Source organism: Mustela nigripes, chromosome 5, assembly GCF_022355385.1.
Source record: "Mustela nigripes isolate SB6536 chromosome 5, MUSNIG.SB6536, whole genome shotgun sequence".
NCBI classification, from domain to species: domain Eukaryota; kingdom Metazoa; phylum Chordata; class Mammalia; order Carnivora; family Mustelidae; genus Mustela; species Mustela nigripes.
In genome coordinates, this window is record NC_081561.1 from 30822797 (window position 1) to 30888860 (window position 66064).

Consider the following 66064-nt stretch of genomic DNA (forward strand, 5'->3'; position numbering starts at 1 on the left):
GCCAGGAAATGCTGTATGAGGATGGGAAGCCTCAAGAGAGGTGGGGAGGTTAGCTAGGGACGCCTGGCTGAGCTGCTGCCCTGAACAGAAGGGCCCTACCCAGACCCAGAGGGCACAGAGCTCCTGAGTAAGCCTTGAGAGGGGCCGCTAGGGAAGAAGTGGGGGCGGCAAAGCACGCGATGGGACGAGGACTGTGCACTTGACACAAAGAGAAGCCTGGATCGGGATAGCGGTAATACTGGCAGGTGCAAGCGGCCTTCGACCACACCCACAGCCGGGGGGAGGGGTGGTGGCGGCAGGAAACATTGTCTCGGACGTGAGCCTCAGTTTCCTCATTTGCAAAGAGTTGAGACTAGACCTTGTGAGGCCCCCTTCCACCCCTGAGGTCCCTAAAGATGGGAAATGGGGGTGCGGAAAGGTCGTGTTTGATCTGGACACAAGGAAGACAAGCACACCCTCACCCAAAAACGATCCAGCACCCATGTCACACGGAACCCTGTCTCCCCACACAACGTCACTGGGAGATCAGCTTGTGAGTCTGGACTTGTCAGCCAGGTTTCATGAACTCTTTCTGGGCCTTGACACCACGAAAGGACAGGCCCTCTGGGGAAAGGGATGAACCCTTCCATTTCTGGGAAAGCCTCAGCCAGCAAAGAGAGGTACAGGTCAGGGTCTGGGGAGAGGGTTGAAATAACAAGCACCAACACACGCACCCCGGAAGGAGATCACATTATTTAACCATCAGTTAGAAAGGACACTGGTCGTAGGGCTAGACAAGGTCCTGGGAGTCCCTTCCATCCAGACGCCACACATTAACCCTTCCATAGGGATCAGTGAAGGTGAGGGGGCACTCAGGGGTGGGACCAGGGTGGCCAGGAAGGCAGTGGGATACTGGGGGGCTCACAGCCATGGGATTGACGAGCTGATAAGGACGAATTTCCATATTTCAACAGTGCTGAATACAGGCCCTGCTCTCACCCCTCACCCTTCCGTTTCCCCCCACCCCCGAGGGGATGTGGCCTGCTCCCCAAGTTGCAGGCAGTTCCTGCAAGCCCCAGACCAAGTGAGAGACAGATGGTGTGTGGGTCAGGGAGCCCAACACCTGGAAGGTGGAGCAGGGGAAGCCCCACCCTGGGCAAAGAGAATCAGACCCTGAGGCAAAGGAGACCATATATTCCAACATTCACAGTGGGTTCTACAGGCGGGCTGTGAGGGAGGTGGGGTTTGGCCTGAAAATGTCCCCCCACAGTCACTGAGGAAAGCCCTGAGGCAAGGAGGAGGGGGCTGGGGCTCACCCTTGGAGAGCCCTGTCTCCAGAGTCCGCTAATTTTTGTTGGCGTTTCTCTCTTTATCTTTTTTTGTTCTTTTGTTCTCCATTCTTTAAATAATTAATATAATTACTTTTAAATACAAAATACACAGTGTCCTTTCTCTTCTCTTCTGCTTGTTTGGGGGTGGTTGGGAGGTGAGTTTTAAATAAGGGTCCCAGCTGTCTAACAGGTCACGGGCTCCAGGTGGAAGGGCCAAGAACCCCAGATGCCCCCCCCCGGGGCGCCCAGCTCACGCTTTACCCCTCCCCTGGTCTGCCCCTGATTGGGGGCTCTCCGTCCCCTGGCCCAAAGCCCCCTAGATGGTGAGGAGCCCTCTTGGGAGGCGGCACAGAGCTAACGCTGTGGGATTCCAGGTGGGCCTGGTTTCGGTGCATGGGGTTAGACTGAGCAGGTCCTAGCCCATGAAACAGACAGGCCCCAACAGCACCCCTCCCCGCCGAGGGGGGGCCCCCAGGTCTGAGAAGGAGGCATCCAGCACTGGTAGCTGCTCCAGCACGGGCGTCCGCACCTCCAGCACCGTCCGGCCTTGCTGTGTCTTGAGGGGAAGACAGGAGAGAGGGAGCAGTGAGCGTGGTGGAGGGGCGCGTGCACACACACACACCCCAAGATCCCCCAGGCTTGGCACCAGGCTCGCCTCTCCTCTGAGGGCCCTTAAGATGCTGTTCCTCCCAATCCTTGTCACGTGGTCAGACTTGATAGATTTTCTTCCTCAAATGTCTTCCAGGGTTGGGGTTGGGAAAGCTAGGGCGATGTGTGTGTGTATGTCTGCACACGTGCACACATGCATGGGTGCACACATCCACGTATGCTCACGAGCCAGTCTGTGTGTTTGTCTTTGAGACTATCCCCCTGGGGTGGTTGTGTGAGTCAGCGTGACTCCACGGGGTGTGTAAACACGTGTCTGCAGTGTAACTGCGTGATAACATCAGACACGATTCCCCGTGTGTGCATGTGTGACCCTGTCCAGGCAGCGCCAGGGGTGTATGCACATTCTGTGGGTATCTGTGTGCTCCTGTGCCTTCACGGGGCGGGGGTGATTTGGACCCCTGCGTGCCTTCATCCGACAGCCTGTGTGAATGTATGCACCAGCCTGCGTGACTCACTCTGGGTGATGCTGATGTGCGCACAGAGGTAAAGCCCATCTTCCATCCTTCCCACCCTCCTTGCCATCAGCACCTCCTCAGGTATAACTGACACCAAGAAGCTAGAGCCTCCTGCTCTTCCTGGGTGCCTCCGCCCAAAGAGTCTTCCTGCAGCCTGACTCGGGAATGCACCCTGATCCAGCTCTTCCTGCTTCCCACCTGACAGCCGTCTCTGAATTCCTTGACATAGGGGCTGGTCTCCAGGCTCAGCTCATCCTCATTGGCCCCCCGGAGCTTCAGGGGACCGCCTTGGGCCATCCCAGAACAGGGGTAGGAGACATCCTGATGGGCTGAGACACTGAGCAGCCGCAGGAAGGTGAGCTGCACCACACCGACTGGGGAGCCTTCTGAGTCGACGTAAGAGAACTGGCGGGAGAGAGGCTGGTGGTGAGGGGTAGATGGAACAGGGCTGGCAGAGCATCTACAGAAGCGGGGTCCCCAGGGCTGGGGTCATGGGCAGGGAATGGGTGGGCAGAAAGAGCGGAGGGAGAAATGGGCCAGAGCAGGAGGCTGGGACTGACTGAGGGTAAACAGAAGGCAAGCTTTGTCTAGGGTTGTCGAGGGAAAAGGCAGTGGGATGGTGGTAAGAAGGGAAGAGCCAAGGAAAGAAGGTGCCCAGGCTCTGTAGTGCCAGGGCGCCTGTCACAGAAACCCAGAAGCCACTGGGACTGTGAGTGGGGCAGGGGAGGGAAGGAGGGCAGCCCTCACTTGCGTGACATCATCTCTGGGTATCACACATGTTTCCCCTCCAGCTGTAAAGTTGCAGAAAACCCGGAAGGCATCCCGAGCACAGCCCTGATTGGGGTCCACCCAGTACTCTCCTGTTGGGTGAGGGAGAGGAAAGGGTCAGGGTCCCCACAGGCGGGACCCAAGACACTCCTTGCCCCCCTTCCCACTCCCACCCCACTGCTCCAAACTCCCACCCTCCCCACCATGCCCTCAGTCTCCAGGTCCCACTGTCCCCTGGAATCCCACAACGCTACCCACCCTACTTCATGCCCCATCACCACCTTACACCCCTGCCCGTCTGTGGTACCCTTCCCCACAGTGGCATGCCCAGGCCCCCGATGGAGGGGGCAGGAGCACTGACACCTCACGTCGGTACAATATGTGGTGGCAGATTCGCACGCGTGCCCGTCTGTGTAAATGTAAGCACGTGTGTACACGTGTGTATGTTTGTCACTTCTTGCAGGCAGCAGGCTGATCGTGAGCCGGTCTGCACCGGGAGGACCAGATCAGTTGTCAAATATTGAAAAACTCCCCACCTGGCTGGTGAAGAGCTGCCATTCCAGGCCCCTTGACCCTCACCCCCACCCCACCCCTTCCCCCAAGAAGTCCCTGCATCCACTCTGCTTTTCATCCTGTTGTAACGCCGTCTCCTGAGGCTGGCACTGACCGTCGGGCAGCTCCGGGTGGCAGAGCTTCAGGTCCTGGCATGTACGAGCGGGGCTGTCCTGGGTCCCTGTCGGCCGCCTCATCTGCTCAATCTCCTCCCGCAAGGAGTCGAGGGAGCCAAAGATCTCCTCCAGCCCCCCAGCACTGCCTGGAGCCCCCCCAGTCGGCATGGCCTCATCCTGCATCAGGCGGCTTCCGTCCACGGAGCGCCGAGTCTTCTTGGGCATCTGGATGGGCAGGGGCTGGATCACCTCACCGGGGGGGCCCTGTGTGGAAGGAAGAATGGAAAAGGTGAGAGACAAATGGATAGGAGGTAGAAGCCAAGAATCTCTGAGAAAGAGAGGCAGAGGCGGAGCAGACAGAGGCAGGCCCTGACTTGCAACTCACCGGGTGTCCTGGAGGACCCTGGACGCCCTTCTCTCCCTTGGGTCCAGCTGGGCCCTGCCAAAGGAGTAAATGAGCTCATGGAGGAATCAAGGGCTCATGCATGCAGTCAAGGCCGCAGAAGGGTCAAGTCAGTCTCTGGGCTGGGAATGAGCAGCTCTGCTGGAGGGAGCATGTTTGCCCTGGAGAGAAAGTGTCAAGTCTGGCTGGGGGAAGGGGGCAGAGCTCAGAGCTGGCTGGGGGTCACTCACTGTGGCTCCTTTGGCTCCTTTGGGGCCAGCAGGTCCCTGGGAAATGAGGAAGAAGAAAGAGATGGTCACCACGGGGGCAGGGTAGGACAAGGAGGAATGGAGAGGCAAAGTCATGAGTCCACAGGACCCTGGCTTTACTATAGGAGGGGCAGGCCTGAGGGAACACGGGGACATTCCAGAGGCCCTGGAAGGATGGGGGAGGAGACACTGTGTAAGGACATATGGAGGACACTGGGGCCTGTTCTGCTTGGCTGGTGGTTGCCATGGATGCCATTGGGGGATTATGGAGGGAGAGCAGTAGGGTTTAGGGGATTTAGTGAGGAACAGATGGGGTACTCACGGGGAGGCCGGGAGGCCCTCCAGGACCAATAGGGCCAGATGCTCCGGGGATACCCTAGGAAGGAAAAGGACATGGTTCAACTGGGTCCCCCTCCACACCCCTCCTGACCCCCCCAACCCCCAGCTGAGTCTCCACCTCCACCCTCCCCACCCCCACCACGAATCCCCACGCTCATCCTCCCAGACCTTCCAGGACCATGTCCTCACCGTCTCTCCCTTCTGTCCAGCAGAGCCCTGAGGGCCAGGAAGTCCCCGATCACCCTTCTCTCCCTGTTCCCCAGGGGGCCCAATCAGCCCGATGAGACCTGGGTGACCCTGGAGAAAGGACAGGTGGCCGGTCGGGGGAGGCAGAAAGGAAGAAACACGCATGCAGAAGGAGGAGTCCACAGGGGTCAGAGCCCAAATGACAGGAGAGACTCGGGCAGGGGGCTGAGGACAGAGCAGGGCCTGTGAACAGCCCTCACTGAGCAAGGACCCCAGAGACTCAGTGTCGGAGCCCTGAAACACAGTGGTAGACACTCGGGGCCCCCACAGTCCTCCGGGCTGAGGGTAAGGGGAGATACCCAGCCGCAGGTCTGCACTCACCTTCTCGCCCTTGGCTCCAATATCACCTCGCAGGCCAGGAAGTCCCGGCGGTCCCTGTGGGGAGACAGAAATCACTCTGTGCATGGAAAAGTGGGACCAAGCTCTCCCCAGAGCCATGTCCCACCTCCTCCAGGGCTTTAGCTGGATGCCCACTGCCCAAGAGCACCACCAGCCTCGCCCCACCCACCCCACCCAATCCAGAGTCACTCACCAGAGGACCTGGAGGTCCTGCCTGGCCTGTGGCCCCAGGACGGCCTTGCTGACCCTGCAGATTCAAGGGGACCACAGAGATCAGGAGAACTGTCCCCACATGGGCACCCTTCCAAAGGCCCCTGACCCCTCCTGCCCTCAGCCAAGCTGCTCCACTCCATGACTCACCACTGAGCCTGGGAGTCCCCTTAGACCATCAGGACCAGGTTTCCCTGCTGGGCCTGCGGGACCCACAGGGCCTGTCTTCCCCGGGGCACCCACAGCACCGGGATCCCCCTGAAACATATACAAGGAATGAGTCTTAAAGGGCAGAGGAAAGGGGTAAGGGTGGAGGTAGGGGGTCCAATGTGGAAAGGATGAGACAGAGAGGAGGGGCCAAACCCCAGGAGCCCCAAAGCAGGAACAGGAATAAGTACAGGGAACCCCCCCTAGAGAGAAGAGGCTCAATATGGGGTAGACATCTGGAGAGAGGAATCTGAGGAGCCAGAGGTGCCAGAAGATAGGGGGAATATTCCAGCACCCAGGATGGCCTCTCCCTCACCTTGGCTCCCTTCTCTCCTTGCCGCCCCTCAGGACCAGGGGTGCCGGCAGGACCCTGCAGGTAGAGACAGGAAGGAAAAGTCAGTGAGTCACCAGGCTCAGCTGCTTCCCCGGCCTGTCCTCCTGGCTCCGGGCGCCATGAGCCTGTGCATGTGTGTGCTTGCCTGCACGTGTGAACGTGCGCACGCGCGCACACACACATGCATGCACCAACAGAGTTGCAGAAGCTGATTCCCAAACAAGCTGGTAGAGCTGTACCAGTTGTTAAAATAACGAGGAGTTCTGTATATTCAGGGAAGAGCCACCTGCCTGCACACAGTCTACCATCCATACACCTTCTATCCCAGCAACTAGAGGGTTAATCCGTGGCTCAGCAGGGACCCTCCAGGAAAGCTAGCCCCTTCCTCCAGGTCCATTCTGACCAGTTGATGAGTACCATCTCCCACACCCCCGCAAGAACATAAATAGCAAAGCCCAGAACAGACATGCTCCCTTACACATGGCATGCTTACAAATGCAAATGTCCACACACATGCACGCTACCTCCAGGCACCTCCCTGCCCATCCCATCTCCACTGCCCCCATCTCCTATCCACCCAGCCAAGGACTGCTCCTCAAGGTCCCGGATGTCCACCTCACTTACCCGCTTTCCAAGTGGTCCAGGAGGTCCATTCTCCCCAGTGGGACCAGGGGATCCCTAGGGAGGGACAGGAGTGGATGAGTGTTTAGCCTCCAGCCAATGGAGTGGGGCTTAAAGGGGGGTAATGGGCCTGAAGGCTTGGGCTCTGTAGTGGAGGGATGGGTCACTGGTCACTCACAGGCTGTCCTGGCTCTCCATCCTCTCCTCGGTCACCCTTCGCACCATCCTGGCCCTGCAGGGATGCAGCAAGGTCAGGGATTGCCCAACCTAGCTGGCGTCACCTCCAAAACTGCCAATTTTCCCATCCCTCTGCCTGCCCTGCCTTACCCCCAGCTTCCCACACTCAAGCCAGTCAGCCGCACAAAGGCCCACACAGGAGCCCATCCTCTGTCTCCCTTCCCCTCCCACGAGCAGACTCACCCGAGGGCCACCTTCTCCAGGAGGACCAGGATCACCAGGAAAACCAACAGGACCCTAATGCAGAGAACAGGATCAAAGTCACCACCCCCTAACCCTACCCAGAGCCAGCACAGATGCTCAGAGCACATGCCACACTCTCCCTCTCCAGCTGGTGCCCCCGATGCCCAACGGCACACCCTGGGGAGATGGTCCCTGGCACTCTCTTTTCCCCACCTCATGTGCTGCATGCTTTTTGATGCTTTCAGGGAGTTAATTAGAAGGCATCTCTGACTTTCTTTCTCTGGATTTCACACCCTGCCATGGATTTCATACATCCCTGCCAGGAGACCTCATTCCAGAGCCTTCCACCCAAGTATCCCCCCATTCCTGGGTTCCTCCTACTCCAAGACCCTCCCACTCACAGACACCCCTATACCCAGGTCTCTCATTCACAAAGCCCTCCTCCCAGCCCCTCCCCTAAACTCACAGGGTTCCCTTTGGGGCCATCATCACCGGTGGGGCCTTTAGGCCCTGGTGGTCCTGCCTCTCCCGGTTGCCCCGACTCTCCTTTCTCCCCACGCTCCCCGCGTGGGCCCTGAAGGATGAGTAGAGGGTATGGATGGTCCCAAAGGGGTCTCGAAGATCAAGGATGCAGCCCCTGCTTCCAAGACACCTTCAGCCTCCCCTCTACCCCCTCAGTGACAGCAGGACGCTCACGGAAAGTCAAGCCCATAGGGCGTACTCGGGTCCCTCCTTCCCTCTGAAGAGCGAGCATGGGGCTCACTCAGACCCAGGGGTCCAGCCTCACAGAGCGTTAGGAGCACAGGCTCCTGGGCTGTAGAGGAGCTCCAGCTCCAGGAGGTCACAGTAACAGGGGCTGGGGTTGAGGAGGGTGTTGGGGATTAGGGAGCAAGGGCTCAGAGATCTCACTCACCTTGACACCAGGCTCACCCTGGACCCCTGGAGAGCCTGACTCTCCCGGCTCCCCCTGCAAGGAGACTGGGTTCAAAAACCACCTTTCACCCCCAAATCTCGATATTCCCCATACTTCATTCTCTTTTGCCCCAACCCCAACCAAAGCTGGCAGAAGTCCAACCCTCATACCCCACCCCAAGACAAGCCCCTTCATTTACTCCCTTCCCAGTTACCTTCTCTCCAGGGGGACCTAGGTTTCCAACACCTCCCGGGGGACCTTGCGGACCCTGGAAGAGGAGCAGAAGTAGGAGTCATTGCTTAAGGGAGGGGGTAGACCCTGAATGAGCACCCCAAGGTCACAGCGGTGAGACAGCAGGAGGCCTTCCAGGGCCAGCGACTTCTCATGGCAGCTGAGATGAGACTAGAGTTTATAGTCTGGGGAAAGGGAGGCAAGACTGGCCGCAGGGATCTGAGAGGACTCACATCAGCTCCATTGGGTCCAGCTGGGCCTCGAGGTCCTGGGGGGCCGGGTGGTCCCTGGGGAAAACAGAGCAGAGATGGGGAAGGGAAGAGAAAGGAAGAGAAAGGCACACCAGGAATGCCAGAGGGTTGGGTGGGGTTGACATCTCAGGGTAGGGGTGCGGGTCTCAGGGGAGGGGGGCAGCCCCACCAGGAAGCAGCATGCAGGGAGCAGGGAGGCTGGGAGTGCTGGATGGGGGGGGAGAGACTAGCAGGTGGGGTTGGGGCCAGGGGGTCAGTGGGGTCACTCTTACCATAGGGCCCACATCTCCTGTTTCTCCCTTCTCACCCGAGGGGCCTGGCAAACCCTGTGCGGGGGTACACAGCCCAGACCAGGATGACCGACCCACCAGAGAACAGCTCCAGGTACACTTAGCCTCCAGTGCCCTCCCTCCGATCCCACATGTCCCCCAGTCCTCAGCAGCAGGGGCTGGTCAGCAGACCCATCCTGACCCCACCTCTCAGCCCCTGCCTCTACTTCCCCCAACTCACCTGTAGGCCAATGGGTCCCGGGGGCCCATTGAATCCTCTCGTTCCTTCATCACCTTTGGCTCCAAAGTGTCCCTGGGGTCCCCGAGCTCCGGGCTCCCCATCGGCTCCCTGAGGTGGAGGGAGGGCAGGGACAAGGACACAGAGATGGTCATGGTGTGGGAGTTCTCTCTTCACAAACTCCACACCAAGCTGGGCATCAGGTCCAGAGCCCTTACTCCCACGCTCAACTCCAAGGGTGCAGGGGAACTGAGGGCAGACTAGAAGTTGCCAGCGCCCCTGGAGGGGCAGGGAGGGGAGCAGATGGGGCATCAGTCACTCACCGCGGCTCCAGGCTGCCCCACAGGACCAAGGGGTCCAGGGGGTCCAGGAGGGCCCTGGGGGGGAAAAGGAGAGTCAGAGACACCAAGACAGGGAGAGACCAGGTGGAAACGAGGCTAAAGGCCAGAGATCAGAAGTCAAAAGTCACAGTCACTTACATGTTCACCCTTGTTCCCTTTAGTGCCCTTCTGTCCGGGGTCTCCCACCTCACCCTATGGGGACAGGGCAGATGAGGTATTAGAGAAAAGACCCAGGTGGGGCAAGGAGGGGAAGACAGGGATGGGGATGGGAGGCATGCGCAGATCAGCAGTCTCATCGGGGAAGATTGGGCCCAGGGTCTGTAGGTTCCCACACCTTGTCTCCATCCTCTCCTGCCACACCGGGGGGTCCCGCAGGACCAGGAAGCCCCACAGGACCCTGCACCCCGTCTCGACCAGTTGGACCAATGGGGCCCTTCTCACCCTGGAAGAAAAGAAGAAAGGAGTCATGAGCCGGAGACGATCCCCCCCCTCCAACACCCTCACAAGGAACTCTCTGTAGCCCAGCAGCTCACAACTCGCAGACCCCTCCCCAGTGTCTCTCCCCAGGGACCCCACACTCACCGGGACACCTTTCTCTCCTGCGGCTCCAGGGGGACCCTGTGGGCCTGGGCGCCCTGGGGGGCCAATGGGTCCCCCCGATCCTGCTGCACCTCGCTCCCCAGGGGAACCCTGAGACAGGAAATGGAGTCAGACCCCCACACCCCACCCACACCAGAGGAGCCCTGAACATGGTTCCCAGGAGAATAGCCCCAAATTGAATACCCAATGGCAGATCCTAGACTCCCTCTGCCTAGTCCCACAGCCCTGCCTAGATCCAGATGCCCCTCTTCATCCATCCTCACCCACTCTTTCCTGGTTCCTCCCTCCCACCCCTCATGTCCCCCACACTCACTGCAGGGCCAGGGGGACCTGCTGGACCTTCATTTCCCTTCAAGCCGGATCCACCCTGTGAACCAGAGATTGGGAGTCACAGATGTGCGTCGGGAAGGCAGGGAAGGATGGGGGGGGGAGGCAGACTTGGAGAAATGGGTGTGGGGGTGACACTGAGCGACTCCAGGATGCCAGGTGACTTGTTGGGGGACTGAGCTCTCACTCACAGCAGTGCCGGGGAGGCCTCTCTCTCCTGGGAAGCCCCTCAGACCCGCAGGTCCATCCTTCCCTGGAGCCCCTGGGGGACCAGGGTCACCCTAAGATGAAATGAAAGGTCATGAGCCACAGCCATGCTCCCGGATTGGACAGAGAGATCTCTGGCTTTTCTCAAATCCCAACTATCTGTTCCATTTAGCACCCCAACCCTGGTCTCCCAAGTTCCCCTCTGCCCGACCCTTTACTGACCTTTGTTCCTTCTTTTCCAGCTGTTCCAGTCAGTCCCTGCTCTCCCGGGGGGCCTGGGGGGCCCGGGTGACCTCTCTCCCCCATGGGCCCAGTTTCTCCTGCTGCTCCCTAAGAAAGAGACAGAAAGACTGATCCTCTGATCCTCTGCCCCACTCCCTGCCCAAAGAGGCCACTCTGCCATCCTAAAATGACCCCTCTGGATGCCCTTTATCCCCACCCCAAAGCTATGGGGAATTCCTGGGGCTCTCCTAGGCCACTGCGCTGGAGTGTAGTTCCCCAGTCTGGGGTAACTGCACCACCCCGCGTCCCCACTGGGGAGCTGCCCCTTTGGGACACGAGATGAGAACTGGCCAGTCGGGATCCTGCTCCAAAGGAGCTGGGGCATGTGATCGGGAAAAGGGAGAAGAGGATCGGACAAACTAACTTCATGGTCTGGGCTCCACTCTCCTCAGGGGGCAGCCATACCTGAGGTCCCACCACCCCTGGAGGGCCAGGGGGGCCAGTCTTCCCTTGGAAACCCTGAGAGAGGAAGAGGAGAGAGCAGTCAAGGCATGTTAAGCACAGACACTGTGGGACGGACCCCAGGTTCCTGGAGGAAGGGCAGAGTCACGACGGAGTCCTTGGCCACAGGTCTGAGCAGCACCAGGACAATCCCTTTGCCAGAAGAATCTCCATGGTGGGCCTACCAGATAGTCCTGGAAGGTCTGGGGGAGCCAGGGGCATTACTTACCACTTCCCCTCTCTGGCCTGGGTGTCCCGGCAGCCCGTCCTTCCCAGGGGGACCCTAGAAAGGGTTCAGGCATCAGGTGAACACTGGGCTGGGAAGGAGGATGGAAAAGGATTCACAGAACCCAAGTGGGTCAGAGGTCAATTACCGGAGGTCCTTTGGGGCCAGGAAATCCATTGGGGCCTTGAGGTCCAGGGAGACCCTAAAGACAGAGCAAGGTTGAATGAGGAGAATGGGCAGGGGGTGCATATTCCCCGGCCCCCTACCCAGGGAGAGAGGGCAAGGGTTCCACTCAGGCTCCCTGGGGAGCACTGGAGAACAAGAGACTCAAGCCATACTCACCCTTTCTCCGGGGGGGCCATGGGGGCCATCACCACCTGATGTTCCCTGTAGGGGGTAAGAGAGTCAGAGGGGAAGAGGCGCTGCCTTCTAGCTCTGCTGGAGGTCAGAGGAGTCAACCAGGAGCCGGGTTAAAGGGCAGATGGTGGATGGAGTCCTGCCAAGACCACTAACCTTAGCGCCAGACTTCCCCGTGGCACCTCGGGGTCCCCGCTGACCCCGTGGACCCTAGAGAGCAGGGAGGGGAGCTGTCAGAAAACCCCAAATGCACCTCTTGGGATCTTGAGCCACATATCTGCCCCCCGCACTCACCGTGGGGCCCCGCTCTCCCCGAGGCCCTGACTTCCCTGAAAGGCCCTGGTGGGAAGGAAGCGAAAAGAACACATCACCAGAGGCGCGATCCCACTCATAGGGCAGCCCTGCCCTCTGCACCCCTTCCGTTCCCCCAGCTTACCCGGGCTCCCTTCTCTCCACTGGCACCAGGAAAACCAGGAAATCCCAGGGACCCCTGGTGAGGATGGAGAAGGAAAAAACTGAGATGTCATGAAAACAGAGGCCCTAGAAGAGCCAGTGGGTGGGGGTCAGGAGAGGTAATGGAGGCAGCAGGGTGGGAGGCCTGGGCTCTTCCAAGAACTAGGTGGCCTTGGACACTCCACCAGCATCCCCCTGCGGCTGCCTGGCCCTCTGTTTCCTCATCTGTAGAATGGTGTTGAGCTAAGTTCACTCTAGGGTCCCCCACCATTATCAGTCTAAGCTTCCTAGAATCAGTGGTCAGAGAAGGGAAGAAGAGAAGGGGCACAAATGGGGTATAATATCACCTTGGGACCCTGGCGTCCAGGGTAGCCAGGCAGACCAGGAACACCCAGCTTGCCCTGTGGAGAGACAGGGAGCAGTTGGGAAGGAATCAGACACCACACCATCCCTGGAGACCCCAAGCCCCAGAGACAGGAGCCAGCCCCCACCCAGCAAGCCTCCCCAGCAAACCTCCAGGCCCCAGCCCCTCCTCTCCTGCTCAGAAGGCTGCTTGGCTTTTGTCCCCCATCCTTCCTGAAAGTGGATTTTCCCCAGCTCTGGGGCTGGGATCCTGCCTCCTCTGCGCCTTTAAACCCACGGCTCCATGGAGTTCCATGACCTACTCCTGCCTACCCCCCGAACCTCAGCTCTCCTTCCCAGCACACACTCCCTGCACCACTGAGACCAGTCCCCTTGCAGGTTCACACACCACATTCAGGATGGCCTCTGCCCCCCGACCCGTGTCTGCACCACCCCAAGCCCTCCTGACATGCACCCCCTTCCTCCTGGTGCTTCAGGGCCTGCCACGCTCAGCCAGCAGTGAAGCAGAGGTTAGGAGCTGGCAGGCCTGCCTAGGTTCAAATGCAGGCCATGCCCATGACCGGCTGTGGTACGAACAAGCATCTTTACTTGTTGCAATGAACGCTCTCTGTAGCCCGGGGCTTAGGAGAAGCAGGCGCAGGGCTGGCCCTTGGTGAGGGCATGGAGATTAGCTCTGTAAGTCACCTCCTCTGACTGTTTGACTCTCCCTTCTTGTAATTCCTGCTGCTCTAAGTCTGGACACATTTTCCTTCTGCCTTGTACCTACATTCCTTATGCCAGCCTCATGCCTTGTCCCTTCCTCTATGCCATGTAAATTCTCCCAACAGGGACTTTTCCTTGACTTCTTATGTATCCCCGCCTCACTCCAACTGTCAGTGACCAGGGGGTGCCTTCTACAGAGAGGAGCATAATGAACATATCGTGGTCTTCAAATGACTCATTGACTCCAGCTGTGGGTACCGCCAAGCCCATCCTGATCCCAGTGTTCGGCCCTCATCCCCTCCACGTCCCCTGTCACCTTTTCGCCCATGAGCCCAGGGGGGCCAGGGTCTCCAGTGGGTCCAGTGCGTCCCTTCGGCCCCTCGGGACCATCTTCTCCCCTAGAACCAGGAACTCCAACCTCTCCCTGGGTAAGACAGTCAAAGAGGTAAGTGTCAGGGACTGGTGGTGTGGGCTGGGCCTCAAAAGGAGAGGTGGGCCCCGGTGAGGCTGAGTAGGGTCCCAGAGACTACTGCAGGACAGGGAGCCCCACAGGGACAGGGAGAACACTGCGACTATCAGGCTGGTGGGAAGCAGACTGTGCAGGTTGCCCTCCTGCCAGGGTCGGGCTCCAAGGGAGAAGAGCACTGGTGATGGGGAGTCTGGGGTTTCAGGAAATAGGCTGGTGATTGGGGGCTCCAACATGGAGGAACATCAGGACTTCGGGTTGGGGGGCCAATGTGTGGGTTTCTACTCACCCTGTCACCTTTCACGCCCATGTCCCCTTTGAACCCGGGAAAGCCGTCCTCGCCCTGAGAAAGATGGGGGTGAGAGGAGGTCACCAGAGATGATAGGGGGTCAGGAGGTCAAATGGAGCATTTCGGAAAACATGGCGGAAGGGTGGATTTCGGAGCTGGAGAGCAGCACAGCGCAGGCTGGAGGGAGAAAAGCGGGGCAAGAGCTGGGCAGAAGGGCTGGTGCGGGGCAGGGTGGAGGTGCCGGGAGGCTGGGGGCGCCTCTCTCACCTTTTCACCCTTATGACCCTTCAGACCACGAATTCCATCCACACCCTGGAATTAGAAGGCAGACAGAGACAGATCAGGGACGGAGGCTGGAGTGGAAGGATCGAGCTCCTGAGACCCCAGCTGGCTCCCCTGACCACAGTCCTTTATCTCCCACCCTGGTTGTCCATTACCTTGACACCTCGAGGTCCTGGGTATCCTAGGGGACCCTGAGGTCCAGATGGGCCCTGGAAGAAGAAAGAAAGGTATCTAAAAAGGGCTCTTGGTGTGTGACTGTGGAGGCCTCAGGGCATGGAAGAAACAGTACAGACAACAATGGAGTCTGGATAGGGATACAGAGCATGGGACCAAGAATATTTCAGAGCCACATGAATGGTAATACAGGGAAAACCCAAGGACTTTGGGGCCCCAGAGTCTGGGTGGAAACTCCCTCTGGGTGAAAGCAGGTATGGAAGATCTCACCTGGTTTCCTTTGGTTCCAGGAGGACCTTCCTTTCCAGGGTGACCCTGGGGGCAGGGGAAGGAGAATGTGACCACTGGCCACTGTCACCTTCCCTGCCCCCCTCCCTTCCCCTCTTTAACCCCACTTCCCCTTGTGACCCTAATGAAGCCAATTGACCAGGGGCAGGCACCACCAGTGACCTCCCAGTGAGGGACACACCATGTGGATAGTTACCAAATGCACTTGGAGGTCATTCACTGGGATGGAGGGTCAAATGGAATTTGGATTAAGAGGTGCGGACCCACTCACCGGAGGCCCGTCGGAGCCAGGCATGCCAGGGAGCCCTGGTTTCCCTCGAGGACCCTGCAGGGAGAGGAGGAGGTAGAGGGTCACGAGAGGGATCAGATCAGACAGTGGCTGAAGTCCTAGCCACACAGTGAAGGCTCTCCCTACAACCAACCTCTCCAGCCCATCCGCTGTCACCCAATCACTTAGTCACTTACCTTCTCTCCATGAGGCCCAATGGCACCCTGGGGCCCGGGGAGACCCTACGCAGAGAGAGAGAGAGAGAGAGAGAGAGAGAGAGAGAGAAGTCAGAGGGCCCCACAGAGGAGGCTGCTCTCTCCTGTAGCCAGCATCCCCATTCGGAGTATGAGCACTGGAGTTTGAGACCCTTAATTTCCATCCAGGGTCTGACCCTCTGTGGAAGCCCAGGAAGCCCTTGTTAAAGATGGGGAGGGGCTGGGCAGGATAACTCACCTGGGTTCCAGGAGTGCCCTGTTGTCCAGGAGGTCCTGGCTCTCCTTGGGGTCCCTAGAAACAAGCAACCAGGCAGAGGTCAAAAGAAGATGCTGACAGGACAAACTGAGGGCGGAGAGCTGAGTCCTAGCTGGGACAGCAGAGCACAAGAACCAGAAGCAGGCAGGGCGTCAAAATGATCACCAAGGAAACAGGACCTTGGCTAAGGTTCTCCATGCCCTTTACTCACCAAGCTCCCTTTGGGACCATGGGGACCATCCATGCCTCGGACTCCCTGAAACATGAGACGGGCTTGAGCAGGCTGGAAGGCGGGGCCTGGGCCTTGGAAGGACCTGTGGTTTCTGGGAGGCCCGGCCATTCCAGAGGGTGGGACAGGGCAGCCTCATGTTGGTCAGACCTCCAATCCATCCCAAACCTAAGCAAACAAAGCCAGCCCAGATCCACAGGGCGTGGGTCTATGGGTCTGTGGGTTTGCGGGTTTTTGTTTTGTTTTTCTTGAAGATTTTTTTTTTTAAGCTATGCTCAGAGCCTTTGGTGGACTGTACCACAGGACCCTGCAAGGGCACCTGGGATTAAAGGCTGGAGCAGAGTGAGGTGGGGCCAGGGAGGGGGAACCGGAGGTGGGGGGAGAGAGGCAGCTAGGAAGGGTGGAGAGTTGGAAGGGTCAGGGGGTGACATCAGGGTCAGAAGTCAGGGACAGTCACATACCGGGGGCCCAGGAATACCAGGTGGGCCTTTAGGGCCAAGGAGACCTCGAGGTCCCTGCAATCAGGTGAGGGGAAGAAATGACATGCATGTGCAAGAAATAATGTGTGCCTTTTGTATCCATATCCCTCCCCTGGCATCCCCAGAGCTCCACCACTAGCCCCCTAGTCACTCACCGATTCTCCAGGCAGTCCCCGAGGCCCAATCTCCCCATCATCTCCCTGGAGGAGGAGGACATGATGAAACAGCCTCACCCTCCACACCTCTCCCATACTGACCCCCTGCCCTGGCCACAATACTTACCCGCTCTCCATCCTCACCAGGGGGTCCAGGAAGGCCCTGGGCACCAGTATCACCCTAGAAAATGGGGACCAGGTAAGAGGGGCCTCAGAGCCCCCAGCACAGACACTGACCCTCTTCAATTAACCAACCAGTTTCATCCATTGAGCTCCTGCTGGGACCCTGAGCCTCCTTCCCTTGCCTTGTGCTCCCTACCCCTCCCGCCCCTCCACAGAAGGCCTACACCCTCATCACAATGCACTAACCCCAATATACTCACCCGGTGTCCCTTCTCCCCAGGGAGCCCTGGGAGTCCATCAAAACCTCGGTCACCCTAGGGGAAGAGGGGGCAGCCCAGGTGAGGTCCTTGCTCTTTTCCCTCCTCATCCCTCCCTCCTGTGTCCTGAGTGCGGAGGTGCCACTTCATGGGGAAACTTTGGGAACTTGGTCATCCCCAGAAAACAAATGAGCTTAGATGGGGCTGGAAGTCACAGGCATCAGAGAGGGACCCAGGCCTGTCACCTTCACTCCAGGTTCTCCAGGCATCCCTCGGGCTCCATCAGCACCTGCTCGGCCCTGGGGTGCAAAGGAAGTGTCAGAGCAAACAGAGGCATCGTCCCCTACACTCTGAGTCCTGTCTCCCACCCACACCCACCACACTCCCACTCACCCTTCGCCCAGCCTTGCCAGGAGGGCCTGTGAGACCTTGAGGTCCTCTGGGGCCCTGGCGAGAGAGAGTCAGGGCAGGGTTAAAGAGCACAGACAGAAAGGGAGGCATTGGATGGGGGATCAGATGGGTGGGGCTTGTCACCTGAGGTCCTAGGTCTCCTGATTCTCCTTTCAGGCCAGGGCTCCCAGGTTGTCCCTGGGACAGAGAAGAGAGAGCGGCTATGTTGAAGGACACACCCAACAACGACTTCAAAGCACTCCCCAAAAGTAGCAAAATATCTTTTTTTTTAAAGATTTTATTTATTTATTTGAGAGAGAGAGTGAGAGAGCATGAGAGGGGAGAAGGTCAGAGGGAGAAGCAGACTTCCCGTGGAACCGGGAGCCTGATGCGGAACTCGATTCCAGGACTCCGGGATCATGACCTGAGCCAAACTGAGCCACCAACTGAGCCACCCAGGCGCCCTGCAAAATAACTTTTAACTTGGTCCCTTTCCAGAATTATCCATACCCACATACAAAAATAAAGAACTCTCTACCCCAATATCAAACAAACTCACCAAGGGTCCAGGGCGGCCTGTGTATCCCATGGGGCCAGGAGGTCCCCGGAGCGCCAGCTAGGGGAGCAAGGGACACGGCAGAGCTGAGGAAGAGGCATCAGGAGAACTTCCAACCCCAGCACACGCTCCAAATTCAGCTTTCCACTCTTTTTTTTTTTTTTTTTTAAGATTTTACTATTTATTTGACAGAGAGATCACAAGTAGACAGAGAGGCAGGCAGAGGGTGGAGGCAGGGGGAAGCAGGCATCCTGCTGAGCAGAGAGCCCTGAGACCATAACCTGAGCCTTTAAAGGCAGAGGCTTAACGCATTGAGCCACCCAGGTGCCCCTCAGCTTTCCACTCTCAATTCTCATTCCATTGCCTCGTATTCTCCCCCAACCTACCTCCCTTTCAGTCCCAGACCAACCAGACCTTACCTGCCCCACATTTACTCCAACCTACCCTTCCAACTCCTCCTAAAGTCCACTTGCCCTCCATACCCATCCCTTCGCCAACATCCCCTCCAGCCTTACATACCCGTGCCTGCTGCAGAATCGCCTGGGCCTGAGCCTCCTGGGCTGCCACCACAGGGCCCTTGTCACCCCCACCACTGCCAAACCGGAACTGAGGGGTAGAGAGAAAGAAAGGTCTATATTCTCTTCCAGGAAGCTCATGTAACCCTCCCAATCAAAGGCTTCACCCCGCACTTCTCCCCTTTTCCCAGGTGCAGAGACACCCCCTGGCCCATGCCCTCCTCCAGTGTCTCCCATGGGAGGTTTTCAGATAATCAAGTATAGATTTTCAGAAACTCTACTTCTGTCTCCCTGCCCCCTGCCCCACTCTCTGTCTTCTTCCTCCAGAAAAACTCTCCTTTGTTTCCAGAGTCCCCGCGGTGTGGATTTTCTGCCAAGTTCTAGACAATCCATGTTTGGTTCTGGGTCCTTTAATGAGGCCCTAGTCCATCCACCTCAAAGATCAATCTCTGTGTTGATGGTTTTTCAAGACTCCTCCTTAGCTTTCCTGGTCTTCTGGTTCTTGGTAACAGAACAGTTTCCCCTGCCCCTCCCATTCCAAAGCCCAGAAGACAACTCACTGGAAGCATGAGAGATGTGCCGGGAGGGCCAGGGGCCCCATCTGATCCAGGGAGCCCTGCTCGGCCAGGGGGGCCCTAGAATAGGGAGAAAATGAGGATAGGTGGACAGTTAGGGAATGTTAGGGTCTTGGCATCAGTGTGAAACCCTCTACAGAATAAATATAAACTTCCCTATATCTTTCCTAAACCGTCCTACCCTCATACAGAAAAATAAGGGTGAGATACCAGATTACACCCCTCCCCAATCAGAGCCTGTCCTCTCTTCTGGGTGTTGAGGAGCACACCAACCCCTTGTTCATTAATCAGCCATTTAATGAGGAATTACTTAGTTTGGCACCCCTGTACCCTTGTTGGGTACTAGAGGCTCCTCTGCAGTTCTCTGCACACACATACACACATGCACACATGCACGCACTACTCCCTTACCCTCTCACCAGGGTCTCCAACTGGGCCTGGGTTGCCCTGGATACCAGGGGGACCAATCAACCCCTGAGGAAAATAAAGGTGTGGGTCAGGTATGGGAATTCAGATAGAAGAGGGGTATGTGACTGAGGAGTGGTCTCTACAAAAGAGATTTGAAAATCTGGGAAGCTTTGGAAGGACTCTCCAGAGTTCTGAGAAGGAGGCCTGGGCATATGTGGGGAAGACATAGGTGAATGTGTAAGAAGGGTCTCTGAGAAAAGAATGGAGAAGAATGGGTCAAAGCTGCACTTACCGCAGGGCCTTCTGGGCCAGGAGGCCCCTCTACTAGCATACCCTGTAGAACCAAAGGTCAGAAGTCAGAGGCTACAGTGCTAGCACCCCTACCTTCTTTTCTTCTTCCCCCTGCCTTCAGCTCAGTGACCAACAGTGACTTACAGGTTCCAGCACAGCAGGCTCCCCCTTCTCTCCCTTCAGCCCCCGGGGTCCATGGGCAGCCTGAAGAAGACACACATGTAACCCCCAGTGGGGCCTGTGAGCAGCCAGGACACCAGGACTATTCCCATCCCAACTCCCACCTTCCTTCACTCTCAGATCCTCTGGAGACCTCCCCAACCCTATGTGACTGCCTCTTCACAGACCTCCTAGGTCTTCCAAGGAGACCTCAGAGCTCTCCACCTCCAATTCCCAGCTCCATCTTAGCAAACAAACTTCCTCATTTCCCTGACGACCTCTTTCAGGAAGATCTTCACACACTTCCCGGAATTCCAAACCACATCCTTAAACTTCCCAAACCTTCTTCTGGAAGACCGTGCCCTATTCCCCAAGCTCCCTTTGACTCCAGGAATCTTTAGAACTTTAAGAAACTATCAGCTACCTCACCCTTACTGCAATCTACCAAATAAGCATCTCTCTAAGATTGTACATTGCTTTTTATCGGGGTTTGAGGAAGAGCATGGATCCATATGAGAGTCTGACATAATCTAAGAAGTCTTTTCTGGGAAAGAGAAAGTATATGCCCTTATGCACAGAAGTTTTCTTAGAATTTCAAAGGGTTCACAAGTTAAAAACTCTACAGAGGTTAAACACCCATACTCTAAGTACAATTGGAAGGCAGTCAGACCTCATAACTGGTTTTTGGAAAGATACAGCTCTTGGGCTATTGCTCAAGCCCCTGAGCAGAACCCCAGTCCCTCTCCCAGCAAGGACACTACATCCCTCCTCTGGCCCTCATTTATACTCCAAGCCCACCAGTTCCTTCTTTTCCACACTTCTCAGATGCCCACCCTCAACACTGAGGCCAGAACCACAATATGGATGGGAAGAATGGAAATCATTCCCCACCCCCCCAACTCTCCCAACAAAGACCTTCAGAATCCACCCCTCTGCCTCCATCCTGACCAAACAGCAATGATGAATTTTCAAACTCTCCCATATCCCATATCAACCCCAAATTTCCAGAAAGCAGCAAAAGGGAAAGGCAGCATAAGGTCAAGGGTGGCAATATTAGAGAAGGAAAGTGTGGGACAAGGCAGCAGGGTAGAGGAGGCAGCTCTAGTTGCAAGGCAAGCAAAAGATGAGTGGAATAAACAGGAAATTTCCCAGCTGAGAGGGAGTGGTTGAAGACATGGGAAACAATTAAGGGAGACATTTCAAAGGGACAAACACTTGGAAGCAAGAATGATGCCAGGGCCAAGAAAAATTAAAGATGGCCAAGATGGCTAGAAAATGAACTGGACAAACAGGAAGTGGTTGGACAGACAGGAAGCAGCCAAGAAAAGAAGATCCAGGAAGTGGACCTTCAACAACAACATGGCTACCATGACCAAGAGAAAGAAGTTGTTGGCAAAACAGACAAAAAGTGACTCCTGGAAAGGGGATTATGACAACAAAAGGTAATTCTTCCAGAAAACACAGACATCAAGGCTAGTACACACAGGAAGTAGCCACGATAAATATCTAGGCCCACAGTGGAAACTTTATTATTTGGATGACCTGAGACACACAGGAAGTGGCTTATTAGCAAAGGAAATTGTTACAAGACAGCATGAAAAACTAAAGCCAATACATAAATAACTTCCTTTCAGTACAAACTGTCACAGTCACTAAGATGGATGCCATGGCCAAGGAAGACAGGAAAGGATAGACAGGGAGTGACCTGTAGGTTAGAAAACATGTCATAGGAAGTTAGATCATTTGGCAGCAACATGGATAGGAAATTGTTTTTACCAAGAAGAAATGATTGAGACAGACTGACAATGGACAAAAAATAGGGGATTATTGGCCAAAAGCTTTATGAAATACAACTTGATTGAGACAGAAAGTGGCCAAGAAAGATAGGAAGTGGTTATAGGATTAAAAAAGGAAAAAAAAAAAAAATCCCAACTGCCCTGGACAGAAGGATCCATGAGTTGTCACAGGGCAAGATATTTGGCAGGGGAAAGCAGAAAGTCATCCTTTCAAGCAACATATACATCTTATGTGAACAGAAAAAGGTGACTCATCAATGGGAGATAGCTTGCAGCCAATAGACAATAATCAGAAACAACAGGAAGCAATTCTTCCAGCTCCCACTGCAGGTCAAGAATGGAAGAGGAGCTCCTTTCACTTACGGCTCCCGAGGGGGCTGTCTCCGCAGACAGGGCAGGGCCAAGTTCCGTCTCCTCACGATAATCGTCCCCATAGCCATAGGTGTAATCGTAGGGCCCTGCTGGGGGGTCTGTGCCACCCTCCCCATATTGCTCTGTCAGGAACCTGTCGGCTGTGGAGGGGACCTGGAGATCTGTCTGCTCCTTCCCGGAGATGGGGAGGGAGAGGGGTAGATGGGGGCATTAGGGCTGAGAGGAGGTTTTCTCTGGGCCCGAAGGGTGTGGGGTCTGGCCCAAAGAATTCTGAGGGTAACTGGGACTGGATTTTTTCTCCCAAAGAAAGCAAGGGAAATGGTTGTATAGAAAGGGGAGGGCCATCGAAGGCCCCAAATGAGGAGGGATGCCCCCAAAATGGGCCTGGTGGGAAGAAAAAATGAATTAAAAGAAGGAAGAAGAGTGGCCGGAGGGCTGGACACAGAGTAGACAGTTTGTGGAGATAATGGTAGACAAAGGAGTCCAGAGAATAATCAAAGAAAAGGATATAAAAACAGAACAGAGAAAGTGACAAGATTGGACAGAAGACTCCTGGGAACAGAAATACGATGAAAACCTTTTGACACCAACATGGGGAAGAAGTTGTTCCAGAATCAAGACTAATGGAAGGAGACATGGACATTGAAAAAAATGGCTGTGCTTAGAAAGACAAGCAGGCCAATAGGTCTGGAGTGACTGGAAGACCACAGATGGATATGACAAAGAGCCCTCCGGCCAGAGGAAGAGTTGATTCACCAAGATGACGTGGGGTAAGGGGAGTGGGTCACAGATGCCCACTGCCCCCAGCTGGCATGAGGGTGGGGGATGGAGTTACCTCCTCAGGGGGTGGCAAGGGGCTCGATTCCAGTATTCCTTCCTCTTCACCTGGGGTGGGGTCCTAACCCCAAGGAGAAGGGGGAGAAGAGTAATATGGGGTGGAAAGGAAGAAGAGAGGTTAGCAGGAGGGGAGGCAAAGCAGCAACTTGTCCCCCGCTGTGGGCAGTGTCTGTACTGGGGCGGTGGGGGTAATCTCAGATCTTGCAGCCCCTTTGGAAGGGGGACAGTTTGGGGAGAGTAAATCTCCGAGGCCATAGAGGTTTGGGGGCACAGATCTGGATGCCCCAGCTCTACCTGCCGGTAACCGCTTCCTCTGGTCCTGGGGGGGGCCTGGGCAGTGGGGGGAGCTGCCCGCCGAGCTGGGCGTCTGAAGGGGGGAGGCAGGCCCCGCGCTGGGCCGGAACCTCCAATTCGAGAAGGCCTCCGGCCTGGTGAGGGGGGCGCCTGCCGGGCTGCTGACCTCTTGGCAGGTGGGGTAGGCTTTCTGGGAGGGGTCCGACGCCCCCTGGGGGGAGGGGGAGCCCTGCGGCTGGGGCTCCGTGGTCTCTGTAGCAGAGAGACATGGGAGGGAGCAGTAAGGACACTCCCATAATCTAAATAAATGATGTCTCTCCCCAAATGTTAAGAGGGGAGGAAGGTGCCCTAGGAGATGTTTCCAGGGGTGGTGGGAGGAAGGGAAGAAATAAAGGGGTCCCTCAAGTTTACCTGATAATCAGGGGTCGTCCCTGTAGTCATCACATCGTAATAAGGGGTCTCGTAGTCATAGTAGAAAGACTCAGCAGGCTGGGGTTCGGGAAGGGGCAATGGGAACAGTAGGAAGAGGGAGGGGTATAAGAGTGAGTAGAGGGAGAGGAGGGGGTGGTGTGGGGGTTTGGAAATGGGGTAGGAGTTAGGGATAAAAGGAGAGGTTGGGGAGAGGTTGGGGAGAAGTGGGGCCGTGGGTCCCACATGTGGGACAGAAGTAGACATGATTAAGAGATTGACCCTCCAACCTTCAGACCACTGACCCCAGATCATATCTGTCACCTTAACTATCTGGATGCCACCCAATCCATCGTCTCCTTTCCCTCCCTCCCCTTGCCACCACCCAGGCCTTTATTCTGCACCTCCATATGCAGGGGGACAGAGACTGGGGCCCAACACAGAATTCCATAGACCCAGCACTCTTCTGGGATTTTCTCTATCTCCTGCTCCTCCCCACTTCTCCTCCTAGGTCTTACTGTCTCAACTTTTCTCCCTGGTTCTGTCTCTCCCCTACTCTGCTTGCCCATCCTCTGTCCCCGCATCTTATCCCACACACACACTGCCCCCCAATCTCTTAATTCAAGGAAGGGATGTGAAACCCAAGGACACAGTTCCAGGAAGACTGGTGGAGGAAAGGAGACACGAGCAGGGGACACAGCTCCCAGCCATGAAGTCTTTCATAGTGACTCTTTTTATTTTTAATTGAAAATAAAAAGGTTGATGAATGAGGACTGGGAAGAGGGAGTGATGGATGGGAGAGGGAGGCATGGTTAGAGTGGCTCTAGTGGAGTGGGGACAGAAGCCCAAAACAGGATGGGGAGCTCTGGAACATTGGGGGAATTCCCCTGGGGAGGTGTCTGGGTACTTCCCTTCCCTGGAGTGTGCTGTGGTTTGGGGTTCACCCAGCTCCCTTACCTGTCGCTGAGGTTCCTGGTTTTGTGGCCTATGAAGTCTTGATGGCTGCTGTTTTGGAGATCTCTGGGCCCTGTGAGACTGTTGTTTCTGAGGTCTCTCCCTCCAAGCTCCTTCACACTCCAGCTCCTTCTGTTCACAGGACTCGTAGGCAGCTTGCACCCCTGGGGCAATGACAAGCTCCTGGATGTCACCCTGCAAAGACATGGAGGATGAACTTCAAGGGAGGGAGGCAGAGAGAGTTTCGGAGACAGAGGATCGAGTCTGGGATGCAGGGTAAGAGCCAAAACTAGGTAATGGGAGAAGGTCATTATCCGCCCTCCCATGTACACAGCCCTTTTCAACTTTCAAAGGACCTTCTCATCTATAATCTCACTGGACCTTCACCACAACTGGAAAATCAGTAGAACAAGGCTATTTATGCCTATTGTTCAAATATTCCATTCAGGAAAGTTCAACGTGGCAATGACTGGCTCAAGGTCACTTGTAATTGTAGACTCAGGGAATTCATACATTCCAACTCTAAATCCAACACTGTTTGTCCACCCCCTGCCCTTTGTGGTAATGCATGAACCTTTCCACAAAGTCTTCTGGAAACAGTGGCCAAGTCTTAGTTCTTTGACTTTCCAATAAAAGTAATGATTAGAATTCTCAGGACCTCTAAAAATGGGGGAGAGGGAAGACACTTTTGAATTCGAATGACATTTGTTTGAGCCCACACATGATTCTTTGCATACCCTGCCTTGCATTATTGTTTGGGGTTATTGTCTCATCTTCAAAGAGGAACTGGGAGCTCTGAGAATAATGGAGACCTTATATTACTCTTCCGTGTTCTCCTTGACACTGGGACAGCAGGTGTTCAAAGAATATGGACTGGCTGGGTGGGTGGATGGATGGATGGATGGATGGATAGGTCAGTGGGTGAATGAATGGGGCTCAAATGCATGACTGATTGAATGGGAGAGTTGGTGGATGGTGAATGAATGAATGGGAGCATTGGTAGGTAGATAAATGGAGATATGGAGTAGAGGAAAGAAACTGGTAGGCAGAGAGATGAATGGAAGTGAAATATGTGAATGAATGAATAGTAGGATGGAGAGTGAGTGGGTGAGGAGATGGGTGGGTGAGTGAGAGGATGGACGAGTACATGCATATGTACATCTCATATGCATGGGTAGTTGAGCTGGGTGGGATGAGTGAATAAATGGATGGGTTAAAGATGATAGAGTGATGGATGAGTGAAGAAAAAAGTGGCTGAGCAGAGAAGATGGACAAGGGATGGATACAAAACCTGAATGCTTGATCGGTGAGTGAGTACGTAAATGGATGGGTGGGTGTTAGATGAGGATATGAATGGGTGGGTGTAGATAAAGAGACTGGTTGAAGGGGTGAACAGATAGGTAGACTCATGAAAACTGATAAAGGCAGCTATCCTGCCATATAAGTGGGCACCTAATTCTTCAACAGAGAAAATTAGCCCCAGGGATAGGAAATGCAAATAGAGATTCACGAGGGCTCGAATGAAGGGCTAGGCTCAAAGAAGATGGAGTACTAGGGCCAGAAGGGCAATGGGCACAAGATACGGGACAAGCAATCACTCTGTTCTCTATGTTCTGCTTACCTCAAACACTTCTTCATCCAGGATGCGGGCACCAAAGATAATCACTCCATGAGTGTCCAACAATGGGCGAGCACTTCGGGGGAGAGGCCGGGTGACCCGCTTCTTGCAGTCAACTATGAGGGTGACAGACTGGCCCTTCACAGCCACAGCCACACGGTGCCACCTGGTCATGGGCGGGGGGAGTGGGTCAAGTGATTGACTGAGGGTGGACGGAGTCAACAGGGCTGGAGAGCAGTTGATGGAAAGGTTGGAGCCAATGATAATAGTAGCAGTAATCCGAGTGGCTATTTACTGACTAAAGTTTACAATGCACCAGGTACCAGGCAATACTTTCCTCATTTGATTGTCATGATTCTATCATCCCTATAGCCATAGAAACTGAGGCTTTAAAAAGTTCACTTGCCCAAGGCATAGACTAGTACTACGTACAAGGATTTAAACACTAAAGCCCAAACCCTGGGCCAGAAGTGTAGGAAGTTTGGGCAATAGGTAGGTGAGGTGAGGCCAAAAGGGTCAGTTGGGGTTCCTAGTTCAGGGAGTGGGGGTTCTGGGGTCAGTGTTCAAGGAGATGTCCTGAAGGAACAGTCCAGGCAGACCAGAGGAGCAAAGTGACTTACTTGCCATCTGCTAGGCTGAGGCCTCTGAAGACTGGCTGAGCTGGGGGTCGAGGCCGTCCAGTCTGATCTTCATATAGGAAGCGGAATGGTCGGCCAAGCTCCAGGCCCAGCTGTTGGACACCCTGGGCACTGTAGAGAGTCAGGAGGGGAGCCTGGAGGCCAGGGCGGGTCCGGACAGCAGTCAGCAATGAGAAATCTTTGGGAAAACTTCCTGGTACCCGAGAGAGACACAACCAGGTGGAATGAGAGGCAAAAAGAACCATAAAACCTTTCCCTTACCATGTCTGACTCTAGACCCCGCCCCATGGCCTCCCCCAGCTCTCCCTACTCCAGCATGTCACCCATACCTGGGAAGAGCTGGCGGGTGGGTGCACTGAGCTGGGCAGGACGGGATACTCGGTAGGCCACATCAGCTGGACAGATGCCTCTTGCCCTCCGGACGCCATCAGGAAGGGAGGGGAACCTCAGGGCCCGGAGCACATCCACAGGCGGTGTACCTGGGAGAGTCCATGAGGATCAGGAGAAGGGACACACCTTCAGGAGGGCCAAGATATGGGGGCATTTGGGGTCTGGAACTCAGCTTCCTGGAGCTCAAGCTCTCTGAAGGCAAAGGTCACTCCTCCCTTACCTGCCCCCAAATAGACCCTGAACAGATGGGAAACCAGAATCACCTGGAAGAGGGCAGCAATGGCCCTGTGTTCAGCTCCACGTAACCCCTGCCCCTCTTGCTCCCAGGGTGTCTTGCTCAGCCTCTCCTGATCTCTTTCAACCTACGGATCTCTCTCCACCATTTCCCCTTCTCTGTCTCTCTCACTCTTCCTTTCTCTACATCTGTTTATCTTCCTGTCTCCCTGTCTCTTCATTCTTCTTCCACCTCCCTCCCGCTCCTTCTATGTTTTTTTCTCCCCTTATTTGTCCCTCTCTCACTCCCTTTCCATATCTCTGGGTCTCTGGGTCTCTGGCCTTTTTCCCGTATCTCCAGCACAAACAACATCTGGGCAATCGATCATTCTGGGCACAGGAGGTGCGGGCAGGGGGGGCAGCACTTGGGAGGGAGCAGAGAGGCAGATCTATGGGGATGGGGCTCCAAGCTGCTTCAGTGCCTGCGTTTGGGGAGGTGCGGACAACTCTGACCATGCTGAGGATGGAGATAGCAGAAAGAGCCACCCCAGGAACCTGTGCCCCTGGCTCGGGAGATGGGCTGTGAAGCCGGGGGTGTGTGTGGGGGGGGAGCTGCCATGAGGAGCGGAGCAGGTCCAGGGCCCAGAGCCACACATCTGTTGATCCCATCAGAGTCCCTGCCCAAAACCCGGGCAAGCTCCCCGCACCTGGAACTTCAACCCTGCCCCACTACCCCCACCTCTTGGATCCAAAGATTTGAGACCCAGGCCATCCCCTCTATCCATCTAGAATTCAGCTTCCTCAGGCTCAAACTCCCTGGAAGACAAAGATCACCTTTCCTTCACTTGCTCCCCAGTACACACACTCCTCATGCCATCAGTTCCAGATTGGAAAAATCCCAAAGAAAGTCCAGCAAAATTTTCATAGAAGCATGGGGCAGGGCAGGGGCCAGAGCGATCAGGAGAGCAGAGCTGGGTGGGGTGGGTGAGGTGGGGCGGACAGGCAGAGAAAAGGCCCTTTGAGTCCAGGAGCCGGGAAACCACGGCCTTGCCCTCCCCTTCACCACCCCCCCTCGCCCGAGCCTGGCCCCTGAGTGTGGCAGCTCCGCAAACACCAACACACAAGGGCCGCTTTGAGAGAGGAAGGTGAGTGAGACAGAGACACAGAGACTCACAGAGACCCCAGGCCAAGGAGACCTCTGAGGCCCCCTACCTTTCACCAAACCCCACAGGAGAATAGTTCCATCCTATAGACAACCTACCCACAGGTCTGCCCACCTCAGGCCACATATGTGCCCACTGACTCTGGCCTCGGTCTGCCCCACAGGCTCCTCTCAGGCAGCCCCATCACCCCACCTACCCTCTACCTTTGGTCCCTGAATACCCCCACTTTTTTTTACTCCTATGAATTCCACACCAGCCCATTTCCCTATAGAGTCCCATCTCTAGCCACTCAGCCCCAAAATAAAAGACAGTCATCTTAACCATCCCCCATCTCCATCCTAGAGGATTCCTTTCCTCCTTGAAAAAGGCTCCAAGAGTCCACAGACATGGCACACTTCCATTTCCTGTCCCTCAGCCTCATGCTCCTCGCATCATGGAAGTTCCTCTTTCTGTGATCTAATCTAAATCCTTTATGCTGCTCTTCTGACCATTTTCTCTCCAGAACGAAGAAGAAATGAATAGTAGAGTTATATGCAAATCAGCCTTCAGTGTTGCCAGGAGTGGGAGGCTTGTTCCTGCCTGGCCCAGAACCCAGGTACTCCCAGCCCCCTCCTCTCCGGCATCAAATCCCTTTCCTAGGCGCCAGGACTTCTGGATCCTGGGAAAAAGAAGGAAAAGATTGGGGTTGTGGACACCAGGGTCCCAGGGGAGCCCCGCTGGCCAGAGGGGGAGGGGTGGGGCAGGAATGCAAAGAGTTGGCTCCTGCCTCAGACACCTGATCCCAGCCTGTCCAGCGGCCGTCCTGTTGGCAGCCAGCCCCAGTGCTCCCCAGAGCCAGCCGCGTGGCAGCATCGAGGGCACAGGGAGGGGGAAGGGGATGCTGTCCGGGAAGCCAGTGGGACAAATAGTCCAGGGGTCCCTTCTTTCTCTACCTACTAAGCTCTGCACTGACCCACAGATGCTCCCCTCTCACCCCAGACATATAGATAGAAAAGCCTAGAAGACATACACACAATGCTCACCCATCAATACTGACATCTGCCTCCCCACCCCAGCATCTGCGGGACCTGGGCACACCTTCGGCTCTCCCTGGAGAACCCCCAGCACCCAGTCCCATTCTTTAAGGTGAGACTTCATCTTTCAGCCTTACCTGCCCTCTCCCAGTCCCTACAAGGAGGCAAAGAGATTCCCCCTACCTTGGTTCCCAGGGACCCAGGTGACCTGCCCTCCACCCAGGGCCCTTAGCCACCCAAATCCCCTTCTTGGATTTAGAAGCTCTGCCCTAGGCATCAGCTGTCCCCTACCCAGGGGGATACTGAGAGCTGGAGCCTGACTCCGAGGACGCAGGCGTCAGGGACTCCTCTTACCTGCCCTGGCGGGGACCGCGCTAAGCCCCAGCACTAGCGGTACCAGCAGGAGGAGGCGATGGCAGCGGCTGCATCGCTCCATGGCTGGCGACCCGAACACTGGGTCCCAGGGACCTACGGGCGGCCAGAGGCGCAGAACGCCCCAAAGCTGACAAGAGAGAATAAGCAGGCTCTGAGCCTCGGACGCTGGGGTCCCGCGGAGGTCAGGGGCTGTCGGGTAGCGACAGCTCTCAGCGGCCCACCTCCATGCAACCGGGCGCCCGTCGGGGCTCTGGCGCCACTCCTTCCTCGGTGGCCGCCGCTCCTCTGTGTCCCCGGCCACCCCGCGGCCCAGAGCCCCCACCCCGCCCCCGCCCCCGTCCCAGCCCAGCCCCCGCCTCCAGCCGCCCGCCCACAGCCACCGAGGGGAAACCCCACCCTCGGTCTCCACCTGGTTGGGGGTGGGAGGACGGGAGCCCTCCTTCGCTGATCCTCGACTGCTCTCCCTGCTCCTTGCAGACTGAATGGCCTGTACCCAAGACTACCTTTTCGGGAATCCCGGTATCTCTTCCCTTGCCGCTTCCTTTTCTAGGCCTCAGGGGTCCAGTCAAAGCCCCCACCCCAACTCCCTCCCACCTGGGGGCCCAGAGCCCCTTTTCAGCTGTCCTGGGAGGGACTTAGGGCACAGTGGGAGGGAAGAGGCAAGAGGCGGGCCTGGGGGGGGGGGGTCTCTACCTCCCCCCCATCAGGTCTCCATAATTACTTCCCCTCGCCCCGCCCAGTGTAATTACAGAGCCGGCCTGGGGCGGGGGTATTTATAGACTAGGCTATAGATAGCGACTGGGAACCTGCTACCCGACTGCTGCAAGGGGCGGGGCAGGTGGTTACACCGCAGGCAGAGGGACCTGGCGTGGGGGCAGATACCGCCAGAGACTGGACAGCCCGACACACGCAGGCTAATCAGGTCCAAGGAGATGAAAACGGGGGCGGGGGGAGGTCAGGGAATCCGGAAGCCCAGGTGGCAAGGGACCCAGCGGGGAGATGAGGGGGCCGTCGAAGCCCGTTGGAAGAGCGCAGGGAAACAGGGTTACTCAGGGACGAGAGGCCGCCTCTGGGCGAGCAAGGACGGAGGCGGCCAGGGCGCTCAGCGCCCGGTGAGCCCCCACGGACGGGCACGGCGCCCGGTCTGCCCGGAGCCCGCAGTGCGGCGGGAGAAGACAGGAGCGAGCCCAGGCGCCGCCGCCCACTGGCGCTAGGAGGGCGCAAGCGAACAAGGCGCCTTTGAAAATCAGCCGCCCCCGTCTTCCTCCTCCAGCCGGCCCCGCCCCCAGGCTGGCACACCCTCTTCCCCCCTCCCCGACAAAGCGCGCCTTGTGTCCCCCACCCTGTGCCCGCCTCTCGGGGGCCCTCTCGGCGGGCGGCGTCAAGGGAGCTCCACCGAAGCTCCCGACCGGATAACCCCCCACACGCACGGCTAATACAGTTACCTCAGTCCAGAAAACAGCGATTTAATTTGAAAGCTATTTTATGTGTGAGTGAAAGAGAAGGGAAAGGAACCCCAGAGAGAAGAGCTGCAGGGCAAAAGTCATGCAGCCCCAGCAGGCCATCTCTGCAGGCTGACCATCCCCCTTCAATTCTCAGGCCAGGGTCTTGTGTCCCCCAGGCCACACTGTGTGTGCCCAGGTCTGGGGGAGGGCTGTGAAGGGAAGGGCCTGAGGACTACTCACCAAACCATCCCCACCCCACCCTGCCAGCACACCCCAGGCCCCTTCCCCTAGTTAGACAAGAAACTGTGGGGGAAGGGGTTGGGAAGGCCAGTGCTTGAAGGGCCCTGGGGACAGACCATCTCCAGGGCCCACCCTTTCCCAAACACCACCTCCACCACTGGCATTTCTTAGTCAACCTGGGAAAGTACAGTACTTCTTTGAGTCTAACTGCAAGTCTCTATCCTCAGAGGAAATTAAAAATAGCAGATGGGTTCCTACATCTCCACCCACCCCTTAACCACCACCATCTTTTTATTTTTCAGTCTGATTGCAGCAGGAGGTGAAGTGTAAGAGGGACTCTGGACGGGAGACAGTGACAGGGACCCTCCCTCTTCCAGAGTAGCCCCCAACTGCCAGAGCACTACTCCCATGTCCACCAGTTTGGGGGGCCTGCCCCCCGATATCCATCTCTGAACGAATTCGCATTTTCTCTCTTCGCTTGAGTAGCTAAGTGAGGCAAGATGAGAAGGAAGCAAGGTCCTGTGAGCAAGGCCAGTGCTTTGTGCTGGGGGAAGGAGAGATCGTTCCAGGCAGGGGATGAGAAATCACCCCAAATCATGGCAGACCCAGACAAATTCAGAGACTCAAGGCCACTGAAGAGAGAGGTCCAGCCCTCACAAGGATCTGGAGTCCCCTCTGACTTGGGATATCACGCAAACCCCCTGGAGAGTTTATGGATCCTCTTGGAGGTCTCAGCTGTGCCCTCTACACCTCACCCCACCAAGATTCTAGGGCATGGCCCCTCCCCACCATGCCCCAAGGCCAGAGTCCCCCTCGGATGCGTACTCCTCAGGTGAGGAGCACCACATTTGGGTCTGGGCTCAGGCCAGCTGGTGGGGAGCCTCAAGCATCTCCATGAGGAAGGTGTCAATGGGGGTGTCTCCAATGAGCTTGAAGAAAAACAGATGCTCTAGACACTTAAGGCCGATGGACCTGAGGGCAGGAAGACGTAGCAGGAGCTTGGCAAACCTGAGGGAGAGGCAGGAGAAGATAGCTGGAACCACATGTGCCCTGAACACACCCTCATGGCACCCAACCCCTCACCCCCACAGCTCTTTCTCACCGTCCCTGCTGCTCAGGGTACTTCTGCTTGCAATAGGTCTCCAGTGATGCGTACACTTTCTCCCGCAGAACCTCCACCTCGCTAGGATTGGAGAGGCCCTTGGCATCTGGGATGGCAGGGAAAAGAGGGGGAAGAAGAAGGAAAACAAATCAAGTCAGAACAAATGTGGAGATGCAGCCCACACAATGTCCCTTCTGGGCCCCACCTACTGGCCCTTTACCAGATGCCTGGCAAGGGAAGCAGGGCAAGTTATGGAATGGGGTCAAATGGGAGCGTATCAGTGGATGTGGGTTTTTCTTGGTCAGCTGGGAGATTGCCGGGTTGAGGGGAATAGCTGGGTAACTTAGGAGTCTCTGGAGAAGAGGAGGCTCCAAGGTTGCCTTGGTCTTGAGAGATAGGGGTGATCCTCCTCTTACCTGGATTGAACAGAATGATTGCCCTCAGGCAGCCAAGCTCTGTCTTGTCCATCCTCATGTCACGCATTTTGGACACTAGCTCTGTCAGCACCCTGGAGAGGGACCTGCAGGTCACTCAAAGGTCACAGCTCAGCCAGCCTTGGACACGGACCAGCCTATAGCCCCACCCCCTCTACCTACAGGCCAGCCCAGCCGAGGGCCACTGACCGATCGAAGATGGCTCCCACGCCTGCAGAATGGGCAGAGTTGCGGTGCACATGAAGACCTGTGGCGAGGAGGATGCCATCTCGGACATCAATGGATCGGTGGGAGAAGGAAGCAATGAGGAGCTCATTCCAGCCTGGGTTGGGGCAGCAAGGGTCAGGAGCCAGAGATCAGACCATGGGATTCAAAGCATATCAGGGGAAGAGAAGAAGTGGTGAGGTCAATGAACTTGGGCCCCGTGGTATATAAGTATGCACTGGGGTCACTGAAGGTCAGAAGTTGAAGTAGGGGTCATATGTCAAGAGCTCAGGGGAATCCAAGGTCACTGACCTGCCCGGAGCAATATGACCTGGTCATCCAGAGGCAAGGAGGAAAAGTGTGGGATCCTCTTCGCCCACTCAACAAGCGTGAATAGCTGTTTGTCAGCTGCCTGACAGATGTTAGTCACAGGGTCATTTGGCTGTGGGGGATGGGGGGTAAGAGTTATGGAAGGTCTGGAGGTACAGTGGAAGCCCCCCTTGTAAGAGGTTTCTGACAACACCTCCTTAAAGGAGTCTCCCTTCAAAACCATCTGAACCAATCCTTGTAAGTCAGGCTTCTCCTCTGGCATTCGTGAAAACAATTATGCATTTAGAACTTGCCTGTGGTTCCACCACTGGGTTGTTTTGGGATGGGGACAGAGAAAACTATCACACCCACCTCGGATGTTTGAGAGACCTTGTTTGGCAGCACTTCCAGTCCCAGGCAGTTTTGGAGGGGAGGGTTGGGAGGGAAAGGGAGAGGAGAGGGAAACAGAACCAACCTAGACTCCCACCCCACCCCCCATCAGGAAAGAGACTGGATTGACCCCATCACTCACGCTGCTGCCGCTACCCCCGGTTCCCCCAGGACCCTCAACGCCCTGGTCACTCTTCTGCTCCACAGCAAGCTCTGCCTCCAGGATCCTGTCCACAGGCATCTCCTCGGGGGCTCCCCCAGCCCCCTCCCCATCCCCGTCCTTGTCCTTCCCCCGCTGACGCTCCTCCTGTACCGCTGGGGGTGGGAAGAGGAGGAAAAGAAAAAGGGGAAAGTCAATAGTCAGCGGTAAGGGGTTCTGAAATGTCCTTAGGGCCTTATCAAGGTTCTCATGGCCCTTAGAAAATATTTATAGGAATTGGGGAAGTCACTAGCAACAGGGGACCAGAGGCAGTCTGGAAGCAGGGGTTATAAAAGGGCAGTTAAATAAACCAAGGAGGAGGACGGGAAGGGATGGTAAAGGATTAGGGAGAAAGTTAATATTTAAACTGAGGACCAACTACATGCTAAAAAATATGAAAACACATTTTAATATTCCCCCAATTATTGTGAGAATCCTGTGAGCTCTTATCCCTGTTATTAAAGATGAAGATTGTAGGGCTTGGAGAGTTAGATAGCTTGTCTAAGTTCACATAATACACAGTAAGTCATCCATCTAAATCCATGTGCACCTGACTGCAAATCTGACTCTCTTCTGATTCAACTAAGAGGCAGTGAAAGGATCACTGGCCTGGGTCTTCAAGGATGGGTTCTGATCCCCACTTTGTTACATGACCTTAGGAAAACCAGGCCTCAGGCTCATCTTCTCTAAAAGGAGGGATTTGACCAAGATACTCCAAAGTGTCTGAAAATTCCAGAATCACACTTAAGAAGATAAAGAAAAGAAAGGCAGCCCTGAAGTCTTCAGTAAAGTCTATAACTTAAGAGAGTAGAGTCCCAGACTTTGGAGGAAGAACCATAGATAAGCAACCACTGTATCAAGGAGGAGGGACTATTCAGGTAACTGAAGAGGAGACAGAGAAGCCCATTGTGGCTCAGGAAATGTTAGCCTACCCTAGCAGGAGGGAGGGGAGGGGTCAAAGGAGCAGGCAACAGAGGAGTACCCCCTTTAAGAAGGAAACTCAGGGACTAGAGCTGATGAGGGGAGAGAGAAATCAAATATCGCCCTCTAGAGGAGGAGAGAGAACAGTCCAGTCCTCCTGAGAAGTACAGTCTCGGGTTTTCTGCAGCCTCCCTCCACCTCCTCCCTCCTTTCCCATAAGGTAGCCCAGAAAGCTTGGCTGATGCAGGCCCTTACCCTCTCTCTTCATGCCGGTGGCCAGGCACTTCTGATAGCGGCAGTACTGACAGCGGTTTCGCTGGCGCTTGTCCACCGTGCAGTCCTTGTTGTCCCGGCACGAGTAGGTCAGGTCCTTACGGATGGTGCGCTTGAAGAAGCCTTTGCAGCCCTCACAGCTGTAAACCCCATAGTGTTTGCCTAGAAGGCAAGGGGAATAGCACTAACAAGGCTGCACGTAGATCCCTCTCCATTAAGTCTCTTGCCAACTTCCCCCCAGCGAACTTAGCTTAAATCTATTGTGTGTTTACCAAATCTAGAGAAGGAGGACCCAGACATGAGGGTTCTCCTCATTGTTCACTGTTCAAAACCCTATACCAACATCTTCTTTCCTCTGACCATCCCCCATCCCATATTTGAGCTTCAGGTCCCTTACCTATCACCAGGCTTCCCCCCACCCACCTGCTGCAGTGCAACCCCATGAGCCCCTGGGAATCCCACAAGTGATGGTAAATGTCAGACACTCTCTTCCTCTCTGGTCATCCTCTGAGCCCCATACCTGAGCTTCGGTCCCCGCAGATTGCACATAGCCGTTTGCCAGCCCCAGGGCCACCTGGAGGGGGTGGACAGTGCAGGCCCCGAACCCCTAAGACTGGTGGCTTCACATCTTCAGGTGGGCCAGACCCACCCCCAGGGAGCGACACTGTTGAGTTAATCTGGGATAGGGGGAAATAGGGAAGTCACAGGGAGACTCATTGGGAAGGAGAATCTCTCAGAGGTCATGGAAATCATCCCTTACCATCTAGGCAGGGCCCTGCATTGCACATTACAGAGGACATTATTTACACTGCAGTCTACGTGAAGGGGAACCCCTGGAGCACAACCCCAAAGACATTAGGCATACAATTCTCCCTGAAATTGTGCAATACAGGGGCCCTGAAGGGCAAGTATCTCAGGATGGCAGATGGGACAAAAAGGGCAAAAAACCCTGATAAATCAAAGGGACATCAGAATATCAAGGTTCTTTTACAGGGCTGGGGAGGAAGCATGCACTGAAAGATAAGTCACCTCAGGAAGGGCAAGGGGTCTCACAAGGACCACAGGCCTGCCAGGATTAGAGGACTGGAAGGTCTGTGGGCCATGGGGAAGTTCACACAAGGATCTGGGGTCACAAGGAAAACAAGGAAATGAAAGTGGAGAGGCAGTCAGTGAGCCATGACCTCTCACCTGGGGACTGCTGACAGGCCCGGAGAATCCTGGGGGAGCTGGAGGGGGCAGACCAGGGGACCCCATGGAAGAGCTGATGACAGGGAAAGGGGAGCCCAGTGGGGGAGGTGGCATCGGGGGTGGGGCCCCAGAGCCTCCAAGGGAGGAGGCTGCTGAAGGGGGTAGGGGTAGCCCAGGAGGAGAAGAGGGAGGGGCCCCCTGGGGAAGGGGATTTGGGGAGGAACTGTCTGGGCTTCGGGAGTCTGAGGGAGGGGTACACACAGGCACAGAGACAGACAGACAGAAAGACAAAAAAGAGAAAATGAGTCTTAGATCATCCAGTTGGAGACTTTAATTCTCTAGTCCCCTACCGCACCCCACCCCAACCCATTCCACTCATCCTCATGTCCAGAAACACCCTGTTGTCAAACAACAGTTTAACTCCTAATTGTGATGAGAGGAGGGGGTTGACAAAAGACAGGCTAGATCAAGCGAGGGAGAATTCCACGCAATGCATTTGGTCACCCCAAGCCAGACATGTCTTATGTGGGTGGGGCAGCACGTGGGGTGGAACTGACGGCCCCTCCATTCCCAGCTTGTAGCCGGACTGTACAAGGAAAAGAGGCGGAAGAGACCCCTCCTAGGACGCAGGATCTGCCTTCAAACGTCCAGAGTCCCCAAACTCAAGGACTCGTGTCCCCGCCCCGGACCTCCAGATTGCAGGGCCTCAAACAACCAAAGCTGGGAGGGCGGAAGCTTCCCCCTCCCCGCCCCGCCCCGGGGGGGAGGGCGCTAAGGCCCCCGGGAGGGAGGGGACGCATGTTTACAAACAAGGGGGCGGGAGCGCCAGGGAAAGCGCGCCAGGGGACTGGGGGGAGGGGTCGCAGATAACGCGGTCACTGGTTCGCCTGTCCGTCCGCTAGGACACTCACCCCGCCCGCTGTCGCCCATCCCGTCCCGTCCAGCCTCCCCCGGCTCCGGCTCCGGGGTTTGTTGTTCTCCGGCTGCTGTCGCCGCCGCCGCCGCTGCGGGATCCAGCCAGGGCCGTCGCCGCCGCCACCGGGAGGCGACCCCACAATGCATTTCTTTTCGCACCCCCACCGGCCCACACTGCCCTGCGGCATGCCGCTCGGGGAGGAAGGGCGGGCGAGCAGCCCAAGACATGATTCTTGGCTGAGTGCAAGGATACCAAAGAGGTACCAGGGATTCCCAAGTATTGACCAGGGGACTAGCTGAGCACGAGGAAGCCCCAGAGGAAAAGACTCTGGGCTAAACCGGGTCAAATTAAGCGCTTCGCTCTGCTCTGTACCAAAATGACAGCACCGACATGGCAGCCATCTTGGTATAGACGGGAAGTCTCCGCGCTAGTTCCCGCCCCCTCGTCTAGTTGGAAACGGAGGAGGCGGTCTCCTCGGCCCTGTTAGCCGGCCTCGCCCAGCCTTCCCTCAAATAACCTCCACGCCCGCGCATGCGCGCCAGAGCAGGCGACTGGGCCGCCACCCGAGTGCCGCCATATTGGTAAAGGTATTGGGACCGAGGTGGGACGGAACTTCCTGTTCTCGCGGGAGCTAGAGGCGGGACTGCCACGTCCGAGCAAACCGGGAAAGGAGAGGATTCCCGAAGCCGGTGAGAATTCCCTGCTTTACCCTACCGTCCTTTCCAGACCTTTTCCACTACCTGGTGGATCATAGAGACTAGGGCCCAGAGAGTCCGTAAAGTAGAGAATCAAAGCCTAGAGCGGTGTCCCGGGGGCCCTATATCCGGGAGGGGGGTTGAGATAAAGAGACCAAGTCTTGGGAACACTGTGGGTGGGAACAGCGGAATGTGGTAGCGGTCCTTAGAAGTGGACGGAGGGCACGAACGGAGTAAAACTGGCACCTCATAGGTGTAGAGTTGAGGGTCAAGTGGAGTCACTGTCTCTGTCCCTCTGGTCAGCGTGATGGCCAGAGGCCAGGGGGCCCCCCACTGGGTGTCCGTGGGACTGCTGACCTGGGCGGCCTTGGGGCTGCTAGTGGCCGGACACGGGGGTCATGGCGACCTGCACGAGGACCTGCACGAGGACTTCCATGGCCACAGCCACAGGCGCTCACATGAGGATTTCCACCATGGCCACAGTCATGCCCATGGCCATGGCCACACTCACGAGAGCATCTGGCACGGGCATACCCACGGTCACGAACATGGACATTCACATGAGGATTTGCACCATGGCCATAGCCATGGCCAATCACATGAGAGCCTCTACCACAGAGGACATGGACATGACCATGAGCACAGCCATGGAGGCCATGGGGAGTCTGGGGCTCCAGGCATCAAGCAGGACCTGGACACTGTCACTCTCTGGGCCTATGTGAGTCCCCAGGGGATGGGGGAGAGAGGGGCCGGCTCTGGATTTTTGGGAAACCCCGCACCACTTGACCCCTGACTCTCTCCCTCACCAGGCACTGGGGGCCACCGTTCTGATCTCTGCAGCTCCATTTTTTGTCCTCTTCCTTATCCCTGTGGAATCAAACTCCCCCCGGCACCGCTCTCTGCTCCAGATCTTGCTCAGTTTTGCTTCGGGTGGGCTCTTAGGAGATGCCTTTCTGCACCTCATCCCTCATGCACTGGGTAAGTGATCTTTGGCCACTATTGTAAATCTTAATATTTTATTCTTTAGGCAGAAGGGTTCTTTGCCCTTTTTTCATCTCTTACTATCCAATATTCCCCCAAATGCATGCCACTTGGCCAGGGTATTCTCTCATTTGACATCTCCTCTCCCTTTCTCCAGAACCTCATTCTCACCACTCTCTGGAGCAGCCTGGACATGGACACTCTCATAGTGGTGAGGAAGGAGTGGATGAAGATGTGTTGGGATGTTGGGGAAGGTCTTTCCCTCCCTCTTCTCCTCCTGCACTTGGGGGAGAGGAGTCTGGAATCTACATCATCTCCCTTAATGTCTCAATGCCTCTATTTCCAGGCCAGGGCCCCATTCTGTCTGTGGGACTGTGGGTCCTCAGTGGAATTGTTGCCTTTCTTGTGGTGGAGAAATTTGTGAGACATGTGAAAGGAGGACATGGACACAGTCATGGACATGGACATGCTCATGGTCACACACAGGGAAGTCATGGGCATGGAAAACAGGGTAAGTCCCTTTCCTTAAAAAGCATTTTGCCTGCCTTAGAATCCCCTTATTCTATGGCTCTTAGGTGGGAGGGAACTTCCTTTCTGAGGACATTTTTGGAGGTCTCTGTTCTCCACTTTTACCAACTCCTTCCTGCAGAGTGTCCTTCAAAGGAGAAACAGAGTTCAGAGGAAGAAGAAAAGGAAGCAGCTGGGTCTCGGAAGAGGAGAGGAGGGAGCACAGGGCTCAAAGATGGGCCAGTGAGACCTCAGAATTCTGGAGAAGAAAAAAGAGGTTCAGGTGAGGGACAGAGTTATTGATAAACTTGGGCCAGGGATATTGTGTTTCACATGGAATGTGCATTGTGGGTAATGGCAGGTGTCCGGGAAACGTGAAGGGGCTGGGTGGTGAAGTGATCTCTGGGGGGAGATGTGATAATGGCTGACCAGGGCTGAAATTAGGAGTGATAGATGTCTCTAATTATTTTGTCTTTCTTTCCGCTTGTACAAGACCTACGTGTATCAGGGTACCTGAATCTGGCTGCTGACTTGGCACACAACTTCACAGATGGTCTGGCCATTGGTGCTTCATTTAGAGGAGGTCGGGGGCTTGGGATCCTGACTACAATGACCGTCCTGCTACACGAAGTGCCCCATGAAGTCGGGGACTTTGCCATCCTGGTCCAGTCTGGATGCAGCAAAAAGCAGGTTGGTGATTTGTGCATCAGACATGATTGCCTCAAACTCTTTACCTCCTGCTCACCCACCCAGAATCCACGATCAACACTCATTAGTTCCAAACAAGCTGTACTGTGAGGAACAACAGAAATGAGGGGGAAGAAATTCTGTCTCTTCATTTGTGGTCTACAAACCATCTCAGTGGTTTATGAGGGTCTTTCACCTTGACCTGTTCACTCAGAGTGTGTCTGTAGGTAGGACCTCTTTGATATTTTAAGATTTTTCAGAAAGTGTCTATTCTAGATCCTCCTCTTTTTGCCTCAGTCTTTAGTTCTCCAAGACATGCACCCTGCCCATATGTACCTATATCCCACCACACATGCCTAACCGCTGATCATCTTTAGATGCTGCTGAGTACCTTTCTGTCTTTTCTGCCCACCAGGCGATGCGTCTGCAACTACTGACGGCAATAGGGGCGCTGGCAGGCACAGCCTGTGCCCTCCTAACTGAAGGAGGGGCAGTGGGCAGTGAAGTTGCTGGTGGTGCAGGTCCTGGCTGGATTCTGCCATTCACTGCAGGTGGCTTTATCTACGTAGCAACAGTGTCCGTGTTGCCTGAGCTGTTGAGGGAGGCGTCACCATTGCAGTCACTTCTGGAGGTGCTGGGGCTCCTGGGGGGAGTTGCCATGATGGTGCTGATAGCCCACCTCGAGTGAGAGGTGGGGTAAACCGTCCCCACTGCAGTCCCAAACCTCTAGCCTCTAAGTCCTCCAGGTCAGGGGTCTGTGGAGGTTGGGGGCCCTCACCAGGGACATCTGGCAAAGGAAATTGTATCCTAGAGAAGTGGTGACTTTGGCATTAGGGCCATCAGGATTTTGCAGTGTTACAGGAGCTGCAGAAGTGAGAGTGAGAAGTCGGAGGGACTATAGTGTAAGTCATGTGCTGACCATGTTGTTGGGTTTGGGGGCTAAAGGGGGCCATGAAGAAGGCTGGAAAACAGAGGGGGTGATGACAGCCTATGCTGTGTGCCCCACCCAACCTGTTTTCCGAGGACCAAGCTACTACACACAGTCTTCTTCCAAGGTCTGCCTCCCCCTCCCACCTGTTGGTGGAAGCTTCAGGGAAGACCAGAGCCCTGGACAGGGCGGGTAGCAGGAAGAGCCGGGGATGTACATCAGTTAAACATCAATCGTGTGTCCTGATTTGGGAGTGATTGAGGGGGTAGGTGGGTTGCTAATCTCCTGGCCCGATTTTTTTTTTTTTTTCTATTCTTTTGATATCACTGTTTGAATCAAGAGGTAGGGGTGGTGACCGGAAATAAAGTCCTCGGATCTTCCGCCCCACACGCGGTCTTTTGTCTTTTTTGGAATAAGGGACCCTCGTCTCCCCAGGCCCCCAAGTGGTGGCGACTGGCCACGCCCCCGCGGTGGGAGGTCAGCCTGCGCTGGTGGCCCCAGATGGCCCAACGCTGGCCTGGCTTAGATTGGCGCGTCTTTGCTCTTGCCACGCCCCCTCTGCGCTAGGATTGGCTCCGTACTGGGTGCCCGCCCACCAGCCGCCGGACATGGCGTCTCAGCTCAGGCTCCGCTCCGCGCTGGCGCTGGTCACAGGTTGAGGGGAATGTCCTCCCAGGCGGGTTGGGGTGCTGGAGTGTTGTCGGGGCGCCCCCTCGGCGTCTACAGGCGCTGTGACCTCTAGCCCCCGGCCCAAATTTTACTAACTTTGCGCCCTGTCGACCTCTGACCCCTGCCCACTCCCCTTTTCCCCCCTCCCGCGTGTTCTTTCCCACCTCAGGCGCGGGTAGCGGAATCGGCCGGGCCGTCAGTGTGCGCCTGGCCAGAGAGGGGGCCACTGTAGCCGCTTGCGACCTGGACAGGGCGGCGGCCTGCGAGACGGTGTGGCTGCTGGGCGGGCAGGGGAGCGAGGAGGTGGCGCCCGGCGGCACCCACGCCGCCTTCCAGGCTGACGTGTCTGAGGCCGGGTCAGTCAGGCGCCTGCTGGAACAAGTGCAGGTGAACGCGACAGGACCTCGCCCTCTTTTAAAAAGCCGACGTTGCCTCCATTCCCCCGGCTGTACTTGGGTTTTGGTGTGTAACCGCCCCCTTCCATAGGCCTGCTTTTCTCGCCCGCCATCTGTCGTCGTGTCCTGTGCGGGGATCACCAGGGATGAGGTTCTGCTCCGCATGTCTGAGGATGACTGGGACAAAGTCATTGCTGTCAATCTCAAGGTGGCGACCTCTGAACCTGTGGCTTCTAGCTCCTCCAGCCTGGGGGAGGGAGCTGGAAGAAGACTGTCACTCCAGCTGCCTTGTTACTGGAAGGACTGTCACTCCTTTCTGCCTTGTTACTCTCCTCACCAGGGCATCTTTCTAGTCACTCAGGCTGCAGCCCAAGCCCTGGTGTCCAGTGGTTGCCATGGGTCCATCATCAACATCAGTAGCATCGTAGGGAAGGTCAGATTGAGTTGGGATGAGGTCAGCCAGCTAGTTGGGCATAGAGAGGAGAGCCCCTCCTTGGGACTCTTGACTCATCCTAAATCTCTGACTCACCTATAGGTGGGGAACATGGGACAGACAAACTACGCAGCATCCAAGGCCGGAGTGATTGGGCTGACCCAGACTGCAGCTCGGGAGCTTGGACGGTTGGTCAGACAGCCCTGGGGGTACAGAGGGATTTGCTGAGGTGTGTGGGAGGTATGGGAGGCAGGTCAGTACTCAGTCCTCTTCCAGAATCAGCAGCCACTCTCCCTTCCACAGACATGGGATCCGCTGTAACTCTGTCCTCCCAGGGTTCATTACAACACCCATGACACAGAAAGTGCCACAGAAAGTGCTGGACAAGGTAGGAGGCTGTGGACCGAGGGCAGAATCCTTCCAGATACCCAACAACATCTCTGGGCTTCAGAGAGAATCTGGGCACAGGGCCTGGCAAATAGTAGATATTTAATAAGTGTACAAGGAATGAAGACAAAAGAAAAAAGGGTCATAGATTCAGCCTACAAAAAAAGTCTGTAAAAGAAACTTTCACCCACTTATGAGTATTTTCTTACAGGTGATTGGAATAATCCCGATGGGACATATGGGGGATCCTGAGGGTGAGCACTGAATGAGGAGGAGGCCCTAGGGAAAGGGCCTGAATGAAGAGATCCCAGAATTTGTGGAATCTGAGAGGATATCACTAGGATTGGTGGTTGGAGTTTGTGTGTTGGTGGGGAGGGGTTCCGGTGGGAGGTGATGACTTTGGGTCCATGAGAGTGAGTAGGATTCTGCCTTCTTCCCACCATTCCTGTAGATGTGGCAGATGTGGTCGCATTCTTGGCATCTGAAGACAGTGGATACATCACAGGGGCCTCAGTGGAAGTCACTGGTATGAAGCCATCATGGGGAGGGAGAGGGAAGAGTAGTGGAACCCAGATGATAAGAGAAAGCAAGTAAAGGGAGTCTGGAGCCACTGAGGGAACAGCAGAAGTTCCCATAGGCATGGGACCGAAGTGGGCGCCACCCAGCCCATTTGTCTCCACCTGTGCATCTGTCCAAATGTTTCTGCCCCTCCCAGGAGGTCTTTTCATGTAACTGCCTCACGGACCCTGGACTCTGCTTACTCCCCCACCACTCTACCCGGCCTCCTGCTGATGAGGACTCTGAGTTCCCAGGCTACAAAAGGGGTGGCAGTGTATGGCTCTGAAATGCTGAATATGGGAGGCAGGGGTGCTTGTGACCCTAATAAATTCCAAATCCTCTTCCCTGCCACCTCCGGTTCTTCTTGTGTCTAAGCCCTCAGACCCTTCCCCACCTCCCCCTCCTTTCCCTTTCCCGAAGGATTGTTCCCTTTCACTGCCTGGTCTCCCAGGGCAACCCCCGCCGCCGGGTGTGAGAGGAGAGAGTGTGTGTCACTGTGTATGCCTGACACTCGGTCTTTTTAGAGGGAGGGTGTCTCTGCCCCACCCCCTCCCACTGGTCCTGCAGCCCCAATCCCCTCCCCCCAGTTCCCCAGGTCTTTATGGTCCCCAAGGGTGATTTGTTCATGGCCCCATCCTGGTGTCCAGTCTGGCCTTGGGAGGGGTCTTGGAACAGGTGGCCCTCCCCCACCCCTCTCCCTTCTCTGAGTCCCCCCTCCCCTTTCTCTCCACCTTACAATAGCTGCAGCCGGCCTGGGGTCGGGTGGGGGGGATTAGGGGAGGGGGCCAGGATTAGGGGAATGGACCAGCCGATGAAAGGGGCTGGAGGAGAGCAGAAGGGAGGGGGCTGGGAGGAGGAGGAGGAAGGGGAGGGGGTCTGCGCTAATCGACTCTGGAGCCCACATAAGGACTGGCCACGGACTGAAGGAGAGGACAGGGAAGTAGGGGGGAACTGGGGGAGGGGGCGAGGGGACCCACTGTTGCCTTGTCCCAGAAACAGGCTACCCCCCCTGGCAGCTGCAGCCCAAGTCCGGGAACCCCAGCTCAGGCTGAAGGAGACAGGACGCCCACCACGGTCTCTTTCCACCACCCGCACCCCCCCTCCCGCCCCGTATCTCATCCCCTGCCCTCAATGGGGATCGCTCTGCCCCTTCCTCTTCTCTTTCCTCCCGGTCCCCTTCCTTTACTGCAAAGTCCTGGAGGAGGCTCCTGCCCGCTTCCCACTCCAGACATTCTGCCCCTTGTGCCCCCAGCCACCCACACGCGCACGCCCCCTCCCCTATAGGGGCCCCATCTTGTGTCTGTGTCCCTGCTTCCGCGTGGTGTCTCCATTCCCCCGTTCCTCTCGTGCGCCTCCCTCCCCCGCCCCGGGCCGCGGCTCTTGATTGTCCAAACGCAATTCTCGAGTCTCTGGCTCTGGCCGAGAGTTGAGTCTGGACGTCCCGAGCCGCCGCCCCCAAACCTCGAGGGGAGAGCGGGTCGGAGGGTCTAGTGAGAGCCAAAGCGGAGGGTGGAGCAAGTCCCCAGGGTGGTAAGGGGAATCCCGGGTTCATCCGGATTTAGTTGCATTCACAGGACTGGAGGACTGAAGCGGCCGAGGATCCTTTGCAGCCTTCCCCCCTACCCTCCCCGGAATGCCGGGCTGGGGTTACAGAGAAGTTGTGGGGAGGGGGGCAGCTGTACCCCAGAGCCGCTAGGGGACGCGGAGTGGGGGAGGTGGCCCCTTTTCCAACCTACTGTCCCCTCCCGGGGTTCAAGAGATCCCAGGCCCCGCCCTCCGGAGTGGAGGCCTCGGGTGGGGACCTCGGGAAGGGAACGGTGGCTAAGGTTGGCAGCACGACGGTGCCGGCCGGGCTACTGAGACCGGGGTCCCTACGTAACTCGGGACTCCGGGGACGCCGGCTCTATACGCGAAGCGGGCGCTTCCCGAGGGCGGGGTGCCCGGGCGCCCACGTCGCGTCCCACCCGAGCCCCGAGTGGCGGTGACGTCTCTGCTGACGGGTGTGGGGGGTGTAGTGGAGGGACAGGCGGAAGTGACGTAGGGCCCCAGCGCCCGGGCCATGGCGGCGGCGGCGGCGGGAGCTGCTGTCTGAGCCGCGGCTGCGGACCGAGGGATTTGGGGCTGGGATCCCGGGCCCTGGGAGAGGCGCTGCGGCAACCGGGGCGCGGACGGCTGGATCCGGGTGAGGGGCAGCGCGGCGCCGGGCGGAGGGGGGTGGGGGGAGCCACCGGAGGGGCGGGGTCTGCGCGAGGGCGGCCCCCCTAACACCCCTTCCCCCTTCCCCCCCATCCCAGCCTACCTCTCCTCCTCCTCCACCGCGGCGGAGCCCTAGTGGGGGGGTCTGTGCCCGGTCACCATGACGACGCCGGCGAATGCCCAGAATGCCAGCAAAACGTGGGAACTGAGTCTGTATGAGCTCCACCGGACCCCGCAGGTGACAGGGACTCTCCCTTCACAGCTTACTCCCTTTCCCAAACCTTTGAATCCACAGACCCCATCCCACAGCCTCTTTAACGTTTCCCTGCCCCATGTCACAGACTCCCTTGGTCCTACCTTTGAGTCATCTTAATCTTTCCCAAGCACTTCACGTTTACCTCATTTAATGCTCACATCAGCTAGTGCCACAGACATAAAGCAAATATGACTTCCTTCATCTGAAAGATAGTAAACAGACAGAAATTACCTTCACTGTTCCTCGGCTCCAGTTAGTGCCTGTAAGACTCACCCCTCAAGTTTATTAAAAATGGAGCCTCTCGGCTGTCCCCCACCGACCAACGTTCTGATATGGTAATGAGATGAGGCCCCAGAGTCTGCGTTTTAAGCACGTACTCTAGGGGATTCTGATATAGGTTGAACCTGGACCCACTTAGAAATTCTGTGGAAAAAGCCCTCTCCAAATTCCAAATCTGTGCCACCCCCACCCCCACACCTCTTGCCAAACCTCCGATCCTTCTGTTGCGAAGCTCCTACTTTTAGTTCATGGACACTAATCCTTTCTGTTTTCCATTCTCTCCAAGTCAAAGCTCCTCTCTCTCAGAATTACCATCTTCAAGTGGCCAACATGGGGTACCCAGATTCTGCTATTTCACTGTATTTCTCAAAATTCCCATTCCATGGACCACTTACTTCTAAAACCCCTTTCCCCCCCAACCCACCATCGTTTCCACTCACTGATGCCTCCAGGAAGCCATCATGGATGGCACAGAGATTGCGGTTTCCCCTCGGTCACTGCATTCAGAACTCATGTGCCCCATCTGCCTGGACATGCTGAAGAATACAATGACCACCAAGGAGTGCCTCCACCGATTCTGCTCAGACTGTATCGTCACGGCCCTTCGGAGCGGGTAACAGGAGGGATGTGTTTGAGATGGGATGAAGGGTACAGAGTTGGGGCCTCAATGCCCCGGCAGCTGACTGTTCAGAGCCTCCTCTCTTCCATGCCAGGAACAAGGAGTGCCCTACCTGCCGCAAGAAGCTGGTATCCAAGCGGTCTCTGCGGCCGGACCCCAACTTTGATGCCCTGATCTCTAAGATCTACCCCAGCCGGGAGGAATACGAGGCCCACCAAGACCGGGTGCTCATCCGCCTCAGCCGCCTGCACAACCAGCAGGCACTGAGCTCCAGCATCGAGGAGGGGCTGCGCATGCAGGCCATGCACAGGTTCGGGCTGGGAGAGAAGCAGTAGCAGGGCTGGTGGGACAGATGTGTGGGTCTGACTCCTGGTGCTGTCTTTGCTGCCTGCCAGCTTCTGTGCCTTAGCATCCTTATAGTTAGCCCCAGCATGATTGTTGAAGCTTGGAAGTCAGGAACGTAAATTGCAGCTTCTTAGTAGCTGGCACTGCTATCCTTAAGAAGAAAACAGCTCACCCTTTAACTTTCTAGAAGTTAGAGTAGTGGAGTGATTTTGAGCATAGACTCTGGAGTCACACCGCTGGGAATTAAATGACCTTCTAGGCCAGCATTGCTCAGTCTTCAGTAGGAATCCAGATTACCCAAGGGTCTTGTTAAAAATGCAAATTCTAATTCAATGGGTCTGGAGTTGGGCCTGAAATTCCACATTTCTACAAACCTGTGCTTCTGGTTCTTGGGAGTCCATGAGGAGAGTCAAGGGGCTGTGATCGCAGACAAGTTATTTAACCTCTGTAAGCCTCCGTTTCCTCAACTATAAAGAGAATATAATTCCTTGCTTCTAGGATTTGTACTGTGTGGGCGATCAGTGCAAAATACTTAGCAGTGTGCTTAAGCATATAGTTAGTATTTCGTAAGTATTAGGTGTCATCAGTAATATCTCCCTGATCTCTTGTTCTCTCGTAAGTTTAAAATCTAAACCCCTTATCCTTGGTGCTTTCTAACTTCAACCACTTGCTTCTACAGGGCCCAGCGTGTGAGGCGGCCGATGCCCGGGTCAGATCAGACCACCACGATGAGTGGGGGGGAAGGAGAGCCTGGGGAGGGAGAGGGGGATGGAGAGGATGTGAGCTCAGACTCCGCCCCTGACTCTGCCCCAGGCCCTGCTCCCAAGCGACCCCGTGGTGGGGGCGCAGGGGGGAGCAGTGTAGGGACTGGGGGAGGTGGCACTGGTGGGGTTGGTGGGGGTGCCGGTTCTGAAGACTCTGGTGACCGGGGAGGGACCTTGGGAGGGGGCACCCTAGGCCCCCCAAGCCCTCCTGGGGCCCCCAGTCCCCCGGAGCCAGGTGGAGAAATTGAGCTCGTGTTCCGGCCCCACCCCCTGCTCGTGGAGAAGGGAGAATACTGCCAGACTAGGTGAGAGCCCTGTCTTTCCCCTGACCTCTGAGAAACCAGAGATCACATAGACTTCCATCAGAAGTGGGCTTCACCCAAACCCAGCAAGAAACCCTAACCCAGAGGCCCTGTTGGAAAGTTCCCTACTTCCCTTGTCCATTGAAGGTTTTCTGTGCCCTAAACCTACCCTCTTTCCCACTTCAGGTATGTGAAGACAACTGGGAATGCCACAGTGGACCATCTTTCCAAGTACTTGGCCCTGCGCATTGCCCTAGAGCGGAGGCAGCAGCAAGAGGCTGGGGAGCCAGGAGGGCCTGGAGGGGGCGCCTCTGATGCCGGGGGACCTGATGGGGGTGGCGGAGAGGGTGGGGGTGCCGGAGGTGGTGACGGCCCTGAGGAGCCTGCCTTGCCCAGTCTGGAAGGTGTCAGCGAAAAGCAGTACACCATCTACATCGCCCCTGGGGGCGGAGCCTTCACGGTGAGAGCCTCTGAGGGCAGTGCTGTAAGAGGGAGTGCTGGGGAGGGTGGTCTGGGGCCACACAGAACCATGGATCCCACCCTAACTGGCCCACCCTCCTTTCTCTGGGCATCCAGAGATCTGTGTCTCCTCCCCCATCACTCCCTGTGCCCCTGCTTTGCCTTGCCCCAGCTCTTTTATTACTCTTTTTTTCTTTCTTCCTCCCTAGGTCACTTCCTGCCTTACTCGTATCCTTTACTACCTTCTCCAATTTTCTTTTTTCTTACCCTGCCTCTCTCTCTCTTCCACCCTCTCTGTAGACACTGAATGGCTCCCTGACCCTGGAACTGGTGAATGAGAAGTTCTGGAAGGTGTCCCGGCCACTGGAGCTCTGCTATGCCCCCACCAAGGATCCAAAGTGACCCCACAAGGGGACAGCCAGAGGATGGGGACCATGGGGTGTCCCTGTGTCCTGGCCTACCACCCCCAGCTTCTGTGTCCCCCAGTGCCCCCCCCCCCAACCCAGCCAGCCAGCAAGAGGACACAAATGAGGACAAGTGGCTTTTATACAAAGTATCTATATCAGATTCTTCTATATTGTACAGAGCGGGGCATGCACCCCCATCTACTGCCTTTTCTATTGCTCCCCCCCCCCCCCCCCCCGCAGCCTCCCATCTACACAAGATGTTGGGGAAGGTGAAAAGCCTTCCCCTTCATGCCCTCCTACCAACAACAACAAATTTGCTTCTTCTCCTCTTTGAAACCTGCAGTTCTGTGTCTCTGTTTATTAGGGGTGTACTAGAAGGGGAAAACCAAAACAAAACAAAAAGACTGGGGAGACAAGCCTGGAAATCATGTGGAAATCAGCCTTGGAAATGGGGAGGAAATGCCAACGGTTCTTCTCGGTGTGTAAATCCCAATTTTCTGAACCCCAAGTCAACAGATATGTATGAAAATAGTGGGGCACAGTCTGTGAAGCTGAAAGAGACAGGGTGAAGAGCTGAGCGGCGTCTCAAGTCAGATCTCACAGCTGCCCCCTAAAAGCTGGATCGCCCAGCCTGGAATCCAAGGTTTCAATACCAAAGGGAATGTAGGAAAGTGACTCGAGAGTAAGGCACGTTTGTAGCCGCCAGTGGGACCGTGATGTTCAGAAGCAGAGTAATTCCTCATCACTACAAGACGCTGGTGTCTATAGCTGGAAAGACAAGAGGGAGGGGTCGTGGAGAGGGCTGCGAGGACCTCCCTGCTGGACATCCCGGCCGCCTCCCAAAGAAGGCGGCCAGGGCCAGGGACTACAATTCCCAGGATGCGCAAGCCAGTGCCAGCCTAGCCGCGGGCTGAGTGGAGTAGTTCTGTTCCTGCCGGGCTGTGGCCAAGAGCAGAGCGGTGGGGACCTCAAGTGAGGCAGTTGCTGGCTCCCGGCCTCGAGTTGCACGGGCGGACTGGGCCCCAACCCGCGTTCGGAGGTACAGTGGTGCTCCGCTGCGCTCCGCATCAGGTGTAGTGCGGGGTTCGGACTCGCCTCCCCCGGAGTAACTGATTGTCCCTCTGCCCCCACCTTCAGACTCTCTGCCCCTCACTTCCTGTTTCCGTTGCCCTTCGCATCCCCACCCCGATCCGCCCCAAATTCCTGCAGCTCGCTCAGTTATCTGCCCCACTGGCAGAGAAGTTAGGCTTTCGGTGGGATCCACAGACCCGAGGGCACACCACCCCACGCTTGGGATTTCTCGTTTTTTCCCTCTGATCCCTAGTACCTTCAATACCTACCGACTAAGGGGCACCTTTCCGCCCAGGCAAGTCCTACAGACCTGCTGGCCTGAACTCACCGCCTGAGCCCTCTTGCCCTGCAGAAATAAACCAGACCCACTTAACACTTGAAGGAGCCCCTTTCTATACCCGCTCCCCAGAACCCTTGATCCTGGCTCGCCTCCTTTCCAACCCCAGGTATCCAGCAGCTGCGGCGCTGCCGGGGCTTTGGGGCTGAAGGAAATTGGGCGTCGCTCCCGGAGTTTCAGAGAGGGAGAGGCAGGCGTGGAGGAGTCGGGAAGGATACAGAGGTGGAGGCTGGAGAGTACGCAATGAACACGGCTTTTCTTCTAGTTCTCGCGCCTGCCAGGAGCGCCACCCCCTCACTTTTCTCATTCTCTCCAGGAAAGTGACCGACCCGCAGCTTCTTCTGTCTCTCTTCCCCGCCCTCTCCCTTAACCCTGTAACAGCCCCTGGTCCCCGTATCGCCCCCCCCCCGCCCCCCGCCCCCCGCCCCGGCCCATCTCTCTCTTCAGCTTCGCGGTCAACACCACCCCACCCTCCCCTTCTCTCCACTTCTCACATTTCTGCTGCTGTCCCCTCTCTGCTGCCTCCATGACTGAATTTCGAAGATGCGCCTGTTTATTTCCGTGACATCATGTGGGAAACATACCAAACTGTGGCCCTAGGCGTCTGTCTAGGGGAGGGGAAAATAACTACCTCCTTGACCGGGTGTTCTCCTTCCCTATTGCTGGGAGAAGGAGGTGTTGTGGGGTGGCGGGAGCAGGTCAGATCCTGTTGCCCTGGGAGCTTCCCTGGGTTCCTTCCCCAAATCCTTCAGTCTTGGTGTAAATTAAGCCCTAAGAAATAGGTTAGGCAAAGCCAGAGATACAAAGTATACAAAAAAGAACTTGACTATTCTGTTGAGGAACTAGATACATGCAGGAGAATAACTAACTATGCAAAGGAGGGAGGCAGGGAAAGAAAGGTTACTAGAGGCAGGGAGACCTGGGAATAAATCTTCATCTTGCCCCTTAAAGGGAGAGTTCTTTACACAGGAAACTCTGGGGGCGGAGCATCGGGTTTTTACAAACCCTTTGGGTGATTCTGATGGGCACTGAGGCAGAGGAGCAGTCGAGTAGATGTTCCATGAGATGTTAGCTCCCTCGGGATGGGTCCTCATCGGGTGAATGGTAAGTGCCCCATGCAGAAGGGGCTCCAACCTCTGGAGCAGGGGGTCACTGGGAACCTGTAGGGCAATTGGAAAGGGCCTCCCAGAGGAGGTGACGCTGTGCCAGGATGCTTGAGAAGGGAAGAAGAAAGTCTTGCTGGAGGGGTGAAGAGAAAAGGAGCCTCTCTCTCCCATACCCATCCATCTCCCACTTTTCCCTGGCTCAGGCTTCTCAGTCCCCAAACCATAGCAGATCATGCGTCTGAGCACAGGAGTGAGAGCAGCGTGTAAGACAATACACACAAGAGACATCTCAGAAAAACCTAGGACCGCTATCAGGTACAAACATCACCAGTGAGACCACTCATCTCTTCTTCAGTTTGGGGTTTTCCCCCTGTGTTGTCAAGCTCCGAGACAAGTACTTCGTGTCTGGCTATTTGCACTTCTTCCACAAAATTGTTTGCTTAATATCCTGGACAGTTGGTTTTGAACAGTCATCCAGGGGGTCCCACAGAAGCGTCCCCTCTAGATAGCGCCTCTGGCTCCAGCCTGGCACTGAGGAGGGTGGTGTTACCATTCACCCTTTTAATTTTTTTAAAAGATTTTTTATTTGTTTATCTGACAGAGAGAGAGATCACAAGTGGACAGAGAGGCAGGCAGAGAGAGGGGCGGAAGCAGGCTCCCCACCAAGCAGAGAGCCCGATGTGGGGCTTGATCCCAAGATCCTGAGATCCTGACCTGAGCCAAAGGCAGATGCTTAACCCACTGAGCCACCCAGGTGCCCCACCATTCACCCTTTTAGAAGGTTCTGTTGGGGGAATGCCTCACTTGGGCAACACTCACAGTAAGATTATTGTTACTATACATGTTAAAGGATAAGGTAGACCTTAGTTCTGCATTAACTCCCCCCAAAGTATATGCTTTAGAATTTGGCAGCATTCTCCCTATGGATGTACCAGAGAGGCTGACTACGGACATATGCCAGAAGGAATGAAAGAAGCTTAGAGGTAAAAGGATCACTTGGGAGACCCCTAGTCCGTTTCACCTTTTCAGGAAGTACCTGTTGAGTCCGCCACCTAACAGGGACACTGTTCCGTGACCTCAGTATTACAAACAGGTGTATGGTGTAGCCCCTTGCCTTTGAAGGATGTGATGTAGAGGTGTTTGTGGCGAGCATCTCAGTACTGAATCCACCTTTATTCTTTTTTTTTTTTTTTTTAAAGATTTTATTTATTTATTTGTCATAGAGAGAGAAGCGAGAGCAAGCACAGGCAGACAGAGTGGCAGGCAGAGGCAGAGGGAGAAGCAGGCTCCCCGCCAAGCAAGGAGCCCGATGTGGGACTCGATCCCAGGACGCTGGGATCATGACCTGAGCCGAAGGCAGCCGCTTAACCAACTGAGCCACCCAGGCGTCCCCCACCTTTATTCTGATCAGTTGTATCTGTCCCTCTTCTCCATCCCTCCACCTCCCTGGTCCAGCCACCATCTGGACCATCTGGCTCTCCTCTGAATCACTGCAGTAGCTGGAGACCTTGAGAATGGTCTTCTCTACTATGCGCCACCGCACACCTGAGTTAGAAGCCTTTTTGAAATGCAGATCTGATTGTTTCAGGCACCCTGCTTATTCATTCAATGGTTTCCCATTGATTTTAGGCTAAAGATACAAGTCCTTAACCTGCTAAGGCCCTGCCAGGTGTGGCTCTGTCCGCCCCTCCAGATTCTTCACCCACCACTCTCCCAGTGGGAGGGCTCCTCTTCTTCCTGCAAAGAGCCTTTGTGCAGGCTGGACCCTCAGCCTGAAAGGCTTTTTCTCCCATCTCTCTTTTAGCTAGCTTCTCTTCATTCTTCAGATCTCAGCGTCTCTGCCACATCCTCAGGAAAGGTACCCTGCCCTTCCTTCATGGGTCAGATTCCACTCTTCTGAGCTCCCACACACCAAGGTGTGCCTTTCCTCAGAGGCACTGGGCACAGTTGCAGTTCAACATTTGTTATTTGACCCCCTGGAGGATGTAAGCTCCCTGAGGGCAGGGATCACGACTGCAGATGCTCACTGTTGTCATACACAGGGGACCTCGAACTCCATAAATATTGAGTCGAAATATTGGTTCAATAGAAGCATGCGTGCCAGGATCTGGGGTAGAGGGCTACATATTTCAGGATCTCAGAGAGGATGGTTCGAGGACATGATTCTCCCTCCAACAGCTGCGGCCCAGGCATATGCCATTTTCTTAATACAATTACTTCCTCTGTATTTCCTATCTTGTCCATCTCCACAGTTCTGCCTTCATCTCAGGCCCCCTCCGTTTTGCCTATGAGACCCTCTTTCCCTTTAACTTTGCAATGCCCCTTTCTGGTCTTGCCTCATTGGCTTCAGAAGGCAGCATGGAATAATGTGGCAACAGCACAGAATCTAGAACCATAATATCTGAGTTCAATTACTAGGTTAAAAGTATTAGTGGTGCAACCTTCCTCAGGTTGTTAAATCACTCTGAACCTAGCTTTCTTATCTCTAAAATGGGAACAACTTCAGAATCAAGCAAGATGGAGGACATAGAAAATCTAAACGCACCATCACCTGGAAATACTGGATAAAATATGGGGGTGGGGGAGTAAACATGACTGAGTTCTCAAAAGGAAAATAGAATCCTGAGTGTTATAAACAAAGAGAAGACTGAAAGCCAGAGAATAAGCTGACCATGGCAACAGTTGCTGGAAGAGGACTGATAATTAGTTCTGTTAACTAAAAAATGTTTTACCAGCCACCAAAGGATGGGAGGTGAAGTCTTGGTCCTGAAAACATGGGGAAATTAAATGAAAAGTGGCCAAAGTTGACTCAAGAAGAAATAGAAAACCTGAACATATCTATAAATTCTAATATATGGAATGAGTTAAAACACACACACACACACACACACACACCCCTATCTAGATAGTTTTATAGATGCATTATTCTGCCAACTATTTTTTTAAAGTCAGCTCTATACATAACATGAAGCTTGAACTCACGACCCTAAGACCAAGAGTAACATGTTCTACAGATTGAGCCAGTCAGGTGTCCCTATTTTGCCGACTCTTAAAAACCAGTTGTTTATTTACTTATACAAACTATAGCAGATAACAGAAAAAGAGGGACAATCACACTTATAATACTAAAATCCTATAGGCACCTGGGTGGTTCAGTTAAGCCTCTGCCTTTGGCTCAAGTCATGGTCTCCTGGTTCTGGGATCAGCCCGCATCATCTGCTTCTCTCTCTCCCTTTGCTCCTCCCCACTGCTCATTCTCTCCCTCTCTCAAACAAATAAACAAAATTTTTTAAAAAGAAAGACTAAAATCCTAAATAAGATATTAACAAACTGAATCTGGTGTTTGTGCAAGTGTGTGTGTGTGTGTGTGTGTGTGTGTGCGCGCGCGTGCGCGCATGCACATGACCAAGCAGGCCTTATTGCAGGAATACAAGGATGGTGTACTTTAAAAATCTATTAATGGGGCGCCTGGGTGGCTCAGTGGGTTAAGCTGCTGCCTTCGGCTCAGGTCATGATCTCAGGGTCCTCGGATCGAGTCCCGCATCAGGCTCTCTGCTCAGCAGGGAGCCTGCTTCCCTCTCTCTCTCTGCCTGCCTCTCCGACTACTTATGATTTCTTTCTGTCAAATAAATAAATAAAATCTTAAAAAAAAATCTATTAATGATGTTTACAATTTGTCAAATTAAAAGGAAAAAAATATTGTCCCAATAGGTACAGAGAACACATTGGATAAAGTTTAACAGGACTCCACTATTTTTTTTGTTTAAATCTAGCTAACTGGATGCCTGGGTGGCTCAGGTAGTTGAGTGTCTGCCTTTGGCTCAGGTTATGATCTCCAGGTCTTGGTATTGAGCCTCATGTCATCAGGTTCCCAGCTCAGCGGGAAGTCTGCTTCTCCTTCTCCCTCTGCTTGTGCTCCCTCTCTGTCTCTCAAAGGATAAATAAAATCTTTTTAAAAATCTAGCTAAGATTAGAAAATAACTTCCAAAGTCAAGACAAGGATATTAGTTTTTACTGTTTCTTTTCTTAATTTTTTATTTTTAAATTTAAATTCAATTAATTGGGCGCCTGGGTAGCTCAGGGGGTTAAAGCTTCTGCCTTCGGCTCAGGTCCTGATCTCAGGGTCCTGGGATCAAGTCCCGCAAGTCTCTCAAGCAGAGAGCCTGCTCCCCTCTCTCTCTCTCTCTCTCTTTCTGCCTGCCTCTCTGACTACTTGCGATCTCTCTCTGTCAAATAAATAAAATCTTAAAAAATAATAAATTCAATTAATTAACATATAGGGTATTATTAGTTTCAGATGTCGTGTTCAAAGATTCATCAGTTATATATAAAAATATTTAATTTTTTTTAAAGTTTCATTTATTTAAGTCATCTCTACCCCCAACATGGGGCTTGAATTCATGACTCCAAGATCAAGGGTCACATACTCTTCCAACTAAGCCAGCCAGGTGCCCCCTCCCTAGTTTTTACTGTTTCTATTCAACTTGTGCTAGTGGGTCTGAACTGGCACATTAAGAAAAAAAAAGTAGTAAATCCATCACTTTACATAGATAATTAGTGACAAAGAAAATTTACAAGAACCCACAAATAATTAGAACTAATACACCCCTTTCTGGGGACAAGATGAATATGCAAACATCAATTTGCCTATATGACAGCAATAAACAAGTAGAAGATTTTATTTTAAGAAAATACCATGTGTGGGATGCCTGGGTGGCTCAGTCAGTTGAATGGCTGCCTTCAGCTCAGGTCATGATCCCAGCGTCCTGGAATGGAGTCCCGCCCGCATCTGCCTGCTTCTCTCTCTCCCTCTGCCTGCCTCTCTGCCTGATTGTGCTCTGTCTCTCTCTCTCACTGTCAAACAAATAAATAAAATCTTTGAAAAGAAAAATGAAAATACCATCTATAATAACAACAAAGACTATAGAATATTCAGAAATAAATATAACAAAATATGTGCATGATCTTTGTGGAGAAAATTATAAAACTTTATTGGAGAACATTTTGAAAAGAAGACAAAAAAGAGTGGACAGCTATTCCATGCTCAAGAAGAGGAAAATTAAATATAAAGCTGGTAATTTTTCTCAAATCTATAAATATCAGTACAATTCTAATCAAAACCCCAACAATATCTTATGGAACTTAAAAACACTATTCTCAGGTGTGCCAGGGTGACTCAGTTAAGTGACTGCCTTCAGCTCAGGTCATGCTTCTCCCTCTCCCTCTGCCACTCCCCGTGCTTGTGCGCTCCCTCTCTCTCTCTCTTTCTCTCTCTCTCCCCCCAACAAATAAATAAATAAAATCTTTAAAAATAAATTTAAAAATTTTTAAAAAAAGAACCGTGGGGCACCTGCGTGTCTCAGTGGGTTAAGCCTCTGCCTTCAGCTTGGGTCATGGTCTCAGGGTTCTGGGATCAAGCCTGCATCGGGCTCTCTGCTAGCGGGACGCCTCCTTCCCCCTCTCCCTCTGCCTGCCTCTCTGCCTACTTGTGATCTCTCTCTCTCTCTCTGTCAAATAAATAAATAAGCTTAAAAAAAAAAGAACCGTATCTGGCAATGAAAGCGCCCAGTATCTGAGATGTCCCAAACTCTCCCTTCAGGCAACTAAAATTAAAGGTGGCAAACTCACATTTCTGTGAAAGCCACGCATGTAATGTGTCAAATGCAAGGTTTTGTTTTTTAAGATTTTATTTATTTGAGAAGGAGAGAGAGAGAGTGGGGTGGGCAGATGGAGAGGGAGAAGCAAACTCCCCGCTGAGCAAGAAGCCTGACTTGGAGCTCCACCCCAGGACTCTGGGATCATGACCTGAGCCGAAAGCTGATGTTTAACGCACTGAGCTGCCCAGGCACCCCGCCAAGGGCAAGGTTGTCTGGTTCGGTATGGCCATGTAGGAATTCAGACTAGCATTGCCTCATTTTATTTATTTTTGTATTAACATATAATGCATTATTTGTTTCAGGGTTATAGGTCTGTGATTCGTCAGTCTTACACAATTCACAGTACTCCCCATAGCACATACCCTCCCCAGTGTCCAGGAAACCCCAGCCCTCCCACCCCCTCCAGCAACCCTCAGTTTGTTTCCTGATATCAAAAGTCTCTTATGGTTTGTCTCCCTCTCTGGTTTCATCTTGTTTCATTTTTCCCTCCCTTTCCCTATGATCCTCTGTCTTGTTTCTCAAATTCCTCATATCGGTGAGATCATATGATAACTGTCTTTCTCTGCTTGACTTATTTGTCTTAGCATCATACCCTCTAGTTCCATCCATGTCATTGCACATGGCAAGATTCCATTTTTGATGGCTGCATCGTGTGTGTGTGTGTGTGTGTGTGTGTATCTCACATCTTCTTTATCCATTCATCTGTTGATGGACATCTAGGTTCTTTCCATAGTTTGGCTATAGTGGACATTGCTGTTATAAACATTCGGGTGCGCATGCCCCTTCAGATCTCTACATTTGTATCTTTGGGATAAATACCCAGTAGTGCAATTGCTGGGTCATAGGGTAGCTCTATTTTTGACTTTTTGAGGAACCTCCATACTGTTTTCCACAGTGGCTGCACCAGCTTAGCATTCCTTCATTTAAGGCTTTTTTTTTCCCCCAAGAGGTACTATAAATCCCAATTTTTCTATAAAATGTCTCCATTTTTAAGTTTTGTAATTAGTTCAAAAGAATCATAAAAGCACATTGAGAACCAAATGAAATACTTGAGTGGGTTGCCAGTTTCTGAGCTCTGAGACGGAGGCTGGCACAGAGGCAGATGCAGGAGCAAGTCTTACAAAGACACTGTCATTCCAGCTGCACTAAAGACAAACGACAGAGTGCAATGAGGGCATGGGGAACTAAAGATGGTGGCAGCTTCTTTGTCCTTCCTCCCAGTAAGATGTTCAGTCTATCTCCCCTTCCCTAAAGTTGGGGTTGGATTGTGGCCTGTTGTGACCAACAGAATGTGGCAGGAGTGAGTGTGTGACTTTTGAGGTTTGGTCTTACTTGATCTGCAGCTTTCACTTTTGGCACCTGGAACATGCCTCCTCAGGACCCAGTCACCATGTTGTGAGGAAACCCGAGCAGCCACTGAAAGACCCACATGAAGTAGACCCAAGGCCCACAGAGGCCAGCAGTGGCTAAGCTCCAGTGTCCACAGCTTGCCAAGTGATGAGGCTGGGACATTCCACCTGAGGCAGAGCTGCCCAGTCAACTTGCAGACAATACATTTCTGTTAAAACACTAAATATTAGGGTGGCTTGTGGAACAGGGATAGGAAACCAAAACAGGCCACTTTAGAAAAAAGAGGTCTCACTCTACCTAGAAGAGTCAGAGCTGGGTCCAGAGCATTTGAGATTTGAGCTAATTCTTGAAAAAGGTGTATGTTGGCTTTTATTGTAGAGGGGGAGTGGATGGTAAACTTTCCAGAAGGAGGAAAAAATATGCCCACAGAATGGACAATGGAAAGTGTGACATAATCAAGCATCCCCAAGTAAGTCAGTTTTGCTGATTGGAACATAAAGCATGGAGATGGGAGGGAAGGGTGAGAACTATTGCTAACGTTTCTTGAGCACTTACTATGCACCAGGATCAGTGATACACGCTTCCCAAAATCATATAAATCATGAGTCCTCACAATATCTCTCTGATTTTGTACATGAGGAACTTGTGGTCCAGAGTAACTTGCCAGAGATCATAGAGCCGAAAAATGGCAGAGCTGAGGTGTTTTTTTTTTTTAATGTAATTTCTTTTCGGCGTTCCAAAATTCATTGTTTATGCACCACACCCAGTGCTCCATGCAATACGTGCCCTCCTTACTACCCACCACCAGGCTTGCCCAACCCCCCACCTGTATAGCCTGTGCTCTTTCCTGTATAGCCACCCCGTATAGCCTGTGCTCTTTCCACCCTACTTCATATATATATATATATATATATATATGTATATATATATTTTTTTTTTTTAGTTTGACAGACAGATCACAAGTAGGCAGAGAGGCAGGCAGAGAGAGAGAGAGGAGGAAACAGGCTCCCCACAGAGCAGAGAGCCCGATGTGGGGCTTGATCCCAGGACCCTGGGATCATGACCTGAGCCGAAGGCAGAGGCTTTAACCTATTGAGCCACCCAGGCGCCCCACCCTACTTCATATCTTAAGTCAGATCCCAAAGGGCCTTGTGTGCCAGGTGGACAAGTGGAGATTTTACCTGAAGGGGAGAGGCAGCCATTAAGGAATTGTGAGTAGGAGAGTGAGAAGTTCTGGTTTTCGCTTCAGAAGTGTCCCTACAGCAGCTGGGAGGAGCATGGGCTGGAGGGGATGGCAAACTAGAAACAGAAGACCAGCAAAGTGACGTCTTCAAAAGTCTGTGTGGGGACACCCGAGCAGAGATCATTCCTTCATCATCGGGACTAGCTTAGGCCACCTGTGGCTGGCCAAGGGGCTGATCGGGAGTTAGGTTCAAGGGCAGAAACTCGGATAAAAACCATCTCTGAAGCATACAGAGTACTGAAAGCCATCTCACGATCCAGCAGGGGAAACTGGGTCAAGCCCTAGAATCCAGAAGTCCAGAGATGAGATTAAGGTTTGAGCCCTAGGGCCAGAGTTAGGAGCTGGAAAGAAGCAAGACTGGGAGAGTAGGTCAAGAATGACCAGAAGAATCCTAAGCAGAGGTTCCAAAGCCTAAGGAGCACTTGTGATTCATCTGTGAACTGGGTGGGCACATGGTGTTGGGTGCTGGGGAAAGGCCAGAGGTCAGGAGGCAGGCAGTGGCAGCAGGGTTGGTGATGTAATGACATACTGATGAGCTAGAGAGTAAAATCATAGGACTTGGTTCTTAGGAAGGAGGTGGGAGGGGGCAAGAAAGAGTGTGATCTGAGGATCCTTCCAGGTTTCTGGCTTGAGCATCTGGGTGGTTGGTGATTCCGTCTCCTGAAACCAGGAATAACGAAGAAGAAGCAGGTTTGGGAGAAGAGACACATTTCAAATTAGGGAATATTCAGTACTTGCTCAATAAGCTTAAATTGAATGTTAATTTTTAAGCAACTGGAGACATTCAGATGGAAAGATTCATGAGACATATCTGGGAGTAAAGGTCAAGGGAGAAATCTGAGCTAAAAATACACATTTCAAAGTCACCAGCATAACGATGGGTATGAGAATGAGTTTAAAAAGTGTATAGTATGGATATTGGGGAGGGTATGTGCTATGGTAAGTGCTGTGAAGTGTGTAAGCCTGACGATTCACAGACCTGTACCCCTGGGGCAAGTAATACATTATATGTTAATAAAAATTTTTTTTTAAGTGTGCAAATAAGGAAAGAAGGGAGATGGGATCAAGTCATGGAAAGTAGCCTAAGAAAGTCCAGGAAGAGGGGCAAGAGGACAAATGAGAGGGAGAGAGAGCAACAGAATGGTTGCACAAAAAGCAACAGAGAAAAGAACTTCAGTGGGTAGTCAACAAGGTCAAATGTTTCAGGGAAAAAAAAAAAAATGAAGATAAAAAATGCCCATTGGATTTGGCAAAGGGAAGATCTAGCGTGTTCAGCCTTAGTGAGAACAGATTCAGTGGGAGGGAAGGAAGTAGAGCTGATGGCAGTCAATTGAGGAGGTTGTATTAGTCACCCACGTCATGTAACAAAGTACCCAAACCTTAACGGCTTACAACAGCAATAACCATGCATTATCCCATGGATTCTACAGTTAGGAATTTGGCCAGGGCACAGTTGGGGCCACCTGTCTCTGCTCTACAATGTGTGGGGATTGTGCTGAAAGTGACTGAATGGGTGGGAGCTGGAGTCATCTGAAGGTTTTCACTGGCATGTCTGCCAGCTGATACTGGCAATTGGTTGAAACCTTAGTTGAGGTTGTCAGCTCCTATGCCTGACAGGTGGGTCCCAGGAGCAGGCCTCCTGAGGGGAAGAGCGAGAACCCTAACATTTGAGGGGTCTAGATACAGAGTACAAATAAAGAATATGAAGTTGCAGGGCCTTAATCTCTCTGTTGTGGATTTGAGAAAAATGAGCAAGAAAATGATTTTATCAAATCTACAACTTGAATAGGTCAGATCGAATTCACACAATTTCATACTCTTTATTGATTTAGTTGTGGATAAAAAAATGAAAATACGGGGCGCCTGGGTGGCTCAGTGGGTTAAGCCGCTGCCTTTGGCTCAGGTCATGATCTCAGGGTCCTGGGATCGAGTCCCGCATCGGTCTCTGTGCTCAGCAGGGAGCCTGCTTTCTCCTCTCTCTCTCTCTGCCTGCCTCTCTGCCTACTTGTGATCTCTCTCTGTCGAATAAATAAATAAAATCTTTAAAAAAAATTAAAAAAAATGAAAATACATGTGGCTTCCATTTGTACTCTTCTCAGTTTTTAAAAATTTCAGTAGATTGCTTTCTTGAAGATACTCCATTTTTCTTTGAGTTCCACATTCATAGTTTCTACTTTTTTTTTTTTTAAGATATTTATTTATTTATTTATCAATGAGAGAGAGAGATAGCACAAGCAGGGGGAGCAAGAGAGGAAGAAGCATGCTCCCCTCTGAGCAGGGTGCCCAACATCGGGCTCTATCCCAGGACCTTGAGATCAAGACCTGAACCAAAGGCAGTTGCTTAACCGACTGAGCGAGCCATCCAGGTGCCCCATAGTTCTGACTTCTACCATAATTTCAATGGTTTCTATTTCTATCATAGTTTTAAACTCATCCCCAGTGACCTATGATTTAAATATATATATATATGGGGCGCCTGGGTGGCTCAGAGGGTTGGGTCTCTGCCTTTGGCTCAGGTCATGATCTCAGGGTCCTGGGATCAAGCCCTGCATCGGGCTCTCTGCTCGGTGGGGAGCCTGCTCCCCCCGCCCCTGCCTCTCTGCCCACTTGTGATCTCTGTCTGTCAAATAAATAAACAAAATCTTTTAAAAATAAATAAATATATATATCATTGTAGTCAATGTTTACAAAATTAAAATGGATTTTTGCCAAAATATGTAAATGTAAAAAAAACTTTAAAAATCACTTTAGTAGATGTTACAAAAGGTATTTTCTTCTAAAATATTCAAAATTGTGTATTAAAAAGACAAAATAAAAATTATAATTAATAAATTTTAATATCCTAAATCAAACTAATTAAATAAAGCTATTTTTTGCTTGCTTTAAAAATCCGTATTAGACAACTTTATAGAAATCAAACTATTTGTAATCTAGTATTCAATGTTCATCCACTTACCAAACAGAAAATCAATGTCATACCTCACAAAAATTATGTCTAGACCTATTTGCATACAAATTTTACAGTAAAAAAAATTAATATTGCAAAATGTTCCTCAATTGTCATTTGTAACTGTCGTGAATGCAGCACAACATAAATCGATACCTCTGAAACACAAAGAGAAGTAAGAAAAATGGACACTTTATGTGATAAGTGATACTTTATCATGCCATTTGAGAGATAATATTTGACAAATTAATTTAGTTGCATTTTCTCTTACCTAAGTGCTTCTGCCACTTAAATCCTGCCTACACACCAAACCAGCATGCACCTCGGAATCTGGCAGAGGCATAGTCTAAACTTTCACAGGATTCAGTTGTAGTCATCTTTTGTTTCCAGGATACAGGCCAAGAGATTGCAGAAGCATTTCCCTGGGGTCCAAATGGGGTTAATTATGAGAGCAGATGTTCAGGGTTTCAGGTTGTGCTATGCCAGCACTGAGGGCCAGATCCCAAGTGCCTGGATGTCATTTAATAAATGCCTTGTGTGATAAACAAAGGCCCCCAAAGTATGCAGGCCAGAGCAAGTCCTTGTGGTCTGGATATGATGATGATACTGTCTATGGGCAAGATTATGATTAAGTTCCAAGTATGCTAAGTTTGTGGTACCTTTCAGATATCCAAGTAGGGTTTCCATGTAGGCAGTCAGATACACAAGACCGGGGACCAGATACGAGTCTGAGAATGATCAGCTGACAGCATCTGAAACCATGGGTCAGGTGTGATGGGTCCCAAACCTGGGAAGTAGTTACAAATTAAAATTCTAGCCCCCCCAAACCAATGAATCAGGAATACATGGTTTAACAGGCCCTCCAGGCAATTCTGATGCGGACAAAATTGGAGAACTACTGCTCTAATGTGAGGAACAAGGGGGTAGTGTAAATTTAGTGACAGGTGTTGGAGGGCGTTCACTTCTGAGGGCCTCAGTTTCCTATGTGACATAAGTGACATAAGTGACAACTGAGAGAGGTGAGACAGAGGAGCCTCACAGGTGCAGGATCATGGAGTTTACTTATTTTTTAATTATTTTATTTTATTTTTACTTATTTGACACAGAGAGAGAGATCACAAGGAGGCAGAGAGGCAGGCAGAGAGAAAGGGGGAAGCAGGCTCCCTTCTGCGCAGAGAGCCCAATTCGGGGCTCAATCCCAGGACCCTGAGATCATGACCCGAGCCAAAGGCAGACACTTAACCCACTGAGCCAGCCAGGGAGGATCAGGGAGTTTAAAGTAGCCATTGACCAGCATGATGTGGTTGGGTCACTAAGCAATGCTGGGGTTGGTGGCATGAATAAGGACTGGTAACTATTTCCTGGTTGTGTGGCTTCCTTCAACACCTCTTGGCCATCAGAGTAAAATACTGAAGAAGACATATCACGGGGCTCATCTAGGGGTGGGGCTTTGCCAGGTAGGGCCAAGGGTGAAAATATAGAGGGGCGAGGGAGTTCAGGATATTGTCAAGACAGTTGTTGAAATGAAGGGCCATACAGCTGAAAGTGGAGAGGAGGTACTGACACATTGGAAAAAGGGTACCGGGAGCCTAAGACATGGTGGTAAGGAGCTAGCCAGGGTGATGGCTGCAAGGTTAGAAGATAGGGGCGGAGTCAGGAGGCTGACTGATGGATTTTCAAAGAGTGGCTGCTTCAGATGACGAAGTCCAGGGTGTAACAAAGGGAATGGGTGGCTGGCTCGGAGTGCAGAAGTTCATGGGACGATGTCACCAAGTTGTTGAGAGGCCAGGTGGGGAATGGGTCCTCTGAGTGGACAAAGAGATGGGGAGACTCAGTCCGCTGGGTGCCACTGTCCCCTTGAGTGAGGTAAGAAGGTCTAGCATGTGGCAGACAGTAGCAAAGAGGAAAAGGGCAATTTAGCTGAGGCAGGGGCTATTTTAAACACAAACCTGGGGACTGGAGGAGGTGTAGTTTGGAGGCAGCAATCTGGAGCAAGGAAAGCACCCACACCTATAAGAAAATAAACAGCTCTTATTTCAGAAGACAGGAGAGAAGGTAGTGTCCCCAGGGGAGAGTTACATTTCAGCTAAAGTCTGGAAGTGAGGGGAGCACGCTAAGGAGAAGTTAAGGCTATGAGGAGCTTCGAAGTTTATTAGAGGGCATAAGGGTAGCTTCGGGAGGGGCCAAGTGGAGGGCTGGGTCAGGACCAGAGTCAGAGTATCGCAGAGACAACAATGCTATAGAGTAAGCGGGCTAGGGCATTTACATTTTCACTTAAACGATCAAAACAGGGATAGGAGGAAGGCTGGATTTCATTGAGTCTCTTGGAAGGGGTAAAAAGTGGTGATTAAGGATATGGCCTCTGGGGAAGCCTGGCTAGCACAGCTGGAAGAGAATGGACTCTTGATCTTGGGGTTATGAGTTCAAGCCCCATGTTGGGTGTGGAGATTGTTCAAAATTAAATAAATAAGCTTTTTAAAAAAGATTTTATTTGGGGCACCTGGATGGCTCAGTGGGTTAAAGCCTCTGCCTTCGGCTCAGGTCATGATCTCAGGGTCCTGGGATAGAGCCCCACATCAGGCTCTTTGCTCAGCAGGGAGACTGCTTCCCCCCCCCCCCGCCCGCGCCCCACCTGCCTCTCTGCCTACTTGTGATCTCTCTCTCTCTGTCAAATGAGTAAATAAAATCTTTTTAAAAAATATTTTATTCATTTATTTGAGAGATAGAAAAAGCACCAGCTGGGAGAGGAACAGAGGGAGAAGCAGACTCCTCTGCTAGGCAGGACCATGACCTGAGCCGACATAGATGCTGAGCCAACAGAGCCTCCAAGGTGCCCCAATAAATAAACTTAAAAAAAAAAAAAAAAAGGATGTGGCCTCTAGAGCAGAGCTGACAGCATTCAAATCCCACCCTTGTCATGTTCCAGCTGTCTATAACCTTGGACAAGGTCTTTCTGGGCCTCCATTTCTTCTTCTGTAAAA

At 53.6% G+C, this 66064-nt stretch overlaps 5 protein-coding genes and 1 long non-coding RNA gene across 17 annotated transcripts; 3 read left to right on the plus strand and 3 right to left on the minus strand.

The window, feature by feature from the left end:
* Window positions 1-701: 701 nt before the first annotated feature.
* Window positions 702-30466, minus strand: COL11A2 (collagen type XI alpha 2 chain). Of its 7 annotated transcripts, none has more exons than XM_059399985.1 (68): window positions 30294-30466; window positions 29864-30011; window positions 27060-27209; window positions 26713-26923; window positions 26096-26258; window positions 24478-24669; window positions 23524-23601; window positions 23113-23364; window positions 22817-22879; window positions 21973-22152; window positions 19799-19858; window positions 19656-19697; window positions 19367-19429; window positions 18941-19015; window positions 18385-18471; window positions 17869-17925; window positions 17454-17507; window positions 17313-17366; window positions 17165-17218; window positions 16923-16976; window positions 16667-16720; window positions 16540-16584; window positions 16367-16420; window positions 15888-15932; window positions 15659-15712; window positions 15403-15447; window positions 15209-15262; window positions 14920-14964; window positions 14631-14684; window positions 14461-14505; window positions 14194-14247; window positions 13755-13862; window positions 12721-12774; window positions 12357-12410; window positions 12215-12259; window positions 12077-12130; window positions 11906-11950; window positions 11712-11765; window positions 11567-11620; window positions 11302-11355; window positions 10837-10944; window positions 10599-10688; window positions 10394-10447; window positions 10063-10170; window positions 9815-9922; window positions 9619-9672; window positions 9463-9516; window positions 9143-9250; window positions 8905-8958; window positions 8615-8668; window positions 8365-8418; window positions 8151-8204; window positions 7704-7811; window positions 7238-7291; window positions 6996-7049; window positions 6821-6874; window positions 6179-6232; window positions 5806-5913; window positions 5639-5692; window positions 5428-5481; window positions 5050-5157; window positions 4844-4897; window positions 4504-4539; window positions 4256-4309; window positions 3870-4134; window positions 3182-3294; window positions 2633-2839; window positions 702-1866 (listed from the first exon to the last, which is right to left on the minus strand). In XM_059399985.1, exons 2-68 carry the CDS (start codon window positions 29943-29945, stop codon window positions 1726-1728), a joined length of 5460 nt encoding a protein of 1819 aa, XP_059255968.1. In that variant the 5' UTR covers window positions 29946-30011; window positions 30294-30466; the 3' UTR covers window positions 702-1725. The 7 variants fall into 7 exon arrangements, with proteins under 7 accessions (XP_059255968.1, XP_059255967.1, XP_059255970.1 ...); XM_059399984.1 differs by lacking the exon at window positions 30294-30466 and adding an exon at window positions 30106-30162; XM_059399987.1 differs by lacking the exons at window positions 23113-23364; window positions 30294-30466 and adding an exon at window positions 30106-30160.
* Window positions 30467-31334: 868 nt separating this feature from the next.
* On the minus strand, window positions 31335-37842 carry RXRB (retinoid X receptor beta). Of its 2 annotated transcripts, none has more exons than XM_059399993.1 (10): window positions 37501-37842; window positions 36590-36831; window positions 35922-36078; window positions 35384-35563; window positions 34151-34323; window positions 33622-33751; window positions 33295-33427; window positions 33088-33191; window positions 32672-32777; window positions 31335-32577 (listed from the first exon to the last, which is right to left on the minus strand). In XM_059399993.1, the coding sequence occupies exons 1-10, from the start codon at window positions 37730-37732 to the stop codon at window positions 32430-32432; spliced, it is 1605 nt and encodes a 534-aa protein (XP_059255976.1). In that variant the 5' UTR covers window positions 37733-37842; the 3' UTR covers window positions 31335-32429. The 2 variants fall into 2 exon arrangements, with proteins under 2 accessions (XP_059255976.1, XP_059255975.1); XM_059399992.1 differs by having other exon boundaries at window positions 33088-33179; window positions 37501-37821.
* Window positions 37843-38083: 241 nt separating this feature from the next.
* SLC39A7 (solute carrier family 39 member 7) lies at window positions 38084-41692 on the plus strand. Its single transcript, XM_059399994.1, has 8 exons — window positions 38084-38194; window positions 38504-38918; window positions 39010-39178; window positions 39339-39392; window positions 39528-39692; window positions 39831-39971; window positions 40182-40378; window positions 40791-41692. The coding sequence occupies exons 2-8, from the start codon at window positions 38508-38510 to the stop codon at window positions 41061-41063; spliced, it is 1410 nt and encodes a 469-aa protein (XP_059255977.1). The 5' UTR covers window positions 38084-38194; window positions 38504-38507; the 3' UTR covers window positions 41064-41692.
* A 92-nt stretch (window positions 41693-41784) lies between these two features.
* Window positions 41785-44096, plus strand: HSD17B8 (hydroxysteroid 17-beta dehydrogenase 8). 4 transcript variants are annotated; one of them, XM_059399997.1, is made up of 9 exons: window positions 41785-41957; window positions 42142-42359; window positions 42459-42575; window positions 42708-42800; window positions 42903-42988; window positions 43104-43188; window positions 43399-43441; window positions 43639-43713; window positions 43903-44096. In XM_059399997.1, the coding sequence occupies exons 1-9, from the start codon at window positions 41912-41914 to the stop codon at window positions 43917-43919; spliced, it is 780 nt and encodes a 259-aa protein (XP_059255980.1). In that variant the 5' UTR covers window positions 41785-41911; the 3' UTR covers window positions 43920-44096. The 4 variants fall into 4 exon arrangements, with proteins under 4 accessions (XP_059255980.1, XP_059255978.1, XP_059255981.1 ...); XM_059399995.1 differs by lacking the exon at window positions 43399-43441; XM_059399998.1 differs by lacking the exons at window positions 42708-42800; window positions 43399-43441.
* A 1170-nt stretch (window positions 44097-45266) lies between these two features.
* Window positions 45267-49708, plus strand: RING1 (ring finger protein 1). 2 transcript variants are annotated; one of them, XM_059400000.1, is made up of 7 exons: window positions 45301-45927; window positions 46040-46179; window positions 46929-47089; window positions 47190-47405; window positions 48120-48509; window positions 48693-48966; window positions 49266-49708. In XM_059400000.1, the coding sequence occupies exons 2-7, from the start codon at window positions 46102-46104 to the stop codon at window positions 49365-49367; spliced, it is 1221 nt and encodes a 406-aa protein (XP_059255983.1). In that variant the 5' UTR covers window positions 45301-45927; window positions 46040-46101; the 3' UTR covers window positions 49368-49708. The 2 variants fall into 2 exon arrangements, with proteins under 2 accessions (XP_059255984.1, XP_059255983.1); XM_059400001.1 differs by lacking the exon at window positions 46040-46179 and having other exon boundaries at window positions 45267-45927.
* LOC132017872 (uncharacterized) lies at window positions 49591-51621 on the minus strand. The gene is made up of 3 exons (XR_009404410.1): window positions 51275-51621; window positions 50713-50789; window positions 49591-50140 (listed from the first exon to the last, which is right to left on the minus strand). It is a non-coding gene; the product is annotated as an uncharacterized LOC132017872 (long non-coding RNA).
* Between the last annotated feature and the right edge of the window lie 14443 nt (window positions 51622-66064).

Coding starts and splice junctions, on each gene's coding strand:
- RXRB (XM_059399993.1), bottom strand. CDS start 37,732: ATGTCTTGGGCTGCTCGCCCGCCCTTCCTCCCCGAGCGGCATGCCGCA. Junction 36,832..37,500: donor GATGGGCGACAGCGGGCGGG/GTGAGTGTCCTA, acceptor CCCCTCCCTCAG/ACTCCCGAAGCCCAGACAGT. Junction 32,578..32,671: donor TACCCTGAGCAGCAGGGACG/GTGAGAAAGAGC, acceptor CCTCTCCCTCAG/GTTTGCCAAGCTCCTGCTAC.
- COL11A2 (XM_059399984.1), bottom strand. Junction 23,602..24,477: donor ACCAGGAACCTCAGCGACAG/GTAAGGGAGCTG, acceptor CCCGAACCCCAG/CCTGCTGAGTCTTTCTACTA. Junction 16,977..17,164: donor CTGGAGAACCTGGAGTGAAG/GTGACAGGCCTG, acceptor CTCTTCCCCTAG/GGTGACCGAGGTTTTGATGG.
- HSD17B8 (XM_059399995.1), top strand. CDS start 41,912: ATGGCGTCTCAGCTCAGGCTCCGCTCCGCGCTGGCGCTGGTCACAG. Junction 41,958..42,141: donor CGCGCTGGCGCTGGTCACAG/GTTGAGGGGAAT, acceptor TTCCCACCTCAG/GCGCGGGTAGCGGAATCGGC. Junction 43,714..43,902: donor GGCCTCAGTGGAAGTCACTG/GTATGAAGCCAT, acceptor TGCCCCTCCCAG/GAGGTCTTTTCATGTAACTG.
- RING1 (XM_059400000.1), top strand. CDS start 46,102: ATGACGACGCCGGCGAATGCCCAGAATGCCAGCAAAACGTGGGAACTG. Junction 46,180..46,928: donor AGCTCCACCGGACCCCGCAG/GTGACAGGGACT, acceptor TGATGCCTCCAG/GAAGCCATCATGGATGGCAC. Junction 47,406..48,119: donor CGCATGCAGGCCATGCACAG/GTTCGGGCTGGG, acceptor TTGCTTCTACAG/GGCCCAGCGTGTGAGGCGGC.
- SLC39A7 (XM_059399994.1), top strand. CDS start 38,508: ATGGCCAGAGGCCAGGGGGCCCCCCACTGGGTGTCCGTGGGACTGCTG. Junction 39,393..39,527: donor ACATGGACACTCTCATAGTG/GTGAGGAAGGAG, acceptor CTCTATTTCCAG/GCCAGGGCCCCATTCTGTCT. Junction 39,693..39,830: donor TCATGGGCATGGAAAACAGG/GTAAGTCCCTTT, acceptor TCCTTCCTGCAG/AGTGTCCTTCAAAGGAGAAA.